This window comes from Panthera onca, chromosome D4 (assembly GCF_046562875.1).
Source record: "Panthera onca isolate mPanOnc1 chromosome D4, mPanOnc1 haplotype 2, whole genome shotgun sequence".
NCBI lineage: Eukaryota > Metazoa > Chordata > Mammalia > Carnivora > Felidae > Panthera > Panthera onca.
This window is the reverse complement of record NC_138351.1, coordinates 2,901,360-2,956,402: the sequence shown is the minus strand read 5'-3', so window position 1 is coordinate 2,956,402 and position 55,043 is coordinate 2,901,360. Positions and strand designations below refer to the sequence as shown.

The window sequence follows — 55,043 nt, the reverse complement described above, 5'->3', positions numbered from 1 at the left end:
GCTTTATTTGCTGTTCCTTTTCTAGCTCCTTTAGGTGTAAGGGCAGATTGTGTTTTTGAGAACTTTCTTGCTTCTTGAGATAGGCCTGTATTTCAATATACTTCCCTCCTAGGACTGTCTTTTCTGCCTCCCCAAAGTCTCAACTGTTGTGTTTTCATTTTCATTGGCTTCCATGTACTTTTTCTTAATTTCCTGGTTAACTGATTGGTTCTTTAGTAAGTTGTTTTTAACCTCCATGTATTTGTGATCTTTCCAAATTTTTTTCTTGTGGTTTACTTCAATTCTCATAGTGTTGTGATCCAAATATATGCATGCTATGATCTCAATCTTTTTGTAGATGTTGAGGCCTGATTTGTGACCCTGTATATAATTTATTCTGGAGATCATGTGCACTCAAAAAGAGTGTGTATTTTGCTGATTGAGGATGGAATGTTCTGAATATATCTGTTAAGTCCATCAGGTCCAGTGTCATTCAAAACCATTGTTTCCTTGTGGATTTTCTGCTTATTTAATTTGTAAGGGGGTGTTAAATTCCCCTCATATTATTATCAATGATTTTCTTTGTTAGTAATGATTTACATATTTGAGTGCTTTCATGTTGGGGGTATAAATATTTATAATTGGTAGATCTTGTTGATGGACAGAGCCCTTAAGTATGATATATAATGCCCTTCTTAATCTCTTGTTATAGCCTTTGTTTCTAAATTTTTTTTAACACTTATTCACTCTTGAGAGAGAGACACAAAGTGTGAGTGGGGAGGGGCAGAGAGAGAGGGAGACACAGAATCTGAAGCAGGCTCCTGGCCTTGAGCTGTCAGCACAGAGCCCGATGCAAAGCTCGAACCCATGAACAACGAGATCATGACCTGAGCCCAAATCGGATGCTTAACCAACTGAGACACCCAAGCACCCTTATAGTCTTTCTTTTAAAACCTAGTTTATCTAATATAATAAGTATAGCTACTCTTTCTTTGGCATCCATTAGCATGAAATCTGGTTCTGCATCCCCTCACTTTCAATCTGCTGATGTCTTTAGTTCTAAAATGAGTCTCCTGGGGGTGCCTGGGTGGCTCAGTCAGTTAAGCGTCTGACTGGCTCAGGTCATGATCTCACGGTCCGTGAGTTCGAGCCCCGTGTCGGGCTCTGTGCTGACAGCTCAGAGCCTGCAGTCTGCTTCCTATTCTGTGTCTCCCTCTCTCTCTGACCCTCCCCCGTTCCTGCTCTGTCTCTGTCTCAAAAATAAATAAACATTAAAAAAATTTTTTAAATGAGTCTCTTATATGCAGCATATAGATGGGTCTTGTGGGTTTTTTTAAATTTTTTTAAAAATTTACATCCAAATTAGCATATAGTGCAACAATGATTTCAGTAGATTCCTTAGTGCCCCTTACCCATTTACCCATCCCCCCTCCCACAACCCCTCCAGTAAACCCTGTTTGTTCTCCATATTAATGAGTCTCTTCTGTTTTGTCCCCCTCCCTGTTTTTATATTATTTTTGTTTTCCTTCCCCAACGTTCATGTTTTCCCTTACAGTCCTCATATGAGTGAAGTCATATGATATTTGTCTTTCTCTAATTTCACGTAGCATAATACCCTCCAGTCCCATCCATGTAGTTGCAAATGGCAAGATTTTATTCTTTTTGATTGCTGGGTAATACTTCATTGTGTGTGTGTGTGTGTGTATAGCACATCTTCTTTATCCATTCATCCATCAATGGACATTTGGGCTCCTTCCATACTTTGGCTATTGTTGACAGTGCTGCTATAAACATGGGGGTGCAGTGTCCCTTCGAAAAGCACACCTGTATCCCGTGGATAAATGCCTAGTAGTGCAATTGCTGGGTCATAGGGCAGTTCTACTTTTAGTTTTTTGAGGAAACTCCATACTGTTTTCCAGAGTGGCTGTACCAGCTTGCATTCCCAGGGTCTTGTGGTTTTTTTAATCTGATATCCTGTGTATTTTGGTTGGAACATTTAGTCCAGTTACATTCAGAGTGATTACTGAAAGATACGACTTTAGTGCCATTGTGTTATGTCTAAAGTTGGTATTTCTGGTGATGTTCTCTGTTCCCTTCTAGTTTTTGTTGCTTTTAGGGATTTTTTTTGTCCCACTCTAAGAGTCCCCCTTACTATTTCTTGAAGAGCTGGTTTAGTGCTCACTAAATTCTTTTAGTTTTTGTCAGAGAAACTCTTATCTCTCCTCTTAAGAATGACAGCCTTGCTGGATAAAGTATTCTGGCTGTGTATTTTTCCCATTTAGAATGTTGAATATATCCTGCCCCTCCCTTCAGGCATGCTAAGTTTCTGTGGACAGATCTGTGAATCTTCTCTTCCCTTTTAGATTAAGGACTTTTTTCCTTTGCTGCGTTTAGGGTTCTTTCCTTGTCTGTGTATTTTGTGAATTTGACTGATATGCCTTGGTGATGACCAGCTTTTCTTAAATTTAATGGGACATCTCTGTGCTTTTCGGATTTTGATGTCTATCTTTCCCCAGATTAGGGAAGTTTTTAGGTACGGTTTGTTCAAATAAACCTTCTGCCCCTGTTTCTCTCTCTTCATCCTCTGGGACTCTTATGATCAAATGTTATTCCACTTTAATAAGTTGCTGAGTTTCCTAAGTCTACCTTCATGATGCCTTTTGTTTCCTCCTTATTTTCAGTTTATTTTCCATAATTTTATCTTCCATATCACTAATTGTTCCTCTGCTTCATCCATCCTCACTGTTGTGGCACCCATTCAGGTTTGCAGCTCAGTTATACATTTATAATTTGTGCCTGACTAGACTTTGCTTTTATTTGTACAGGAAAGGATTCTCTAGGTTCTTCTATGCTTTTTTGAAGCCCACTAGAATCCTTGTAATTGTTTTAAATACTACTTCAGACACCTTACTTGTATCTGTAATGATTAAATCCCTGGCCATGATTCCTTCCTATTCTTTCTTCTGGGATGAATTCCTCTGTTTTGTCGTTTTGGAGACAAAAAAATAATAATAAAATTTTAAAAGCTAAAAACATAAATAAATAAAGGAAGCTAGATTCTAGGTTTTAGTCTGCTTGATAGAAAAAGGAAGAAAAAGATAAAGTAAAATTAAACAAAGAAAATAAAAATTCGCTCTTTCTGTATCCAGGAAAAAAAAAATCCAGAGACATAAAAACAAACCCAAAGGAAGCTAGATACTGTTTCCCCTAAAACTGATGCTTTGCAGCACTCTATGACTATAGACTTGGTAAAAAGTCAAATTTTAAGTGAAATGGTAAGGTTCTTGTCTTTCTCTGACTTAGTTCACTTAACACAATACTCTCTAGGTCCGTCCATATTGTCACAAATGGCAGAGTCTCATTCTTTATATAGCAATGTGTATATATACACCACATCTTTTTTATCCATTCATCTATTGATGTAGGTTGCTTAACATATCTTGGCTATTGTACATAACACTGCAGTTCTCCCATCACCATTTGCTAAAGAAACACTGTTACACGGAACCCACACTACTGGGAACACATAACCTTGGATTGGCCAAAGACGTTCAGATGTGAGCCAGATAGAGGCAGCCTCCATCATTGTGTCCTGTGTCCCTATGCATCTGCAAATCCTCGGCATCATCCAGCTAGCTTGCTTGCTTTTTTTTTTTTTGGCCAGCCTAATAGTGCAAAGCGATAGGTCATTATTGTTTTATTTTGTTGTGATTACTAATGATTTTGAGCACTTTATCCTGTACTTTAGGATTTGGTTTCTTCTGCAAATTGTTTCCTCTTTGCTCAATTTAGGGGTTGCTGTCAACAGCATGTCTTAATTTTGGTTATGGTGTCACTTGTACAAAAGATTTAAATCTTTATATAGACTATTTTGCTGTAAGTTTTGCTTTTGTATTATTTAATCCTGCTTTAAAAGCCTACTCTTTTCTAATTTTTTCCCTATAACTTAAAAAAAAGTTTAGATCCTTCACACATAAAAAACTTATTTTTGTGCACAGTATGAGGAAAGAATCTGCTTCATTCCATGTGGATAGCCGGTCCTTCCAAGATCACTTACTGAAGCATCATTTCTCCATTCTGATTTGAAATGTCACCTATTGTATACCAAATTTCAAAATATACATAGGTCTGTTTCTTGATCCTCTATTGTCTATTCATGCGCTGATGCTGCTGGTCTCAATGATAAAATTTAACTTTGTCTTCATAATTCACAGGGCAGGTCTACCCCTTCCTCTGCCTTTTTGTTTCTGCAAGATTGTCTTGACTACTCTTGTACTTGTACAGATGCATATAAGCCAGATAATCATCTTTTTACATTCTATTTTTTAAACGGTAGCAATTTTATCAGTATTGCTTTCAATATATGGCCTCTTAAAAGTAGTAATTCTTCTATCATGAACATGGGTTATCTCTCTATTCTTTATTCCTTTAGAAAAGCTGTGTTTTTTCTTCATAAAGTTTTTTCATTTTAGATTATTCCAAGGTATCATAGTTGCCAGTGTTGTGGCAAATGGGATAATTTTCCTATCATATTTTCTAATTATTATTACACTGATCTCAATGTTACACTGACTTCAAATATTATTTTCAAATCATGCTGATTTGCTAATTCTAATGCTTTTCTTAGGTTTCTAAGGGAGAAGGTACTGTTTGGAAATTACAACAAACATATCCATTTCTAATATTTTTAGAATTTTTAAAAAATTTTACAATTAATCAGCACCTCCAGGGCAATACTTTTTTTTTTTTTTTAATACAATTTATTGTCAAGTTACCTAACATATAGTGTATGCTCTCAGCTTCAGGAGTAGATTCCCATGATTCATTGTTTACATACAACAACCAGTGCCCATCTCAACAAGTGCCCTCCTCAATGTCCATCACCCATTTTCCCCTCTCCCTTGCCCCCCCCAATCAACCCTCAGTTTGTTCTCTGTATTTATTTTTTTATATATATATGAAATTTATTGTCAAGTTGGTTTCCATACAACACCCAGTGCTCATTCCAAAAGGTGCCCTCCTCAATACCCATCCCCCACCCTTCCCTCCCTCCCACCCCCCATCAACCCTCAGTTTGTTCTCAGTTTTTAACAGTCTCTTATGCTTTGGCTCTCTCCCACTCTAACCTTTTTTTTTTTTTTCCTTCCCCTCCCCCATGGGTTTCTGTTAAGTTTCTCAGGATCCACATAAGAGTGAAACCATATGGTATCTGTCTTTCTCTGTATGGTTATTTTACTTAGCATCACACTCTCCAGTTCCATCCACGTTGCTACAAAAGGCCATATTTCATTCTTTCTCATTGCCACGTAGTATTCCATTGTGTATATAAACCACAATTTCTTTATCCATTCATCAGTTGATGGACATTTAGGCTCTTTCCATAATTTGGCTATTGTTGAGAGTGCCGCTATAAACATTGGGGTACAAGTGCCCCTATGCATCAGTACTCCTGTATCCCTTGGGTAAATTCCTAGCAGTGCTATTGCTGGGTCATAGGGTAGGTCTATTTTTAATTTTCTGAGGAACCTCCACACTGCTTTCCAGAGAGGCTGCACCAATTTGCATTCCCACCAACAATGCAAGAGTGTTCCCATTTCTCCACATCCTCTCCAGCATCTATAGTCTCCTGATTTGTTCATTTTGGCCACTCTGACTGGCGTGAGGTGATATCTGAGTGTGGTCCCTGATAAGGAGCGACGTTGAACATCTCTTCATGTGCCTGTTGGCCATCCGGATGTCTTCTTTAGAGAAGTGTCTACTCATGTTTTCTGCCCATTTCTTCACTGGGTTATTTGTTTATCGGGTGTGGAGTTTGGTGAGCTCTTTATAGATTTTGGATACTAGCCCTTTGCCCAATATGTCATTTGCAAATATATTTTCCCATTCCGTTGGTTGCCTTTTAGTTTTGTTGGTTGTTTCCTTTGCTGTGCAGAAGCTTTTTATCTTCATAAGGTCTCAGTAATTCATTTTTGCTTTTAATTCCCTTGCCTTTGGGGATGTGTCGAGTAAGAGATTGCTACGGCTGAGGTCAGAGAGGTCTTTTCCTGCTTTCTCCTCTAGGGTTTTGATGGTTTCCTGTCTCACATTCAGGTCCTTTATCCATTTTGAGTTTATATTTGTGAATGGTGTGAGAAAGTGGTCTAGTTTCATTCTTCTGCATGTTGCTGTCCAGTTCTCCCAGCACCATTTGTTAAAGAGACTGTCTTTTTTCCATTGGATGTTCTTTCCTGCTTTGTCAAAGATGAGTTGGCCATACGTTTGTGGGTCTAGTTCTGGGGTTTCTATTCTATTCCATTGGTCTATGTGTCTGTTTTTATGCCAATACCATGCTGTCTTGATGATTACAGCTTTGTAGTAGAGGCTAAAGTCTGGGATTGTGATGCCTCCTGCTTTGGTCTTCTTCTTCAAAATTACTTTGGCTATTCGGGGCCTTTTGTGGTTCCATATGAATTTTAGGATTGCTTGTTCTAGTTTCGAGAAGAATGCTGGTGCAATTTTGATTGGGATTGCATTGAATGTGTAGATAGCTTTGGGTGTTCTCTGTATTTAAGAGTCTCCTATGGTTTACTTCCCTCTCTGTTTGAAACTATTTTCCCCTTTCCCTTCCCCCATGGTCTTCTGTTAAGTTTCTCAAATTCCATATATGAGTGAAAATATATGATATGTCTCTCTGACTGACTTATTTCACTTACCATAATACCCTCCAGTTCCATCCATGTTGTTGCTAATGGCAAGACTGCATTCTTTCTCATTGTCAAGTAGTATTCCGTTGTACATATAAATCACATCTTCTTAGCCATTCTTCAGTTGATGGACATTTGGGCTCTTTCCATACTTTGATTATTGTTGATAGTGCTGCTATAAACAATGGAGTACATGTGCCCCTATGAATCAGCACTACTGCATCCTTTGAATAAATTCCTAGTAGTGCTATTGCTGGGTCATAGGATAATTCTATTGTTAATTTTTGAAGAACCTCCATACTGTTTCCAGAGTGGCTGCACCAGTTTGCATTCCCACCAACAGTGCAAGAGGGTTCCCATTTCTCCACATCCTCGCATCTGTTCATTCCTGAGTTGTTAATTTTAGCCATTCTGACAGATATGAGGTGGTATCTCATGCTGGTTTTGATTTGTATTTCCCTGATGATGTGATGTTGAGCATCTTTTCGTGGCCATCTGGATGTCTTCTTTGGAAAAGTGTCTATTCATGTCTTCTGCCCATTTCTTCACTGCATTATTTGTTTTTCAGGTGTTGAATTTGGTAAGTTCTCTATAGATTTTGATGTCATTTGCAAGTATCTTTTCCCATTCTGTCAGTTGCCTTTTAGTTTTGTTGATTGTTTCCTTTGCTGTGCAGAAGGTTTTTGTCTTGATGATGTCCCAATAGTTCATTTTTGCTTTTAATTCCCTTGCCTTTGGAGATGTGTCAAGCAAGAAATTGCTGTAGCTGAGGTCAAAGAGGTTGTTTCCTGGGGTTTTGATGGCTTCCTGGCTCACATTTAGGTCTTTCATCCATTTTGAGTTTTTGTGTACGGTGTAAGAAAGTGGTCCAGTATCATTATTCTGTATGTTGCTATCCAGTTCTCCCAGCACCATTTGCTAAAGAGACTGTCTATTTTCCAATGGATACTCTTTCCTGCTTTGTGAAAGATTAGTTGGCCAGACATTTGTGGGTCCAATTCTTGGTTCTCTATTCTATTCCATTGGTCTATGTGTCTGTTTTTGTGCCAATATCATACTATCTTGATGATTACAGTTTGTAGTAGAGGCTAGTCTGGGATTGTGATGCCTCCCACTTTGGTTTTCTCTTTCAATATTACTCTGGCTATTTGGGGTCTTTTGTGTTTCCATACAAATTTTAAGATTGTTTGTTCTAGCTTTGAGAAGATAGCTGGTGCAATTGGCATTGCAGTGAATGTGTAGAGTGCTTTGGTTAGTATTGACATTTTAACAATATTTGTTCTTCCAATCCATGAGCATGGAATGTTTTTCCATTTCTTTGTGTCTTCTTCAATTTTCTCGCAAGTTTTCTATAGTTTTCAGCATACAGATCTTTTACATCTTTCGTTAGGTTTATTATTATTTGGCTGGTTAGGTTTGCTTTCTCTTTCTGTTGCTTCATTATGGGTGCATAGAAACACAACCGGTATCTGTACATTGATTTTGTATCCTAGGGTTTTGCTGAATTCATGGATCAGTTCTAGCAGCTTTTTGGTGGAGTCAGGTTTTCCATGTATTTTGTCATCTGCGAAAAGTTAAAGTTTGACTTCTTTGTCGATTTTGATACCTTTGATTTCATTTTGTTGTCTGAATTCTAATGCTAGGACTTCTAACACTATGTTAAACAACACTGGTGAGAGTGGACATGCCGGTCGTGTTCCTGATCTCAGGAGGAAAGCTCTTAGTTTTTCTCCATTGAGGAGATAATAGCTGTGGACTTTTCATATATGGCTTTTTTGATGTTAAGGTATGTTCTTTCTATACTGACTTTCTTCAGGGCTTTTATTAAGAAATGATGCTGTATTTTATCAAATGATTTTTCTGCATCTATTGACAGGTTCATATGTTTCTTATCCTTTCTTCTATTAACGTGATATATCACACTGATTGATTTGCAAATGTTGAGCCAGCTCTGCAGCCCAGGAATGAATCTCACTTGATCATGGTTAGTAATTCTTTTTATATGCTGTTGAATTCGATTTGCTAGTATGTCACTGGGAATTTTCACATCCATGTTCATCAGGGATATTGGCCTGCAATTCTCCTTTTTAGTGCTGTCTCTGTCTGGTTTGGGAATTAAAGTAACGCTGGCTTCATAGAATCCAGAAGCTTTCCTTCCATTTCTATTTTTTGGAACAGCTTGAAAAGGATAGGTATTAACTCTGCAGTAAATGTCTGGTAGAATTCCCCAGGGAAGCCATCTGGTCCTGGACTCTTATTTGTTGGGAGATTTTTGAGAACTGATTTAATTTCTTCACTGGCAATGGTCTGTTCAAATTTTCTATTTCTTCCCATTTGAGTTTTGGTAGTGTGTGAGTGTCTAGGAATTTTTCCATTTCTTCCAAGTTGTCCAGTTGGTTGGCATATAATTTTTCATAGTATTCTCTGACAATTGTTTGTATTTCTCATGGGTTCATTGTGATATGTCCAATTTTATTCATCATTTTATCTATTTGGTTCCTCTTTCTTTTTTTTTTTTTTTTTTGAGAAGTTTGGTTAGGGGGTCATCAATTTTATTTTTTTAAAAAACTGAGCTCTTGGTTTCATTGATGTGTTCTACTGGTTTTTTTAATTCTATATTCTTTATTTCTGCTCTAATCTTTATTATTTCTCTCCTTCTCTGTTCTGCTTCTTACACAGGTTAATGATTACTATCTGTTTTCTTCACATTCACGCAGTAAGATCTTGAGAGATCAATAAATATGGGGGTGAAACCCCTGTTTGGGGCTCTTATCTCCTCCCAGACATTAGCTTCTCTTGTATTCAATGCTGCATCCTCTGGGTCCTCTGGGACCTCTGCCTATGGGAGAGGCCATACAGCCTCTACAAAATGCCCTTCTAGCACGGGAACTGCTCCCCATGTGGCTTGTGGACCCCTCAGACCTCGCTGCCTGCTCCTGGAGGATTCATCCTTCCCACCAGAGCACCGCCAGGTATTGAGCTGCAGAATTTCTGACTCTGCCTTCCCCTGTTTATAGAGTCCTAATGGTATTGAAACCCTCTCCTATCTCCCTTTCTTGTTCACTTGTGGGTGTTTCCACTCTTTCTCTCCACCTACTTTCCCTGGGAATGCTTTTCCTGTACTCTACCCCTTTTCTCTGTCCTCTCTCTGCAAAAACACGTCCCTACCCTCTGTGGCTTCTTTCTCCTCCACTTCACCTCTGTTCCATGTACCTGTCAAGTTATGCAGATAATCCTCAGACCAATTTTATAGGTGTGCACAATGGTTTGGTGCTGACCTAGTTGTATTTCAGAGACAAGAGAGGCAGAGAACTTCCATGCTGTTCTGCCTTCCTAGCCTCCCAAGATTTTTGTTTCTTGAGGTAGGCCTGTATCACTCTAAACTTTCCTCTTATAACTACTTTTGCTATGTGCCAAAGATTTTGGACCATCATGTTTTGATTTTCAAGTGTTTCCATGTATATTGAAATTTGCTCTTTGATTTCTTCACTGACCCATTAGTTGTTTGGTAGCATGTTGTTTAGTCTCCATGTGTTTGTGTTTTTCCTATTTTTTTTTTCCTTATGATTGAATTGCAGTTTCATATCATTGTGGTCTGAAAAGATGCTTCCTGATACAATGCTAACCTTAAATTTGAGACTTGTTTTGAGGCTTAACATGATCTATCCTGGATAAGGTTTCATATGCACTTGCATGTATATTTTGTTTTGGGGGATGGAATGTGTATATGTATTATCTGTTAAGCCCCTCTGTTCTAATATGTAACTTGTGGCCACTGTTTCCTTATTTTCTGTCTGATCTATCCATTCGTGTTAAATTTTCCTACTATTATTTTACTGTCAATTTCTCTATGTCTGTTAGTATTTTATGTATTTAGATGCTCCTATTTTGGGTGGATAAGTATTTATAATTGTTGTATCATTTAGTTTGACCTCTATCATTACGTGGTTAATTCCCCTCTCTGTTTCTTGCTACCATCTTTGTTATAAAGTCTACCTTGTCTGATAAATAAGCATTGCTACCATGGGTTTTTCCCCCACTTCCATGGAATCTTTTTTCCATCCTTTTGCTTTCGGTATGTGTCTTTACGTCTGTAGTGACTCTCTTTTAGGTAGCATGTAGATGAGTCTTTTCTATCCATTTAGTCACTGTAAGTCTTTTTTTTTTTTTTAACGTTTATTTATTTTTGAGACAGAGAGAGGCAGAGCATGAACAGGGGAGGGTCAGAGAGAGGGAGACACAGAATCCGAAACAGGCTCCAGGCTCTGAGCTGTCAGCACAGAGCCCGACGCGGGGCTCGAACTCACGGACCGTGAGATCATGACCTGAGCTGAAGTCGGCCACTTAACCCACTGAGCCACCCAGGCGCCCCTAGTCACTTTAAGTCTTGATTGGAGCATGTGGCATGTAATCCATTTCCATTTAATTATTGATAGGTATGTACTTACTGCCATCGGAATTGTGTGTGTGTGTGTTGTAGTTCTCTGTTCCTTTCTTCTGCTTTCCTGCTTTTAGCATTATGCTTGGATTTGTCTTTATTGGGCATCTAGTATAGATTTAGATTTGTGGTTACCATGGGGTTCATATATATCCTATATGATTAGCAGTCTAGATTAAGTTGATGATCACTTAAGCTTAAATACATTTTAAAAGCACTGAAGTTTTACTCCCTGTTTTATGTGTATGTTTTATATCTTTTTAATGTATCCTTTGACTAGTTTTTGTAGATGTTAATTGATTTTACATTTTTACTACTTTTGTTTTAATCTCCATACCAGCTGTTATAATGTAAACCAATGATTTTTTGATTTTATGATTCTACTTCACATTTGGCAGAAAACAGCCTTAGACTGATGTTTTAGTCCACTTACAGTAATTGTAACTACTCACAACATAGGATTTCTGCCATATTTCTGTTTCCTCCATATTCTATTGCCTTTTTATCTATCTTTTAAGTATTTTGAAATACATATTTTAATTATCTCATGCTGTAGACTCTAAGTCTAAAGTTCTCTCTTGGCCAGCAAGAGAGCAGATGCAGGATTAAAAGCGAGAGACGGCTAATGTCTGGGAAAAGACAAGACCCCCAAGTAAGGGTCCTTACCCCATATTTATTAAAATCAGAAGGCTTACAAATGTGATGGGAGTGCACAAAGAGACAATGAATTGGTAAACATGAACTCATGGGCATGAGGGAAAGGGGGTTTTGAGGATATACGGTTGGGGTTTGGGTCAATATAAAACAATCCTGGCACCAGGCAGATGGTTGTTAACAGCAGACAGGAGGTGCTGTGTCTGTTTATCTTAGCCAGCCTAGGGGATAAGACAGAGCAAGTAACCTCAGGGTTAACAATGCACCTTTTCTTTTGCTAATCAGCTCTGCTCTGCAGTTTCATCTGCAGTGCAGTGGTCTACAGCCCTATTTACCTGTTTGCCTAATTTGGTCCGTCCTTCCTGTGAAAGCAGCTTTCTGCTATAGTACTAAATTGGGGGGCACTTTTGCCCTGAATACCTAAGCTTGCTTACCTCATATACCTTTGTATTGGGGGCCTTTGCGCCCCCTCCTCTATTCTGGGGGCAATCCTGTTTCCCAAGCGTGGATGTGAGCATCCTATGGCTTTGTAATTCTTTATGCCTTGTTAACCCATCAGTGCAGACTCAGGGAATTCCTAAGCTTATTCTCCACAGTGCCCCCTTTTTGTTTTTCTTGGTTCTTTTAGTTTTGTGTTTGAGGACCATCATGACAAGCTCCTGGTCCTTCTTTTGCTTTTGGATGGCTTGGAGGTTGATTCTGCAAAGACATAAAAAGAGACACGGTAAAAGCATTCCACTTTCCAGAGTTATCCAGAATTTGAGATGGGTGCTAGCTGTGAGAAAGGATTTACATTGTGCCACATTTCCCAGGAATCAGCCCATTTTTAAGCTGATCTTCTACATATTGTAGCTGTTGGCACAATGTCATATCTAAATTTTCTGTATTGTCAGAGAGTTAGGAAGAAAAGACACTGCGAAGGTGTGCCTGGACAGCATCCCAAGCCTAGGGGTGATTATAAGGAATGCCAGTCATGCAGATATGCTGGTAGTTAGGGTCACAGGGCAGTTTAGAGTGGAGGAACAAGCCTTCCTGTTGCTTTCCAATAAATTCCACTGCAGCCTCAAGAGCTTCGAGGCAGGCTGAAACATGTTTATCAATGGAAGTCTGGCTTATAAATTCTTTGGTAGTGTTGACCATATTTATTAAGGACATGGGCTGTCTGGATAGTATGATGCAGGCTGACTCCAGCTACAGTGGCAGAGGCGATAACACCTACTGCTGCTAGGATGCCCATGATCAGCAGGCCAGCAAATCTTTTTTGCCTTACAGCAGAATGCCAGTGTTAAACAGGCTTGGAAAGCGCACCTAACTCCTGATAGATGTATATAGGGTTCTAGAGCTATTAACAGGAACCCAGGCTGAGACATGCTAACTACTAAGAAGGAGGAGATATTTAATTGGGTGATGTTATCAGTACTTACGCAGGATATAAACCAACTCTGGGAGGTAGAGATATGATAATTACTTCCTAGTTGTTGGATCTGTAAAGTGGAGGTAGCAAAGAAAACATAGGGAGAAGGGACACAACTAGTGGTCCATGCAAATTGATTGTTGTACAGGGAGGCCCAAGTTAGGTTAGTATGCTGATTTACATAAATTTCACCGTGGCTAATGGTACGAATGAAGAAGGGAAGACCTAGCTTCCAAAGGTTAACAAGACAACGTCCTTTTAATTTCCCTTTATGTGCAGAAATTATAGGTCCAGACAAACCTCCATCTTTCCAAAAAATACTCTCCCTACTAAACTGGTCAAAGGATATGGTCTTTTTTGAATATTTTGTTTCAAGATGTCCTCTAGGACCCCTGTCAATAATAGTCCAATTACCCCAGTGAAGGTTATGCTCAGTCTCTCCATTACAGGTTGTCCAAGGAATATTATTCCAGGGGTTGTCTGAATATTTGAGACTAGAGCAAGCTATAACAGGAATGTGAGATATGCCTTTTTTTTTTTTTTTTTTTAAGTATATCGAAGCTTATGGCTGAGAAAAAAAGTAAAATTGGCCTTGTAGAGGGTTTGGGTTGTACATGCAAAAGCCAGTTGATTTTTAAGACAAGCAGATAAATTGCTGAACTTAGTAACACACATAGGAGGCGCTGAAGTAAGCCATCACTGCGGTCTTGGCATATAAAGCTAATGTTTTTGTTCTGTTTGGAAGGGTGGGTTAAGACTGGCTCCTTCCATGAACTCTGTCATTATTGCTAATAGGAATATCTCAGGCTAGGAGTGTTAAGGTATCAAATATAGATGGCTTAAGGAGATGAGCCCAATATGAATATTGACCTTGGCCTGGACAAATGAGGGCAAGGAGAAGAATCAGGGTTACACAAATCGAATTTTTGTTAACGACAGAAATCATGGCCATCAAATGTGAATCAGGGGTATATATATAATATCACTGTGTTATAAGAGGATGCCGGCCTGGTTAGACAGGCATTTAAGGCTTCCCCATGTTATATGAGGGGCAAAGACTTGCATTTGTGGATTGGCTTCAGGATGAGGAGTCCGTGAAGAGGCTTCCTCCATCTTGAAAAAGAGGGGCGGTGGCCGCTCACTCAGTCATTCTCCGGAAGTCTTGATTCATTGGAAGATATCCTACGGGTCTCCACCATGCCATGGTAAGGCTTCACCTTACCCGGAGAGGGGATCCACAGAGGTCCGGAATCTGAAAGAACACGAGTATATCCTCGACCCTAGGTGAGAAGTTTAGTGAGCCCAGTTCGTGTGGGCCCCTTTCAGGGGTTTTGCATAGCACCTTAGGGTGACAGGGTTTATATTATTTTGAAGAATGTCACTCAGCTACAGTTAGTCCTTGAGGATTAAGATTTAAAAAGCTAAGAGTAATCATAGTATGATTAAGAAGGAGCTGAGGTTGTAATGCAGACAACCAGGGGTATCTCCCCCTTTTTGTTTTTTTTTAACATGTTTTTGAGAGTGAATATATGCTTATTTTACAACTGTTTCACCTGTGGATTATAAGGAATGGGTAATTCCAACCAAGGCTTAAGTAAAACAACTTAAAAGGGTGTGTTGTCCTGTTGTTTTACCCTTTTTTGTTAAAATTATTTATTTACTTATTTATTACCATTAACAAAAATATATCTTTCTGTGGTTGTCGTAGGATGCACTAATTTTATTTTGGCTCAGCAGTAACTTATATATTGATCATCCATCGGCCATTGGGGGAGAGGGCTAAATGACCAAAGTCAGGGTCTATTCCCCTGCCTTTTTTAGCAATGCCCATATAAATATGTTTCAGCCATGTGGATACCCATTTGTGGCATACAATGGGCTATGTTTAGTAAAATGGCTTCCACGTATCTTAGTAAAAGCCCTTCATATATTATCCATTCTTCATACGGTAGAGGCATCCATTCCTCTGCTAAACAGGAACAACACAAATGTGGAGGATTTGGAGGCTGGCACCAAGAGTATTACCATCATTTTCCCAGACTTTGGATCAAAGGAGGGGGAATCTTAATCTTAACCCTGTGTGTTTTTAAAATGCATTTATTTTAACCTTAGTCTGTTCTGAGCACATGTAAAATTTCTTTTTAAAGATTTTTCTTCACAAAACTTCTACAACTTTTTTTGCATTTAGATTTTGTCCCAAGGCATTTCTTTTCAAATAACCAGTCTTATTTAGGACAAAATTACTTTCTTTTACCTTCAACAAAATTATATTTCCATTTCTTATGTCTTTTTTTCATATCTACTTTTCTACATACAGAGTTGCTTTTCTTATTTTTATCAGTTTTAACTACATTTAGTAGATAAATTTTAATTCTTAGAACCTTCAATCTCCAGTGAAAACTAAGTAGTAACCAACTGTGAATTGTCTGTTATATGAGAAAATTCTTTAGGTGGTAGACTTATGAATCCATTAAGCATAAAGCATGTTTTTTTAATGGATTTATTTATTTATTTATTTTTAGCATTTATTCATTTTTGAAAGGCAGAGAGAGAGGGAGACACAGAATCTGAAGCAGGCTCCAGGCTCTGAGCTGTCAGCACAGAGTCCAACATGGGACTCGAACTCACGAACTCTGAGATCATGACCTGTGAGATCATGACCTGAGCCGAAGTTGGCCGCCCAACCGACTGAGCCACCCAGGCACCCCTTTAATGGATTTAAATATTCTTATTTTTTTTTTTTTTTGACTTAAGTCAGAAACATAAACCTATGTTAAGTACAAAATGCTTCAACATTCCATTTGATTTAGAAGAGGCCTAAATGTCTGAAGAACTTAGTTTATCATTTAAGCAAAACGTTCAAGTCTTAGGTTACCAAAGACCCTGAAAGCTATCTTAACAATTACCCATGAAAACAGCAAAAAGGCAAAAAAAGTTAACCATTAAGTCATCCTTTATGTTAACAAATTGGAACAGAGATAACATGAGCTTATTTGACCTTTAATAGACCTTAATAGAATAAGGATCTATAATTTAAAAGATATGCCTATCTTAACATTTCATCTGTGTCCCCTTAAAAGTTTACCATTGTTAATTTTTTTCCTGTGGAACCAGTGAGGAAATCTGAAGTTTAAGGGGGTGTTTTTTCCTTTTTGACAGTGTGGGGAGGAGGAGCTGATGCTACATGAGACACTGAAGAGCCAGATTTGAAGGCTGCACCCAAGGTAATGCAGAAACAGGAGGAATGGGAAGGGAAGGCAGAAAAAGTGAGGTGCCTCCAAGAGGCCTGAAGGCAGACAAAGGCACAGAGGGCAGAGAAAAGAGTTCACGTGGTCCTAAAGCCTGTCAGCTCAGATAGGTGAGCAGATACCAATTTTTGTTTTGTTTTGTATTATTTGTTTTGTTTTCCACTAGTGGAATTAGGCAGTCTATGTCAGGCCAGAAAAGACAGGGAAGTTCCCCGAAACAAAAGGAGTTTCGGCAGCTGCTTGGGAATATTCCTTAAAATCTCTATCCAGAGATAGACTAGCCAGAGACAATTAGCTCTAGTCATCATACTCATTAATCCAGGAAATGAATGAGGGAGAAGCCCTCACATGTAGTTAAAAGTAACTAGCATGTATAGGGAGAAACAGTAAGAGAGTTAGAGTCTCCTATATTGGGGATAACCTGTGTAAAATACACTGCACTATTTTAGTGGACTGTTTTACTGACAATGATAGGAAGCTGGGCTTGCTGCCTTGGATGGGAATATTGCCCTGTGCCAGACAGTTGTTAAAAAGACCCCAGAACAACAGCAGCAAAGTTCTGCATAGCACGAGTCATGCAAGCACATGAAACTCTGGGGCACAGATAGCATACCGGGCTAGGGTCAGAATGATGTCCATAGGAGAGCCCCAGTCCCAGACACACATGGAATAAGCACCACAAATATTTTCTAAAATGCCAATTGTAAAAGGGCTGTGATGGTCATACAGCTGAACTGATTTTTGCAATTCTTTTACTATTGGAAAGAGCAGGCCTTCATGGATGTAGTGCCCATTTTTCCTGATAATGGGAAACAGCTGGAATTTACTGGCCTCATGGGCTTTTTAAATGTACTTTTTCATTGGGCTAAGGACTTTATCAGAGCCGGCTGGTGAGGTTTTTAGAGGCTCAATATCGCCCCACCCTTTTGGGGGAGGAGGTGTATCTTTTGGCTGTACAGGCACCAGAGGCACAGCCTGATTATAGGGGGACGGAGGTTTTTCCTCCCTTTTAGATAACTTCATATACATTGTCCAAGCTCAAGGGGAGAAAAGCAGTGTGGATGATGGACCAGGTGAGGATTACCTCAGGGGGGACATTAGCCTTTTCAGAATGCCAGGCCTTCAGTGTTTTCTTTATTTGTTCCCATACTTCAAGATCTTAAGTTCCTTGTTCTGGGGACCAAGGGCAATTTTGTTGGACAGTCAGCAATAATCTAAGGAGAGCCTTATAATTTAGAGTAGTCCATGCTGTGTCTCCTAGGGACTGATGAATTCGAATATAGCACTTTTGTTTAGGGGCTAGGGAGCCTCCCATGGTAGAGCTCTCAAAACATCCTGTGGCAGCAAATCCTAATATAGTTCCACTTTATCCCTTACCTCGTCAGATAGAGACTGTATCCGGTGCGATTGTTTTCTTGGAGCCCCTTAATTGTCTGCAGCATCATGCAGTCCTCATGTCGCACCACCTCTTGGCCATGTTGGCTCCTTGCCCACGTTGGTCCATAGTACCCCTTTCCTTCTTTCACCTCAGGGTCACCATCTGTTGTAGACTCTAAAGTCTAAAGTTCTCTCTTGGCCAGCAAGACAGCAGATGCAGGATTAAAAGTGAGAGATGGCTAATGTCTGGGAAAAGACAAGAGCCCCAAATAAGGGTCCTTACCCCGTATTTATTAAGATCAGAAGGCTTACAAACGTGATAGGAGTGCACAAAGAGACAATGAATCGGTGAACATGAACTCATGGGCATGAGGGAAAGGGGGTTTTGAAGATATACGGTGCTTGGGGTTTGGGTCAATATGAAACATGGGGCGCCTGGGTGGCTCAGTCGGTTAAGTGTCCAGCTTCAGCTCAGGTCATGATCTCACGGTCCGTGAGTTCAAGCCCCGCGTCAGGCTCTGTGCTGACAGCTCAGAGCCTGGAGCCTGTTTCAGATTCTGTGTCTCCCTCTCTCTCTGCCCCTCCCCTGTTCATGCTCTCTGTTAAAAATACAATAAAAAATAAAAATAAAATAAATAAACGTTAAAAAAAATATGAAACAAAATCCTGGCTCTGGGCAGATGGTTGTTAACAGCAGACAGGAGGTGCCCTATCTGTTTATCTTAGCCAGACTAGGGGATAAGACAGAGCAAGTAACCTCAGGGTTAACAATGCACCTTTTCTTTTGCTAATCAGCTCTGCTCTGGACAGTTTCATCTACAGTGCAGTGGTCTATAGCCCTATTTACTTGTTTGCCTAATTTGGTCCTTCCTTCCTGTGAAAGTAGCTTTCTACTACAGTACTAAATTGAGGGGGGCACTTTTGTCCTGAATACCTAATCTTGTTTACCTCATATACCTTTGTATTGGGGGCCTTTGCCCCCCCCCCCCCCACCATTCTGGGGGCACTCTTGTTTCCCAAGCGTGGATGTGAGCATCCTATGGCTTTGTAATTCTTTATACCTTGTTAACCCATCAGTGCAGGCTCAGGGAATTCCTAAGCTTATTCCCCACAATCTTGTCATTTATTTCACTCTACATCTCTTAGTTGTTTTCTTTTTGGTTTCCCAGGGAATTACTAATAATATAACAACCTAGCTTGCATTAACACCAAATTCTTTTAATAGTATCCAAAATACTTGTTCATATACAGTTTTTGTTGTTGTGCCTTCCTTTGTGCTGTTACGTCACACAAAATCTCTTGTATATTTTGTGCCAACAACACAGATTGGTGCTTTATTCAGTTCTTTTAAATCAAGTAGGTTAAAAACAACAAATACATTTGTAGTGTCTTTTATATTTACCTCTCTGTAGTTAATACTTGCTGATGCTCTTTATTTCATCATGTGAGTCAAGTTTTCTCCATGTTTTTTCATTTAGTATTAATGACCTATATTTTTTTTTAATTTGAATTTTTTTAAATTCTGTATTAAAAAATTTTTTTTGATGTTTATTTTTAGAGAGAAAGAAGAAAGAGAGAAGTGAGAAAGAGAGAAAGAAGAGAGAGAAGTGAGTGGAGGAGGGGCAGAGAGAGAGGGAGACACAGAATCTGAAGCAGGCTCCAGGCTCTGAGCTGTCAGCACAGAGCCCGACGTGGGGCTCAAACCCAAGAACTGTGAGATCACGACCTGAGCTGAAGTTGGACGCCCAACCGACTGCGCCACCCAGGCGCCCCTTAAATTCTGTATTTTTGAGAGAGAACACATGCAAGCAGGGGAGGGGCACAGAGAGAGGGACATGAAGTGGGCTCTGCACAGACAGCAGCTTCAGTTCAGCGAGCCTGATGTGGGGTCTGAACTCATGAACCGTGAGATGATGACCAGAGACAAAGTCAGATGCTCAACCAACTGAGCCACTCAGGCACCCCAAGCATCCGACTCTTGATTTTGGCTCAGATCATGATCCCAGGTTTGTGGGATCAAGCCCCATGTCGGGCTCCGCACTGAGTGTGAAACCTGCTTAATATTCTCTCTCCCTCTGCCTCTCTCCTCTGCTTGTGTGAACTCTCAAAAAATAAAAGATTTAAAATATTTTTATTCAAGGGTACCTGGGTGGCTCAGTCAGTAGAGCATCCAACATTGGCTCAGGTTATGATCTCAGGTTTGTGAGTTTTTGTTTTTAATTATTTTTAATTTGCATCCAAGTTAGCATACAGTGCAACAATTATTTCAGGAGTGTATTCCTTAACTCCCCTTACCCATTTAGCCCCCCCCTCCCACAACTCCTCCAGCAACCCTCTGTTTTTTCTGTATATTTAAGAGTCTCTTATGTTTTGTCCCCTCCATGTTTTTATATTATTTTTGCTTCCCTTCCCTTATAGTCATCTATTTTGTATCTTAAATTCCTCATGAGTGAATTCATGTGGTATTTGTCTTTCTCTAATTTTGCTTAGCATAATACCCTCTAGTTTCATCCACGTAGTTGCAAATGGCAAGATTTCATTCTTTTTGATTACCGAGTAATACTCCATTGTGTATATGTACCACATCTTCTTTATCCATTCATCCGTTGATGGAAGTTTGGGCTCTTTCCATACTTTGGCTATTGTCAATAGCACTGCTATAAACATTGGGGTGCATGTGCCCCTTCAAAACAGCACACCTATATCCACTGGATAAATACCTAGTAGTGCAATTGCTGGGTAGTAGGGCAGTTCTATTTTTAAACTTTGAGGAACCACCATACTATTTTCCAGAGTGGCTGCACCAGTTTGCATTCCCATCAGCAGTGCAAAAGAGATCCTCTTTCTCTGCATGATTGCCAACATCTGTTGTTGCCTGAGTTGTTAATGTTAGCCATTCTTACAGATGTGAGGTGGTATCTCATTGTGGTTTTGATTTGTATTTCACTGATGATGAGTGATGTTGAGCATTTTTTCATGTATCAGTTGGCCATCTGGATGTCTTCTTTGGAGAAGTATCCACTCATGTATTTTCCCCATTTCTTCATTGGATTATTTGTTTTTTGGGTGTTTGAGTTTGATAAATTCTTTATAGATTTTGGATACTAACCCATTTGCAAATATCTTCTTCCATTCCATCAGTTGCCTTTTAGTTTTACTGATTGTTTCTTTCACTGTGCAGAAGCTTTTTATTTTGATGAGGTCCCAATAGTTCATTTTTGCTTTTAATTCCCTTGCCTCTGGAGACATGTTGAGTAAGAAGTTGCTGCGGCCAAGGTCAAAAAGGTTTTTGCCTGCTTTCTCCTCTAGGATTTTGATGGCTTCCTGTCTTACATTGAGGTCTTTCATCCATTTTGAGTTTATTGTCTTTGATGTAAGAATGTGGTGGAGGTTCATTTTGCTGCATGTCGCTGTCCCGTTTCCCCAGCACCATTTGCTGAAGATACTGTCTTTATTCCATTGGATATTCTTTCCTGCTTTGTCAAAGATTAGTTGGCCATACGTTTGTGAGTCTATTTCTGGGTTCTCTATTCTGTTCCATTGATCTGAGTGTCTGTTTTTGTGCTAGTACCATACTGTCTTGATGACTACAGCTTTGTAATACATCTTGAAGTATGGGATTGTGATGCCTCCAGCTTTGGTTTTCTTCTTCAAGATTGCTTTGGCTACTCAAGGTCTTTTCTGATTCCATACAAATTTTAGGATTGTTTATTCTAGCTCTGTGAAGAATGCTGGTGTTATTTTGGTAGGGATTGCATTGAATATGTAGATTGGTTTTGGTAGTATCGACATTTAACAATATTTGCTCTTCCAATCCAGGAGCATCAAATAGTTTTCTTTTCTGTTTATCTTCAATTTATTTCATAAGTTTTCTATACTTTTCAGTATATAGGTTTTTCACCTCTTTAGTTAGATTTATTCCTAGATATTTTATGGGTTTTGGTTCAATTGTAAATGGGGTCAATTCCTCGATTTCTTTTTCTGTTGCTTCATCATTGGTGTATAGGAATGCAACAATTTTCTGTGCATTGATTTTATATCCTGCAACTTTGCTGAATTCATGGATCAGTTCCTGCAGTTTTTTGGTGGAATCATTTGGGTTTTCCATATAGAGTATCAGGTCGTCTGCAGAGAGTGAAAGTTTGACTTCCTCCTGGCCTATTTGTATGCCTTTTTTCCTTAGTGCTTCCTGACTGCTGAGGCTAAAACTTCCAATACTATGATGAATAACAGTGGTGAGAGTGGACATCCCTGTCGTGTTCCTGACCTCAGGGGGAAAGCTCTCAGTTTTTCCCCATTGAGGATATTAGTGGTGGGTCTTTCATACATAGCTTTTATGATCTCGAAGTATGATCCTTCTATCCCTACTTTCTAAAGCGTTTTTACCAAGAAAGGATGCTGTATCTGTCAAATGTTTTCTCTGAATCTATTGAGAGGATAATGTAGTTCTTGTCCTTTCTTTTACTGATATGATGTATCACATTGATTATTTTGCAGATATTGAACCAGCCCTGCATCTCAGGTGTAAGTCCCACTTGGTCATGGTGAAGAATTCTTTTAATGTATGGTTGGATCCAGCAGGCTAGTGTCTTGTTGAGGATTCTTGCATCCATGTTCATCAGGGTAATTGGTCTGTAGTTCTCCTTTTTGGTGGGGTCTTTGGTTTTGGAATCAAGGTAATGCTGGCTTCATACAATGAGTTTGGAAGTTTTCTTTCCATTTCTGTTTTTTGGAACAGCTTCAAAAGAACAGCTGTTAACTTCTCTTTAAATGTTTGGTAGAATTCCCCTGGAAATCCATCCAGCCCTGGACTCTTGTTTTGGGGGAGATTTTTTATTACTAATTTCTTTACTGGTTATGGGCCTGTTCAAATTTTCTATTTCTTCCTGTTTCAGTTTCAGTAGTTTATATGTTTCTAGGAATTTCCCATTTCTTCCAGATTGCCCATTTTATTGGTGTACAGTTGCTCATAATATTCTATTATTGTATTTCTGCTGTGTGGTTGTGATCTCTCCTCCTTCATTCTTGATTTTATTTATTTTGGTTCTTTCCTTTTTCTTTTTGATCAAACGGTCTAGGGGGTTTATCAGTTTTGTTAATTCTTTCAAAGAACCAGCTCCTGGTTTCATTCATCTGGTCTACTGTTCTTTTGTTGTTGCTGTTTGTGGTTTTGCTTTTTGTTTCCAGAACACTGATTTCTGCTCTAATATTTATTATTTCCTGTCTTCTGCTGATTTGGGTTTTATTTACTGTTCTTTTTCCAGCTCTTTAAGGTGTAAGGTTAGATTGTATATCTGAGATCTTTCTTCCTTCTTTAGGAAGGCCTGGATTGCTATTTACTTCCCTCTTATGACCACCTTTGCTGTTTCCCAGAGGTTTTGGGTTGTGGTATTATCATTTTCATTGGCTTCTATGTACTTTTTAATTTCCTCTTTAACTTCTTGGTTAGCCCATTCATTCTTTAGCAGGATGCTCTTTAATCTCCAAGTATTTATCTTTCCAAAGTTTTTCTTGTGGTTTATTTTGAGTTTGATAGCATTGTGGTCTGAAAATATGTGGTATGATCATGATCTTTTATGTACCTGTTGAGGGATGATTTGTGTTCCAGTATGTGATCTATTCTGGAGAATGTTCCATGTGCACTGGAGAAGAACGTGTACTCCGCTGCTTTAGAATGAAATGTTCTGCATATATGTTAAGTCCATACGGTCCAGTGTGTCATTCAAAGCCATTGTTTCCTTGATGATTTTCTGTTTAGATGATCTGTCCATTGCTGTAAGTGGGGTGTTGAAGTCCCCTACTATCATGGTATTATTATCAATGAGTTTATGTTTGTGATTGATTTATATATTTGAATGCTTCCACATTTGGAGCATAAATGTTTACAACTGTTAAAACTTCTTGGTGGATAGACCCCCTTAATTATGATATAATGCCCTTCTTCATCTCTGGTTACAGTCTGTATTTTAAAATCTAGACTGTCTGATATAAATATGGCTACTCTGGCTTTCTTTTGGCAACCATTAGCATGATAGATGGTTCCCCATCCCTTTACTTTCCATCTAAAGGTGTCTTCAGGTCTAAAATGGGTTTCTTATAAACAGCATATAGATGAATGTTGTTTTCTTATCCATTCTGTTACCATATATCTTTTGATTGGTACATTTACTCCATTCACATTTAGAGTGAGTACTGGAAGATACGAATTTAGTGCCATTATGTTTCTTGTAGAGTTGGAGTTTCTGGTGGTCTCTGGTCCTTGCTATTCTTTGTTCCTTTTTGTCTTTTTAGTGTTTTGTTTGTTTTCGACTTTTCTCCCCTCAGTACACCTTAAAATTTCCTTCAGGGCTGGTTTAGTGGTCACAAACTCGTTTAATTTTTGTTTGGGAGACTTTTAATCTCTCCTTCTATTTTGAATGACAGCCTTGCTGTATAAAGAATTCTTGGCTGCATATTTTTCCAATTCACCACATTGAATGTACCCTGCTACTCCTTTCTGGTCTGCCAAGTTTCTGTGGATAGTTCTGCTGCAAACCTGATCTGTCTTCTCTTGTAGGTTAAGGACTTTTTTTCCCCTGCTGCTTTCATGACTCTTTCCTTGCCTGAGTATTTTGTGAATTTGACTATGATATGCCTTGTTGATGGTCAGCTTTTGTTGAATCTAATGGGAGTTCTCTGTGTTTCTTGGATTTTGATATCTGTGTCATTCCCCAGGTTAGGAAAGTTTTCCAGTATGATTTGTTCACATAAACCTTCTACTCCTTTCTCTCTCTCTCCATCTTCTGGGACCCCTATGATTCTGATGTTATTCCTTTTTAATGAGTCACTGAGTTCTCTAATTCTTACACCATACTCTTTTGCCTTTTTTTTCTGCTTCATTATTCTCTGTAAGTTTGTCCTCTATATCGCTGATTCACTGCTCTTGCTTCATCCATCCTTGCTGCCGTGGCATCCTTCAAGATTGCAGCTCAGTTGTAGCATTTTTTATTTCATCCTGACTAGCTTTTACTTATCTCTGCAGAAAGGGATTCTAATCTTTTTTCAACTCCAGATAGTATTATTATCTTGACTCTAAATTCTGGTTCAGACCTCTTGCCTGTATGTGTGTTGATTCTTACTCTTGTTCCATTCTGGTGATCATTACATGCAGTCAGTTTCAAAACTCTTATTGCACTTCTCATTTTGGCCTGATTTTTAGGTCTTTTCTCTCTCTGGTAAGGGTCTCTCTGATGTGTTCTATGGTTTCTCAAGTGTAAGGGTCTCTCTGCTGTGTTCTATGGTTTCTCAAGCCCAGCTAGTATCCTTATGATTGTTGCCTTAAATTCTGGATCAGCCATATTACTTTTATTTGTTTTTATTAGATGCCTGGCTGTGACCTTTTGTTGTTTTTTCTTTTGGGATGAATTCCCCCATCTTGGCATTTTGTCTAGGTCTGTCTTCTTCTGTGTTAAGAAAGCCTGTTAATTTCCAGCTTCTGAGAGTAATGGCTTTACAAAGAAGAGGTCATAAAATGTCCAGAGCCTCGTGCTCCAGGAAGTGTCCTGCATACACTCTGCTGCTGTATTTTGGTGCTGTATCCCTCAGGTAAGTTGCCCACAGAGTTTCTTCTTACCTGAAGTGGGCAGTATTTGGACCTTGGCCAGAGTGTGGCAAGTTTTAACTAGGTGTGCTCTGCTCTGCTCGTTAAGAGAGACCTGATGCTACTTACACTAGAATTGAAGCTTTGAAGAACTATGGTCTGTAAACATGTACAGGGGTGTGTGCTGGTATTCTGGGGGAGGGGTCTGCTACACTGTTCTTTAGGCACACTTGCCTGAGAAAGTACCAGAAGAGTGCAGGGGGGGTGGGACTTGGTGTAAGCAGGTCAGGCAGCCAGTATTGGTGCTGTGCTCTTTGCTGAAGTTGGTTTATGCTTAGGGATGTGGGAGGGAAATGGCACCAGCCAGCTTCTCTCTGGAGAGAGGAGTACATGCTGGCTGCTCTCAGGGAGGCAGTTTCAGAGGAATTAATAAATTCCCCTTGTACATTTTTCAGATCCCTAATTTCAGTCTCTGGGCTGCTTGCCTTCCTGGAGCAGCTCAGTGCACCGTGGGCTCTATCCCAGCCAGGCCAGCTGACTTTTAAAATTCCAGATTTCCAGGACCTAGTATGGTGGGTATCTATACTGATCCTCTGGTAAAGGGTCTCACCATGCTGGGACTGATGCAGGTTTGACCCAGAAGGGCAACTGTGCCAGAGCACAGTGGCATGCAATATGGAGCAGAGCAAGTGTCTGGGTTGGCTGCCCTCAGCAGGTGTCTGTGCACCTATGCTGAGGGCCAGGGTAGGGAAATGGCACCCACCAGTTCTTTTGTCCCCAGAGAGGTAATGCTACCTCTCATAGCTGTGCTCTAAAGAGAATGAACAGGCTCTCCCTCTGCCACTTAGGTGTTCCTTAGATTGCACAGTGTGCCCTGGAGGTGTTTACCTGCCTCTGTCTCTTGAGTAAGGCAATGTCCTCAGGGTTCTATCCCAGCCAAGCTAGGGAAACTCTGATACTCTAATCTTTGAGCCCTGCTGCTTGCAAAAACTCATGAAAATCAGCCCTTGTCATTTTCCCAGCCAATGGCTTTAGGGGAAGTGCTCTCCTTGTGCTTATCCTTGTGCTCTCTACTCTCTCTCGCCTTTCTCTGTGACCAGAGCTCCCTCCTCTCTGCAGCACCATGATCCATTTCTTCCCCAAACCATGTCTCTGCATTTCCTGTCTTCCTCAAAGCGGCCTCTTCTCTCCCTTTAGTTGTGAAGTTTGTTCTATCCAACTCAGGTTGATTTGTTGAGTAGTCAAAATGATTTGATAGTTATCTAGCTGTGTTTGAGGGATGAGGCAAGCCTAGGGTCCTCCTGTTATGCTGCCATCTTAGCTTCCTTCTGATTATAGTGATTTTTTATTTATCTGTGTAGTTATCTTTATCAGTGTTATTTCTTCATATGGCTTTGAGTTACTGTCTAGTGTCCTTTCATGTAAACCTGAAGGACACCCTTAAGAATTTATTTTGAGGGAGAGAGGGTTTGAGTGGAAGAGGGGCACAGTGGGAGAGAGAATCCTAAGAAGGCTCTGCTCAGTGCTACCCCAGCTGATGCAGGGCTCAATTCCATGAACTTTGAGATCATGACCTGAGCCAAAATCAAGAGTCAGATACTTAACCAATGGAGCCACACAGGTGCCCCTAAACATTTCTTACAGGGCATATCCAACAGCCACACTCTCCCTTAGTTTTTGTTTATCTTGTGATGCCTTAATTTTTCCTTTACTTTTGAGACAGTTTCACCAGATACAAAATTATTTGTTGACAGGTTTTTTTTTCTTTCAGCAATTATTAAATATATTATCATCCTACCTCTTGCTAAAGCAATCTTCTGAGAAAATGGCTTAATTTTATTGAAGATCCCTTTTATATGATGTTACTCTGACTGCTTTCAATATTCTTTTTGTTTTTAGCTTTTGATGCTTTATGTTTTGGTGCAGGACCCTGAGGTTTACACACTTGGGAGTTAACTGAGCTTTTTAGATTTAAAGATGCATGATTTTTTTTTTTTTATCACTTTGGGGAAGTTTTGGCCATGATTTATTCATAGATTCTTCCTGCCCCTTTCTTGCTCTTATTTCTGGGAGTCCTATGATGCATATGTTTGTATTCCTTTTTTTAAAGTTTATTTTATATTTTATTTTAAACTTTATTTGAGAGGGGGAGAGAGAAAATCCCAAGTAGGCTCCATGCTGTTGGCGTGGAGCCCAAACTAGGGCTTGATCCCATGAACCACGAGGTCATGAACTGGGCCAAAATCAAGAATCGGCCACTTAACTGGCCACCAAGGCACCCCCATATGTTTGTATTCTTGATGGTATTCTACAGGTCTCTTCTCTGTTCACTTTTCTTTTTTCTTTCTGCTCCTCAGACTTGATCATTTCAGTTGTCTTACCAAGTTTATTGACTCTTCTGTTCAAATCATCTTTAAAAACTCTAGCGAATTTTTCATTTGTTATTGTATTTTTCAGTTCTAGAATGTTATAATTTCTTTATATAATCCTTTATGTTGAGAAACTTTTTCCTGGTTTTGTTTAGCTCTTTTGAGCATATTAAAGATAGCTGATTTAAAGTTTTTGTATAGCAAGCTCAATTTCTGTGCTTCTGGAGCTCAGTTTCTCTTAATTTTTCCTCTTTGTGAGCTATATTTTCTTGTTCCTTTGCATGCTTTGTCATTTTTCTTGTTGAGAACTGTATGTTTTAAATACTATAATTTGGTAACTCTGGACCCCAGATTCTTCCCCCTCTTTAAAGTTTGCTTTTGTTACTTAGTGTTGGTTGTAGTAGTTTGTTTAGTGACTTGAGTAAAGTTTCCATTTGTGGGATAGTCTCTAAAGTCTCTGTTTCTTTAATGTATGGTCAGTTGAATTCCTAAGGAAGGAAGCAAAGGAAAGGAGGAACGAAGGAAGGAGGGGCAAATACAAAAGGAAAGGAGGAGGGAAAGGAAATGAAGGAAGGAAACAAAGAGGAAAGGAAGGAATAAAAGAGGAAAAAAATACTTCTTCAGTCTTTTACAGATTGGCTCTGTGTTGGAGCACTCACTCATCGTTTATTAGGCTTTTATAACACAGCACATGGAACAAGAATTTAAGGAAACCAGGAGAATAGTGTCCTAACAAATATACAGTATCAATAAAGAGAAATTATGAAAAAGAATGTAAATTCTAGATTTTAAAAATATAACTGAAGTGAAAAATTCTATGCAGAAGTTCAATAATAAGCTTAAGCTGGCAGAAGAATGAATCAAAAAATTTGAAGATATGTCAACTGAGATTATTCAGTTTGAGAAACTGATTGAAAAAAAAAACTAACAAGAACATAGCCTGAGCTACCTGTGGAATGCCATCAAGCATGCCAAAATGTACATAAATAGATGTACAGAAGGACAGGACAGATATAAAGAGGCAGAAACAGCATTTGAAGAAATAGTGATTGCAAACTTCTCAGATTTGATTAAAAACATTAAAAAGTGGGGGAGAAAGGGAAATGGCAGAGTAGTAAGGTCCTGAGCTTACTTCATCCCACGGACACACCGAGGGAACAACAAAGATGTATTGTATTTCACTCTGAAAATGACCTGAAAACTGACAGATCTTCCACAGCGACTCACAGAGGGAAGGCGACATCAGAAATGGCAGGAGGGGCAGAGAAGTGGTTGGGAACCAGGTCCCCAGGGTGAATGACTGCAACAAAAGGGACATCACAAGCTTGGAGTGAGGGAATCAGATCCCACAATGGGCACCACTACCCTTAGGACATGAACTGGGAAGATGAGTCCTCATATGTCTAGTTTTGAAAATCAGTCTGGCTTAACTCTAAAAGTGTCTGAAAACTACAGGAAATCTAGCTTCCACCATGTTTAGCCAGCATGCTAAACAACTATGCCAAGACAACCACAGAAGCAGCAGTTTCAAAAGTGCCTCAAGTACATGGGGTAGAAGGGAAGGGATCTCCAGACTTCTCCAGGAACAAAAGTATTGGCAGGTACCATTTTTCTTACCCTTCCCCAGCCTAGATAACTGGACCTTGTAGGAGATAGTTCTAACATTCTCCATCTACATTGCTAGCACCACATGCCCTGCCCATGTGTTCCTCTGATGACCAACCCCACCCAACTCATCCCAGCACATGCCCCTCCAAAGCAGTTACTATCCTGCCACATCCAGCAGGCAACCCCACTGGTACCAACACCCCTGCAAAACAACTCTTGCCCTGAGTATGTAGGTAGCTAACCCCATACACTAACATGGCTGTAGCTCCTGCAGGTAGGGCTCTTACCTGGGTGTGCAGTGAGCCAGCCCTGCCTTTTGTTGCCCCTGGTGTCATAGCAGGTAACTGCAGACAACCAGACTAAGCGCTGGTCATGCCCAAGAGCAAGCTTATGGTGGATGCAGCCAGTCCTCTCAGAAGCACAGGGAGAAACTCTTCCCACCAGTGAGCCTGCAGCAGCTGCACTGGACCTCTCAGCCACTAGTGTATGGAGTAAAACCTGTCCACAATGCACCTTCAGCATCCAGAGGAGATCATTACAGCCAGTTCTTCCCACCAGTATGCCCACAGCAATTAACAATTAAGGCTCAATGTCAGCAAAATATTAGCAACCCAAATTCAACACTACAGAAAAGGATCATTCACCATAATCAAGTGGAATGTATTCCAGGAATGCAAAGATAGTTCAATATTCACAAATCAATCCGTGCAATACATCACATTAACAAGAGGAAGGATAAAAACCGTACAGTCATCTCAATAGATGGGAGAAAGAGCATTTGACAAAATACAACACTGGTTCATGCTAATAACTCTCAACAAAGTGCATTCAGAGGGAGCATATCACAACATAATAAAGCCCATATACAAAAATCCCACAGCTAACATCAGACTCAATAGTGAAAAACTGAAAGCTTTTTCTCTAAGATCAGGAATAAGATAAAGTGTCTACTTACCACTTTTACTCAATACATTACTAGAAGTTCTAGCTATAGCAATCAGACAAGAAAAAGAAGGAAATGGCATCTGAATTGGTAAAGAAGAAGTTAAATTGTCAGTATTTGCATATGACATGATACTACAACTTGAAAGGCTCCACAAACATTATTAGCACTAACAAACTCATTAATGTTGCAGGATACATAGTTAATATACAGAAATTTTGTGTTCCTATATGCTATGAATAGTGTAGGAGAAAGAAATTAAAACTGCCATTTGTAAATGCACCAAGAAGAATAAAATTCCCTAGAATAAATTTAACCAAGGAGGTGAAAGACCTACACTCTACAGGACACTGATGAAAGAAACTGAATATAAACAAATGGAAAGATATACCACGCTCAAGGACTGGGAAAATTAATATTGTTAAAATGTGCATACTACCCAAAGCAATCTTCAGATTGAATGCACTTCCTATCAAAATACAAATGGTGTTTTTTTAGAACTAGAAAATAAGCCTAAAATTTATACAGAGACACAAAAGACCCCAAACAGCCAAAGCGATCTTGAGAAAGAACAAAGAAGGTATCACAATACCAGATTTCAAGAGATACTACAAATCTGTAGTAATCAAAAACAGTGTGGTACTGGCACACAAAGAGACATATACTTCAGTAAAATATACAGAACAGAAATAACAAGTTTATATGGTCAATTAATCTCCAACAAAGGAGGCAAAAACACACAACGGTTAACAGGCACTCTCCTCAGTACATGGTGCTGAGAAAATCAGCTGATGCAGAAGAGTAAAATTGGATCACTTTCTTACACTATACACAAAAATAAATTAAAAATGGCTGACTTCTGGGGAAAATGGTAGAGTAGGAGGATACTAGGATCACCTTATCCCATGGATACACCTAGAGAACACCTGGCAGACTGGCAGAACAGACTCCCTAAAGCTAAATGTAGAGAAGAAGCCACATCAAAGAGGGTTGGAAGGGTAGAAACAGAGTCCAGAGTTAAATAGACCCATGGGACTATCCCTAGTAGGGAGGAACACCTTATACATGAAGAGGGAAGAGAAACAGACTCTCACACCAAGCACCCCAGGCATGGGGGGACCTGCATAAGACGAGTCTGTGTAATATTTGGCTGTGAAAACCAGAGGAGCCTAATATTTTGAGTTTGTATAATTTGTGGGGCTTAACACTGGAAGTTTAAAAATCAGTGGGCTCCACTCTGGAAGAGTGGCTATCTGATGGGCAATAGGAAAATGAGTCCCTGCCCTTAAAGAGACAGAAAAAATGGCACCATGGTGATACAGCATAGAAGCAGCAATTTGAAAACCATTAGGGGTGTACAGGAGGGACATTTGTTTACTAATCTCATGTGTGTGCTGGAGGGGCAGGGATCTCTGGGGGGCTTCTCCAGGAACAAAGAAGCTGCCAGATGCCATTTCCCTCCCCTGCCCCCCCCAAGCCTTGACACACGGACACCCTCTGGGAACCAGTGCAGTGCAAACACTTTTGGCCTAGCGTGTTAACAGCACCCACACCCTGTGTTCTCTTGTGGACCCAGCCCTCCAATATACCCTAGGCCCAAGCCCATGCAAAGTGGTGCCACAAACCTGACAGCGTGCAAGCAGCCTTGAAAGGAGGCAGCACCACTCCAAAGTGACTCCTGTCCAGGGTAGAGGGGGAAGATGACCACACACAACAGTCCAAATGTGAACCCAGCTGTGCACTAGGGTCAGACATCTGTGGAAATGGCCAGGCCCACCAACAAAAGCTTCTCAGGGGACAACACAGAGAAATCACCCTGCAGTTTGGTGCTACTGTATCTCTGGCAAATACCTGGTCTGACTCAACTCAAGCTCACAGTGGCCCAACACTGGCCCACTAACAACAACAGGGACCAAACCCTGCCCGTGACAAAGAAAGCCACTGCAGATGACTGAAGACAAAAGTGGCTCAGCCATAACAAGAGGGCTCACACAACACATATAGACACCCCTGAAGCACCAGTCTCTGGTGAGTGGGAGACTTTGCACAGGAAGATCCAACAGAGCCTATTCTTCATAAGGCCACAACTTTCAAGAGTGGGAGATATAGCTGACCTTTCTAATACATAGAAACAGACACAGAGAAGTAAACAAAATGAGGATACAGAGGAATATGTCCCAAAGAAAGAACAAGACAAAATCACAGCAAGAGAGCTAAACAAAATGGTCATAAGTAATATGCCCGCTAGAGAATTTAAAGTAATGATCATAAAGGTATTCACTGGATTTGAAAAAAAGAGTACAGGACCTCAGTGAGACTCTTAATAGACTGAAAACATAAAGAACCTATCAGAGATGAAAAACTGAAATTTAAAATACAGTAAAGAAAATAAATAGACCAAAGGAAGCAGAAGAATTGGTTGAGTGATCTGGAGGAGACAGGAATGAAAGCAAGCTGAACAGAAGAGTGAAAAATAATAACAAATGAGAGTTAGGGAACTCAGAAATACTATAAAGAGTAATAACAGCATTATAGGGATCCCAGAACAAGAAAAGAGAGGAAGGAGGCAGAAAATGCACTTGAAGAAATAATAGCTGAAAACTTCCAGAATTTGGGGAAGGAAACCAATCAGGATCCAGGAGACACTGAAAGCCTCCAACAAAAATCAACCCAAGGAGGTCTACACCAAGACACCTGGTAATTAAAATAGCAAAAAATACTGATAGACACAGAAATGTAAAGGTTGCAAGAGACAAAGATTACATACAAAGGAAACCCCAAAAGGCTATCAGGTGATTTTTCAACAGAAACTCTGTAAGGCAGAAGGGAGTGGCACGATGTATTTATTCCAAGTGCTGAAAGGGAAAAATCTCCAGCCAAGAATATTATATCTAGCAAGGCTATATCATTCAGAATAGGAGAGATCCAAAGTTTCCAAGACAAAAGTTAAAAGAATTTGTGACCACCAAACTAGCCCTACAAGAAATTTTAAGGGGGACTCTGAGTGTAAAACAAAAACCATGAGTAAGAAAAGTAGGAAGCACAAAAGCAAAATAAATAAATTATATCTGTAAAAATCAGTCAAGAAAAGCACAAAATAAAGACATAAAATATGATACTGAATATCTGAATAGTGGTGGGGAATAAAGAATGAGTTCAAAATTAAGCAACCATCAGTTTAATATAAACTGCTACATGCAGATGTTATATATACATCTAATGGTAGTCATAAATAAAAAGATACGCAAAATATAAGAGTAAGAAATCCTTCACTAAAGAAAACCTGCAAACCATGAAAGATTGAAAGTATCAGAGAAAAATTACAAAACCCACAGGGCCAGTAACAAAATAGTAGTAAGTGCATAATTATCAATAACTACTTTGAATGTAAATAAAGTTCCAGGTTTTTTTTTTTTCACAGACTGAAAAAAAAATACATAGATTGACAGAATGGATTAAAAAAAAATAAAAACCAAGATCCATCTATATGCTGCCTACAAGAAAATCATATCAGACCTAAAGACACATGCAGGTTGAGAGTGAGAGGATGGAAATGGGGAGCCAAGGAGGCTCAGTCAGTTAAGCATCTGACTTTGGCTCAAACCATGATCTCATGATTTGTGAGTTCAAGTCCTGCATCAGGCTCTGTTCTGACAGCTCAGAGCCTGGAGCCTGCTTCAGATTCTGTGTCTCCTCCTCTCTCTGCTCCTCATCCACCCCCCCTCAAAAATAAACAAATATTTAAAAAAATTAGAAAGTAAAGTAAGGGGATGGAGAAACATTTACCACAGAAATGGATGTCAAAAGAAAGCAAGGGCGGCAAAACTGATATCAAAATAGATTTTAAAATAATGACTGTAAAAAGAAACACACTATACAAAAATAAAGGGGACAAACAATGAGATACAGCAAGTATAAAAATACATGTACCCAACATGGAAGCACCCAAATAAAAGCAGCTAATAATAAATATAAAGGAAGTATCTGACAATAATACAATAATAATAGAGAACATTAATGTCCCACTTACATCAATGGACAGGTTATCTAAACAGAAAATAAATAAGGAAACGGTGGCTTTGAATGACACACTGGAGCAGATGGATGTAACAGATATATTCAGAACATTCCATTCTAAAACAGAATATGCATTGTTTTCAAGTGCACATGGAACTTTCTCCAGAATAAATCACTTGTTAGGTCACAAAACAAGTCTCAACAAATTAAAAAAGATCGAAGTCATACCATGTATCTTTTCTGACTACAACACTATGAAATTAGAAATCAACCACAAGGAAAAATCTGGGAAGAATGCAAATCATGGAGGTTAAATAACATGCTACTAAACAATAAGTGGGTCAACCAAGAAATCAAAGAAATAAAAAAGTACATGGAAACAAATGAAAATGAAAACCTACCTACCTCAAGAAGAAAAATCTCAAAAAAACCTAACTTTACACCTAAAGGAGCTAGAAAAAAGAGCAACAAGCAAAACCCAAAACCAACATAAGGAAGGAAATAATAAAGATTCAAGCATATATATATGTATGCATATATATAGAAACAAAATGCATGTATATGTATATATGCATAATATAGAAACAAAAATAAACATCAATAGATCAAGAAAACCAGTTGATTCTTTGAAAAGATCAACAAAGTTGATAACCTCTATCCAGACTCATCAAGAAGGAAGGAAGGAAGGAAGGAAGGAAGAAAAAGGACCCAAACCAAATCACCAGTAAAAGAGGAGAAATAACAAACACCACCACAGAAATACAAACTATAAGAAAATATGAAAAACTATATGCCAACAAATTTGACAACCTGGAAAAAAATGCATAAATCTCTGGAAACATATATATTAACCAAAATTTAAACATGACAAAATAGAAAACTTGAACAGACCAATAAGCAGCTCAGAAATTTAATCAGTAATCAACAAGTAATCAACTCCCAACAAACAAAAGTCCAAGATCAGATGGCTTCAACAGGCAAATTCTACCAAACATTTAAAGAGTTAATACCTATTCTTCTCAAACTATTCCAAAAAATAAAAAAGGAAGGAAGACTTTCAAATTAATTTTCTGAGGCCAGCATTACCCTGTGATACCAAAACCAGATAAAGACTCCACTAAAAAAGAAAACTGAGTCAACATCCCTGATGAACATGGATGCAAAAATTCTCAATAAAATATTGGGAAATCTAATTCAATACATTTAAAAAATCATCACCACTATCAAATGGGATTTATTCCTCCTAGGCTGTGGGGGTGGTTCAATATTCACAAATCAAGTGATACACATTAAAATAGAACCATATGATCGTTTCAATAGACACAGAAAAAGCATTTGAAAAGTACACCATCCATTCATGATAGAATCCTCAACAAAGTAGGGAGAGAGGGAACATACCTTGACCTAATAAAGGCCATATATGAAGACCCTACAACAAACATTATATTCATTTGGGGAAAACTGAAAGCTTTCCTCCTAAGGTCAGGAACAAGACAACATGTCCACTCTATTATTCAACATAGTACTGGAAGTCCTAGCTACTGCAATCATATAAGAAAAAAAAGGTATCCAAACTGGTAAAGAAGTAAATCTTTTAACTATTTGCAGATGATATAATACTACATAGATAAAACCCTAAAAACTCCACCAAAAAAAAAAAACTACTAAAAGTGATAAACTCCAGAATGTCACAGGATATAAATTCAATGTACAGAAGTCTGTTGCATTTCTATACATGAAAAATGAACTAGAAGAAAGAGAGATTAAGAAAATTCCATCTACAACTGCTCAGAAAATAATAAAATTAGGAATAAAATTAACCAAGGAGGTGAAAAATCTGTACTCTGAACACTGTCAAAAACTGATGAACAAACTGAAAATGACACAAAGAAATGGAAAGACATTCCATGCTCACGGATTAGAAAAACAAATACTGTTAGTATATCTATACTACTCAAATCCATCTACAGATTTAATGCAATGCCTATCAAAATACCAATAGCATTTTTCACAGAGCTAGAACAAACAATCCTAAAATTTGTATGGAACCACAAAAGATCCTGAATAGCCAAAGCAACTTTGAAAAAGAAAAGAAAAGCTGGAGGCATCACAATTCCAGACTTCAAATTATATTATAAAACTGTAGTAATCAAAACAGTATGGTACTGGCACAGAAAGAGACACATAGATCAATGGAATAGAATAGAGAACCCAGAAATGGACCTACAAATATATGGCCAAAGCAGGAAAGAATATCTAACAAATGGTGTTGGGAAAACTGGACAGCAACATGCAAAATGAAACTGGACCACTTTCTTACACCATACACAAAAATAAATTCAAAATTCATGAAAGATCTAAATGCAAGACAGGAAACCATCAAAGTCATAGAGGAGAACACAGGCAGGAACTTCCTTGACATCAGTCATAACAATTTCTTTCTAGATATTTCTCCTGAAGCAAGGGAAACAAAAGCAAAAATAAACTACTATGGCTACATCAAAATAAAAAGCTTCTTTCTGTCACAGTGAAAGAAATAATCAACAAGACTGAAAAGGCAACCTACTGAATAGGAGAAGACATTTGCAAATAACATATCTGATAAAGGGTTAGTATCCAAAATATATAAAGAACCAATATAACTCTACATTCAAAAAATAAATAACCCAATTTAAAAAATGGGCAGAAGACATGAACAGACATTTCCCCAGAGGACATCCATATGGCCAAAAGACACATAAAACGATGCTCAACATCACTCATTACCAGAAAAATGCATATAAAAACTACAATAAGATATCATCTCACACTTTCCAGAATGGCTAAAATCAACAACATAAGAAGGGATCAAGTGTTGGCAAGGATGTAGAAAAAAAGGAACCTTTTGGATTGTGGGTGGGAATGCAAACTGGTACAGCCACTGTGGAAAACAGTAGGGAGGTTCCTCAAAAACATAAAAATAGCACTACTCTACAATTCAATAATTGCACTACTGGGTATTTACCAAAACACACACACACACACACACACACACACCCCAATTCAAAGGGATACATGCACCCCTATGTTTATAGCAGCATTATTTACAATATCCAAAGTATGGAAGCACCCCTACCATCCATCAATAGATAAATGGATAAAGAAGATGTGGTACACACACACACACACACACACACACACACACACACACACACACACACTGGGTTATTATTCATCTATAAAAAAGAACAAAATTTTGCCATTTACAACATGAATGGAGCTAGAGAGCATAATCCTAAGTGAAATAAGAGAAAGAGAAACACCATATGATTTAAGAAACAAACAAACAAAAATGAACAGAAAAACCAAGAAAGAGACTCTTAACTATAGATAACAAGCTGATGGTTACCAGAGGGGAGGTGGGTGAGGGTATGGGAGAAAGAGGTGATGGGGATTAAGGAATGCACTTGTCTGATAAGCACAGGGTGATATATGGAACACCTGAAGCTAACATAACACTGTATGTTAACTATATTGGAATTTAAAATTAAATTAGGGGCACCTGGGTGGCTCAGCTGGCTAAGCACTGACTTCAGCTCAGGTCATGATCTCACAATTCATGAGTTCAAGCCCCACATCGGGCTCTGTGCTGATGGCTCAGAGCCTGGAGCCTGCTTTGGATTCTGTCTTCCTCTCTCTCTGACCCTCCCCCACTAATGTTCTCTCTCCCTCAAAAATAAATATAATAAAAATGTTTAAGGGGCACCCAGGTGGCTCAGTTGGTTGAGTGTCTGACTTCAGCTCAGGTCATGATCTCATGGTTCATGAGTTCAAGCTCCACGTCAGGCTCTGTGCTGACAGCTCAGAGCCTGGAGCCTGCTTTGGATTCTGTCTCCCTCTCTCTCTGACCCTCCCCCACTAATGTTCTCTCTACCTATCAAAAATAAACATAATAAAAATTTTTAAGGGGCACCCGGGTGGCTCAGTTGGTTCAGGTCATGATCTCATGGTTTGTGAGTTTGAGCCTGGCATTGGGCTTTGTGCTGACAGCTCAGAGCCTGGAGCCTGCTTCGGATTCTGTGTCTCCCTCTCTCTCTGCCCCTACCCCCTTCGTTTGTTCTCTCTCTCTCTCTCTCTCTCTCTCTCAAAAATAAACATTAAAAACAATTTAAAAAAAATTTTTAAAGAAACTAAAGACACAAATAAATTGAAAGAAATTCCATGCTCCTAGCTAAGAATTACTATGTTTAAATATTCACACTACAAGCAATCTACAGATTAAGTGCCACCTATATCAAAATTCCAATGGCCTTTTCACAGAAATAGAACAAACAATCCTAAAATTTATATGGAACCACAAAATACCCCAAATAACCAAAGCACTTTTGAGAAAGAACAACAAATGATTTCAAATGATCTTACAAAGCTGTAGTAATTAAAACAGTATGGTATTGGTATAAAAACAGACACATAGATCAATGGAGCAGAACAAAGGGCCCAGAAATAAACTCATGCACATATTGTCAATTAATTTATGACAAGAGAACCAAGAATATTCAACAGGGAAAGGACACTCTCTTCAATAAATGGTTTTGGGAAAACCGGATAACTATTCCATACACAAAAATTAACTTAAAATGGATTAAAGATATGAATATAAGACCTGAAATCCTAAAAAGTCCTACAAGAAAACATAGGGTGTAAGCTCCCTGACATCAATCTTTGTGATGCTTTTTTGGATTTGAACCAAAAACAAAGACAACAAAAGCAAAAATAACCAAATGGAACTGCATAAAACTAAAAAGCTTATGAACAGTAAAGGAAATCATCAAGAAGATGAAAAGGCAACTACAGAATGAGAGAAGATATTTGCAAATCATATATCTGATGAGGGGCTAACATCCAAAGTTTATAAAAACTCATATAACTCAATAGCAAAACCAAACAATCCAATGGAAAAATGGGCAGAGGATCTGAATAGACATGTTTCCAAAGAAGACATACAGATGGCCAACAGATACATGAAAAGAAGCTCAACATTATTAATCAGCAGGAATTGTAGATCAAAACTATAATGAGACATCACCTCACAGCAGTTAGAATGGCTATTACCAGGAAGACTAAGTAAGTGGTGGCAAAGGGTATGCTTGCATCCTCTTGATAGGAATGTACATTGGTGCAGTCACTATGGAAAACAGTATGGAGATTGCTCAAAAAATTAGAAATATAACTACCATATAATTCAGCAATCCCATTTCTTGTTATTTATCTGAAGGAAATGAACTCACTATCTCAAATAGATATAAGCACTACCACGTTCATTACAGCACTATTTACAACAGTCAAGATATGGAAACAACCTAAGGATGCATTGTTATATAAATGGATAACTATGTTGTCAGATATATATAGATACATGCATACATATACACATAATGGAATATTATGCACCCATAAAAAGAAGAAAGTTCAGGTATTTGTGACAACATGGAACAGACTCTTAACTATAGAGAACAGATAGTTACTATAGGGGAGGTGGGTGGAGGGATGGGTGAGTTAGGTGAAGGGGGATTAAGAGTACACATATCTTGGGGCGCCTGGGTGGCTCAGTCGGTTAAGCGTCCGACTTCGGCTCAGGTCATGATCTCGCGGTCCGTGAGTTCGAGCCCCGCGTCGGGCTCTGTGCTGACAGCTCAGAGCCTGGAGCCTGTTTCAGATTCTGTGTCTCCCTCTCTCTCTGACCCTCCCCCGTTCATGCTCTGTCTCTCTCTGTCTCAAAAATAAATAAACGTTAAAAAAAAAAATTAAAAAAAAAGAGTACACATATCTTAATGAGCACTGAGTAACACATGGAATTGTTGAACCACTGTATTGTACACCTGAAACTAATATAACACTGTATGTTAACTATGTTAGAATTATTTTTTTAAGGCACAAACTTCCAGTTATAAGATAAATAAGTTCTGGGAACGTAACGTGTGGCATGGTGACTACAGGTAACAATAGTGTACATTTGAAAGTTACTAAGAAAGTAGATCTTAAAAATTCTCATCTCAAGAAAAAAGAATAAAATCGTACCTGTGAGATGATGGATGTTAACTAAACTTATTTTGGTAATCATTTTACAATATATACATATATTAAATCATTATGCTGTTTACCTAAAGCTAATATTACATGTCAATTATATCTCAATTATAAAAACCGTACATATCCCACCTTACAGAAGATAGAAACAATAATGAAAAAACAGCAAGGAAGATAAGCTGGGAGGAAATTTCTTGGTGTGATCACACCACCACTTCCCAAGGTACCACCCCTGAAGCTACAAAAGCTGTACAAACATCTGCCCTAGATAGAGACAAGTGGAGCATGTGGTCCTACAGTGAAACACAGCAACATTCTCATAAATGGGCAAAAATGGGATGAATGTGTATACAACTGATGTCTATTTTTGAAATAACTTGGCCCACCTGTGAGGATCCCATGTGTGAGTACCCCATGATGAGGCTCTAATTTGGTACACAGCTAAAGTAACCTTTTTTAAAACCACCAAGAGCACCTGTGAAACTCATTCCACACTCATGGAAGCACACTGATGCTCCTTACTACTGACAATCAGGGGGAAGCTCAATCCCTAAGGCATAATAATCTGAGCGAAAAGGAATATACAACCGCTCACCAAACCAAACCTGTGTACAGCCTTAGCCACAGCAATATATACCTAAACAGACCTACTCGCATGCTGGACTTCATTCTGACAACTTGATTTTGGTGCACATAAGAATAATAGCTCTCCCATTGCCAAAGTCTCCTTTAAACTTCACTCATCAACGTGAACCTACTCCCCTCAACGAGAGCATTGAAATCCAATGAATCTGCGTGAGGCTAGCCACAGAAATGTGTGGGCAATGGTGGGCTAAGCACAAAACCCATTTAGTTGACCCGGGTGCTGAGTGTGAAGTTAACATCCATGACCATTAGACCATAATTATATGCTCCTATTCACACCACTTGGAATCTCACTGAGCCACACAAACTCACCCCTCTCAGGAACATATAGCATACAGGGAGCAGAGGGAGTCTGGTGGACCTAAAAGAGTCAAACAGCCTCCCCATCATAAGCTTTCCCCCATCCAACACTGCAAAGTACTTTCTGTACTTGGATATGGCTTAAAATCCCATTAGATTTTTACTCAGCAAGGGAACCCCAAGTACTTGTGTTTACAAACCATGCCAGCCAAAATTCTCCAATGCCACAAATGAGTTCTCCCACCAGTCCCCTGGTGCTAACCACTCTAGAATCACCAATTCTGGGCACCAATTCTGAGGACACCAGGCGTGCAGGGTACCTCACAACAGGTAAAAGAAACAAACAGCTGTGTCCAAGGAATTATCCACAGAAACTAAATGGCCCAGGGACAGGAACTCTTGGCTGAATGTCCATGTACTTTAGGACCATAGTGTTACACAACTGCAAAGACTTAGATTTCTTACAAGCTATTAAAGAGGGGTGGGATCGTGCACTTGCTCACACATCTTGCTGTATGTGGGTTGGTAATATTCATCAAGCTTTACAGATAGCCAGGGACATGTATCAATGGGACCAGAATGTCACTCTACTGACTAAACAGATCAAACAAGTCAAACTCTTCATTTCTGATCTATTCTCTGGGCTTTCCCTGCAGCTGGCTGTAAATGGGCTTTGAAATCTTGCTTTTGTAGGATAGGGGGTCCTTAGAATGCTTTGTCACTGGCTCCAAACTTGGGCATTATAAAATAACACACAATTTCAATTGTAAAACGAACACGGAGCCAACAGATGGAGTGTTAAGTGAACCAAAGACGCCCCATATATTGGCTCCTATGCTGTTTATTTCTTCACAGCAGGCTGAGACCTCCAGTTCATAACATACTATTATCAAACTCAAATTTTTACATTTATGCTTTAAATATAGTCCAAATAAGCCCATTTAGAGCCCACCTGCTTTGCATACCTTGTGAAACCGCACCTAACATCTGCTAGCTACAGATAAAGCAAACCTTGGGGCCATGAAAGACCCTACTATGCGGCTGCTCTTCAGAACATACGAATGTACCCAAATTCATATGCTGTCATCTTAACCCCCAGTACCACAGAATGGGATTTTATTAGCAGATAGGATCCTTAAGAACTAATTAAAGTAAAATAAAGTCATCAGGGTGGGCCCTAATCCGACCTGTGTCCTTATAAGAAGAGGAGATCAGGACACAGACACACACGTGGACGACCCTGTGAGGACTCCCTAGAAGATAGTCACCTGCAAGCCAAGGAGAGACCTCCAGAAAAACTTTCACTGCCGATACCTTGACCCCAGATCTCCAGCCTCCAGAAATGAGAATAAATTTGTGTGTAAGCCATTTAATTTGTGGCACCTTGCTACAGCAGCCCAAGCAAACCAATGCACTTCCCATCCTGTTGCTGAAGAACACTGCCTAGACACCTAAGCCTCCGTCCAATACCCCTCTTTCCCAGGAGTTCCTTTGCCTTGTTCCCCCTTCTGGGCGGTAGTCCTGAGCCACGGCCTCTGGAAGGTTTTCTGTGAGGGACTCTGCCCCTCATGTAACCTATGAAAGCACCACCCTAATAAAGCTTACTGTGTGCTACTGCTGTCTGTGGTCATGTCTTTTCCTTGATCAGCCTTGGAATCCTCAAACTCACTACATTCTACCTTTAGATCTTTCTCATCTTTTTTGAATACACATATACACATTTCTGTTGCGTGTGCCTGTGATCTAGCTAAGCAGGTCATCTTATCTGAGCTTCAAGAGTAATGATACAGTCCATAATGCCATTTCTTAGCTCAGAAGCTCCAGTTGTTGCCTATTCCTAGAAATTCCATGTACTGAAAGCCTACGATGCGTTAGACGTTGTGCTAACATCTATCTATATATACAGTATCACAGGAAGACATCACAACTATCTTCCAACTGAAGTATGGTTATTCCCATTGTACAGCTGAAAACCGAGACAACTTAAGGTACACAGAGGGTATTCAAGTGTTAGCTAATTTACCTAGTATCAAATAGCAATATCTGGCAGAATCCATGTCTGTTTGACTGCAGAGGCTAAACAGATAATAAAGACATGCAACTCAATCCCAAAGGCTTTCAAGAAGTAGGTTGCATTTGCTCTGCAGTCACCCAGAAAATACATCACAAGAGGCTGCTAAGAATATACATACTTGAATAACATTTACCTTTAAACGTGTGAGGGGCACCTGGGTGGCTCAGTTGGTTAAGAGTCCAACTTCAGCTCAGGTCATGATCTACAGTTCATGAGTTCGAGCCCTGCATCAGGCTCTGTGCTGACAGCTTGGCGCCTGGAGCCTGCTTTGGATTCTGTGTCTCCGTCTCTCTCTGTCCCTCCTCTGCTCATGCTCTGTCTCTGTCTCTGTCTCTCTAAAAAAAAAAAAAAGATAAACATTGAAAAAAAATTTAAAACATGTGATTGGTAAGTCATGGATGAACAGAAAATGTATCCAAGCCTCTAAAGTCACCTAGGTATGCATTCTGATTGCTGGATCCTTTCTCTGTGCTGTAGACACCTTCTGAAGTAGTGCTGTGTTAAGTAGCTGACAGGTGGAAGAGGCTTTGGAGATGGTCCAGTCCAGTTCTCACATTACAACCTTGCAAAACCTAAGGCCTGAGGATGGAAACAGACTTGCCTAGAAACCTAGGATGTTAGTAAAAGAACTAGGAATAAAACCAGAGCTCTATTACACAAGAATAATTAAAACAGAATCAATTACAATACTAGCTATTACTATGTTGAGGGTGTCTGCAATATGCCCTGTATATACAGTATCTTATTTAACCCTTAAAGCAATCTTTTAATGGAGGTGTTATTTCCATCTTGAATGAGAGAAAGGAGTTTCTAAGTCCAGAATCACACAATACATGGCAAAGAAATTTGAATCAAGTTCTTTTATAGATTCAAGATTTTATGCTTTTCCTAATTTTTGCCTCAACTTTTATTCATGCTATTAAACTACAGGAAAATAATTAACAGTTGTATCAATGAGAAAAGAACAAAAGGCAAATATATGATGCATTCCACGATCAATATAAGAAAGATCTCTACAATAGCTAAGCTTTATTCTTGTCTCAAGGGAAGTTTGAATGGAAATAGCATATGCACTGCATGTTACCACTTCCAGTTGTAAAGTTATGGGAATTGTAGGATCATCTAGAAACAAGAAGACCTTATTCTCATTTTTGTAGGTGATATCTGTTGACTCCCTTATAGACATTCCACTTGGATCTTCCACTGTATAGTCTTTTTTCTCCACCTTGTCTCAGTGGTTCCTTGTACTGCTTTCTTGGGTCACACAGAGATAACATGGGACACAGATGTGTTTTGTATTGAGCTTTTCCATAAGCTCTTCACCTATAGTGGCACTGGTCACCAGAAGGGCAGTCAAGGAAAATAGCCAGTTGTCTTGTGAAGCTTTCCCAAAAACTTCCTTAGGGCTGCTTTTTCTTTATCAATCTCCCTGAACCGGATATTTAAAGCCTTTTGGAGTTTCTGAATGTGGAGTCTAGTCCTCTTCTCCTCTCCAAGGTTGTTCACAAGGGCCTTCCTCAGGTACATGGGATCTCCTATTTTCAAGGTGCTCTTCTTTACTGGGTAGCCCATTCCACCCATTGTGAAACTTTGGCAGAGGAAGGTCAAGACAGGAGAGTGAGGCTTCCTGTAAATGTCTCAGTAAAATGAGTCTCCTACAGTTTGGAATATTAGAACCATGACACCATGGGAACAAGAGTCACAGAATCTTGGGGATGAGTGGCATCAGAGATCCATCTGCTTAACCTGAACTTTTGTGTCTCCCTATCAGAGGAAGTTTCTAAGTTTACATACACTCTTAGTTTAGAAACAGAGATGAGTGTTTCAACACACCAGAGTGGCATCAGGATGGCTACTGCTGTTTTGTGGTTACACGTAGGTTGAATGGTAAGTGCCTTTGGGCACCCATATGCAGGACAAGAATGTTTACAGATAGAGAAAAATAGAAAGTAGAGTCCATAATTCAGATTAGTTTTAGAAGCTTCATTCCTTATGTGTTCCCCCGAAGGTGCTAAATGTTTAGATTCTCTCATTTGTCTAGGTATTGGATTAGACTTAAAAGGCAAAAACTTCCTCATGAAGTATCTACTTTTCATACAAGAAGGAACAGGAAACAAGAAAATATACATGTTATCTATCACATGTGCAAAAAAAAAACCCTAAAGAAAATACAAACTAAAAACGAATGAGATGATAGAGCTGGGAAGGGACAAGGGGTTAAGACGAGGAAATGGAAACAGGGTTGAAGGAACAGAGAGAGGAGCACTTGGGTATATCTTTTGTCAGTTAAGTGTCTGACTCTCCATTTCAGCTCAGGTCATGATCTCGCTGTTCATGAGATCGAACCCTGCGTTGGGCTCTGTGCTAACAGTGCAGAGCCTGCTTGGGATTCTCTCTCTCTCTCTCTCTCTCTCTCTCTCTCTCTCTCTCTCCTGCTCTCTCTCTCTGCCTCTCCCCACACATGTGCTTGCACTGTCAAAATAAACAAACAAACAAACAAACATTAAAAAAAGAAACTACAAACAAAGCAAAGGAGGAAGGCTATAACGTACTCTGCTGCTGGAATGGAATTGAAGATATCAGTAGGACATGGTTCTAGGAGTCCATGTGGATTCATGGTTCTATGAATCAGTACAAATTCATAGTTCTATGAATCAGATTAATCTACAGTTCTATAAATCAGTATGAATTCTTGTGAAGAGTGGACCATTAGAAACTCTGGTCTTCAAAGATGACTTAAAGACTTTGTAACTCTCCCCAACATGGTTTGGGCTCCATTTATTCCTGAACTCAAAATTCCTTCTGGAAAGGACAGATAACAGGTTTTATGGCTCTGTTTTTAGATTTTAGCTAGGACTTTATTAATTTATTTTAAAGTTAGCTAACATACAGCATACCTGGCATCAGGAGTAGAACCCAGGATTTATCTCTCACATATGACACCCAATGCTCAACCCGAAAAGTGCCCTCCTTAATGCCATTGTCCATTTAACCCACCCTCCCTTTAAGTTTCTTAGATTCCACATGAGTGAAGTCATATGGTATCTGTATTTCTCTGACTTATTTCACTTAGCATAATATCCTCCAGTTCCATCCACGTTGTTGCAAATTATAAGATTTCATTCTTTTTTCAGCGCCAAGTAGTATTCCATTGTATATATAAACCACATCTTCTTTATCCATTCATCAGTTGATGGACATTTGGGCTATTTCCATAATTTGGCTATTGTTGATAGAGCTGCTATAAACAAAATCTTTGATGATATTACTTTATTCCTTTTAGCCTCATTAAGAGCAGATACATGTATATTTGTTCTAGTCCTCTTTAATAATGGGCAGGAAAACTGAGCAATGTGGAATGCTTCTAATTAACAGGAAAGCATGTTTTTATTCTAACAAGAGAACTTTACTAATTTTCAACTTTCAACTGTAGCCTTTGGAAATCATCAAAAGGTTTAGCAAAACTTGTTTGTATTATCAACTAACTACTAATGAGTACAAATACTGATAGCCCAATCAGACCACACTTTAAGGGAGTCAGATGGGCCCACACTTTTGGAAGCAAGGAGCAAAGGGATCTTTACAAACATGACATACCACAAGAGATTATCAGATTGGCAAGAAGCGTAGAAGTGATCTTTTGGTGGAGAAGATTTGGACAAGACACTGCTTTCCAATAACTCAAGGAGTATCATAAAAACTGCATGTATGCTGACAGGAAAACTAGTGTTAGCTGGTAGAGATGGACGATTACAGCTCAGGATAATGAGCAACTCTCCCAGCATCTGGAGGTGACCATTAATAACATATTTGCCACTAGAGATGTTCAGGAAAAATCACTATAAGGGTGTCATACACAGCAATCACTCACATTGTATTTTGGAATATATCTCTAAGATGTCTTCTCTATCTGAAATAAGGATGATAATGATCAGCACAGCATCATTTACAACAACCCAGCATCAGGAAAGGATTACTGTTGCTATTTTACATATGAGGAAACTGAAGCTCAGAGAGTTGAACTCTGTCCAAAATGGACCTCTAACCCTACGTGACTCCCTGCAGCCATTATCCCATCTGCAGAGCCAGCAGCATACACAGAGATGTGAACTCAAGAAGGCACTTCTGGGTACACAGATGCAAGCAGCACATGAACCAATGCATACATTCATGAACTAGGACACGTAAAAACACATGGGTGCACAAACACACAGTCTAGGGCAGGGCTGTCCTGTAGAAGTTTCTGTAATAATGAAAATGTTCTATATCTGTGCTGTCCAATACAGCAGCCACTACCATATATGGATTGAACACTTTGAAATGTGGCTGGTGTGACCGAGGAACTAAATTTTAAATTTTAATTTTAATTAAACTTAAATTCAAATAGCCCCATGTGACTTGTGGTTATCGTACTGGACAACACAGGTCCAGACTTACAGGTGATGAAACGTGCATGTCCTTAGGTCTGTGACATGCTGGAGACAAGCATTTATACAGAGTCCCTTGTGCCTTCATGCAGTCACAACCAAACAGACATACTGCACTCTTCCACCCCTCAATCCCTCAGGTGTGCATGCACAGAAACACGCGTGCACCCATGTAACACATGGGCAGACAGCAGCATCATTCCTTCACTGGAAGCCACCCCCTCCACTCCACTGAGGGTGGAGGATGCAGGCCATCCTAGGACATGCATTCCTGCAGGACTGTCTTGGACTAGAAGAGAGGCGTGAAAGTGCTTACAGAGCGAACGTGTGCTTTAGAAGCTGTTCCGTGCAAGTTAAAGGGAGAGGATGGCTAATGCTTTAACAACTGTGTGCTGTCACTTGTGTCGAGCTGGCATTTTCTGTAGTCCTCACAGGCTCCTCAAACCCAGTAATATCTCCCTTGTAATGTGTGTTCATTAAGCAGGACCTAAACTATACAGGTTTTACTACCGCCAACAGTGAATGGGTACTGTATCCCCAGCATGTCCCAGTGCCTCTCTGGCCTGTGCATGGTCCTGCATCTCTTCTGACCACTAAACCCTTCTGTGTCTGCTTGTGCTCACCCTACCCCTACTCATCCCACATTCCACAGTCCCTGCAGCCTGACCACCAAGCCCTCTGTCAGTCAAAGCTGCTATGATAGAGGTCAAAGTCCAGCTTTTGGAGAATGGGGGGAGTTCATACAAAGTTTCAGAAGTCGCCATAAGGTCTGGTAAGAAGGAACATCAGAAGTGTGTGTATGATCCCAGCCTGTCCTTGACCAGGGCTAAACAGACCTCACACGATTCTTGCTGGAGGCAGGCCAGGGTGATCAGACACCACCTGGGGGATGGTGGAGGATGAGGAATCTAACCAGATACCAAGGGTGGGGACTCCAGCTGAACTGACTTAGCAGGACTCTTGCTAAAACTGAACAGTGCAGAGAACTCAGAAGAAGCTGGTTGGAAAAGTTCATAAAAGCCTGAGTAGAATCTTCCCAGGACAGAATCTCTGTCAAGGGGAAGGAGCACTTCATTCTCATCCCCTCAAGATACCTGAGGACGTTTCTCAGCTGACTTAAGATCACAAATCTCCTGGTCAATGTGTCTGGGCACTCCTAAATGCCAGAGCCCATTAGCATACTATGAGTCTGCTCAAAAGCCCCTCAAAAGCACTGTTGCAAAATCAGGATGCTGCCATCACTGTTCTCCTGGATGCTGACCCCAGCCCACCTGATGCTGACTGCAATGCCTGAGAAAGGGTGGTTAGCACTCAGAGCAGGGGCCACTCAGGAGCTAATAGGTGAACACCCAAAGAAAGAAAAAGCGGGGGTGGGGGGGACAATTGGGGACAGACAGGTAAAAATGAAAGAAAAACAAAAGAAAAATCCTACACACCTAAAGTTATAAGTCATTCTAAAAGATTTTGTTTATAAAAATAAAAATGAATGTTGGAAAAACCTACCACATGCCTATGCTCAGCTGGGTCACTCTGGGGTTTGGACTTGAATACATGAATGATACGGCAGGGCATCACTGCACTGTCAGTCTCAGGAGTGACTGAGATAATTAAGGCACCCAAGGCATAGCTCTGCCAGAAGTCCTAAGACCTCTTGGATCTGAAAGGCTCTCTGGTCCATCAGTTATGAGAGAGGATTTTTACATTAAAATGGCATTCTGTTTATGCTGAGGCTATTCATACAATGTTACAATTCTCTATTCTCTAAAACTACTCAATTGGCAGATAAGAGGAAAAACCAAAACTGATTATTTTCTTTGTCCAAAATTGTCTTCAAGTTTTAAATCTGTATAATTTTCAGAACACTTATAATTATTCTACAGAACATGAAACAAGAAAACTAATTTTTTTATTGCCTTGATATTTGTATTATCAGGTATCTAAGACCCAAACAAAAATGTAGGCCAGATATACAAATCTGTGAAATTTTAAGTGATATTTAGGGGGCTGCAGTTAGAAATGCACATTCCACTTCATAAAGTCTAGCTGATCTAATGAACCTTGCTTGGGTCTCATGGATGTACAGGCCTATATTTTTATGATAGTTAGGCCTGCTGTATTATTTTATAAGATTTCTCTCTTGCCACTTTTAAATGTTTACAAAGTATGATCACGTTTCCCAGGTGGGATCCTTGCAACTTTCCTGTAGGTGAGTTACAAGACATGTTCACATTATCCCCATGCCAACTGCCAGCAGCTGAGTGGTGGTGAGAGTGGGAGTGTGCCACCTCCGTACTGCTTTCCACAGTGGCTTCACCAATTTACAATCCTACTAACAGTGCATAAGGGTTCTCTCTTCTCCGCATCCTTACCAGCACTTGTTATTTCTCAGACAAAATAGAGTTTAAATACACAGTTACAAGAGATAGTGAAGAACATAATACATTAATAAACAGTTCAACACAGCAAAATAAAACAATTGTAAACATCTATGCACCTAATAAGAGACCATCAGAGTATATGAAGCAAAAACTGACAGAACTGAAGGGAGAAATAGTCCTACAATAATAGTTGGAGACATCAACATCCCTCTGACAATAATGCATGAAACCACCAGATGGAACATAAGGAATCAGAAGACTTAAACAACATAATAAACCAACTGAATCTAACATATACAGAACACTCTACCCAACAACAAATGCATACACATTTTTCCTCAAGTGTTCACGGGGCATATTCTAGGATAGGCCCTATGTTAGGAACAAAACTAAGTCTTGAGATTTAAAGAAATAGACATCATACAATGTATCTACTCTAACCACAGTGGGAAGAAGACAGAAATCAGTAACATAAAAAATGAAAACTTCACAAAATTGTGTAAATTAAACAGTTTTCAACAACCAGTGGATAAAGAAGAAATCACAAGAGAAATTAGATAATACTTAGCTGTGAATGAAAATGAAGATACAACACACCAAAACTTACGGCATACAATGAAAACAGTGCTTAAGGGGTAAATCTCTAACTATGAACACATTAAAAAACAAAAGAGATCTCAAACCAACAACCTAAATTTACAACTTAAGGAACTAGAAAAAGAAAAGAGGGGTGCCAAGATGGCTCAGTCGATTAAGCATCTGACTCTTGGTTTTGGCTAAAGTCATGATCTCACGGTTCATGAATTCAAGCCCCACGTTGGACTCTGTGCTCACAGAGCACAGCCTGCTTGGGATTCTCTCTCTCCCTCACTCTCTACCCTCCTAAGTACATAAACAAACATCAAAAAAAAAGAACAAACTAAACCCAAGCTATCAGAAGGAAGGAAATGATAAAGAAAAGAGATAAATGAAATAGAGAATAAAAAAATAATGAAACTGAAAACTAGTTCTTTGAAAAAATCAACAAAATTGACAAACATTTAGCTAGGTGGACTAAGAAAAAAAGAGAACACTCAAATAATCAGAAATAATATTCAGAAATGAAAGTGGGGACAATAATACCGACCTTACAGAAATAAAAAGGATTGTAAGAGAATAAAAGGAACAATTGTACACAAAAAATTTGGATAAGTCATGTGAAATGCACAAATTCTTAGAAACACAAGACATATCAAAACAAAATCATGAAGAAACAATCTGAATAGATCTATAACTAGTAAGGATATTTAATTACTAATAAAAAAAATACCCAATAAAGGAAACCCTGGACCTGATGGCTTCAATTGTGAATTTCACTAGACATTTAAAGAATAATCAATCCTTCTCAAACTTTTCCAAATAATTGAAGAGGAGGGAATACTTCCTAACTCATTCTGTGAGGTCAACATAACCCTGATACCAAAGCCAGAAAAGCCACCAGAAGAAAATTGAGACTAATATCTTTCATAAACACTTAATAATCTCAACATAATAGCAAACAGAATTCAACAGGGTATTGAAAGGATTATACAGCATGACTAAGTGGGATTTATTCCTGTAATGCAAGGATGGTTCAACATAGAAAATTCAATCAACACACCACATTAACAAAATGAAGAAACCAACATGATCATCTGAATTGATGCAGGAAACACATTTTACCAAATTCAACACTTTTTCATGATATAAACACTTAACAAGATAGGAATAGAAGGAAATTATCTCTACATAATAAAAGCCATAAAGGAAAAACCCAAAGCAAACATAATCCTCAAATGTGAGAGACTGAAAACTTTTAAGATAGGAAACAACGCAAAGATGCTTTTCACAACTTCTATTCAACATGGCACTGGAAGTCCTTGCCAGAGAAATCAGGCAATAAAAAGAAATAAAATTATCTCTGTTTGCAGAGAACATATTATATGTAGAAAACCTTAAAGAAAGATACCACAAAAATCGTTAGAATAAATGAATTCAGCAATGTATCAGGATATAGAGTCAACACACAAAAACCAGTTGCATTTCTACATGCAAAAATGAACAATCTGAAAAGGAAATTACAAAAACAAGTGCATTTACAATAGCACTAGAAAAGAATACTTAGGGATTGACTTAATCAAGGAGACAATGAAAGCTAATGAAAATTCCAAGATGTTGCTGAAAGAAATTAAGAAGATATAAATAGAAACACATCCCATGCTCATGGATTAGAAGATTAAGTGTTGTTAAAATGTCAGTATTACCCAAAGTAATCTACAGATTCAATGCAATACCTACCAAAGTATCAATGATATCTTTTCTGAAATAGGAAAACCTATCCTAAAATTCATATGGAATCTCAAGAGACCCTGAATAGCCAAAACAATCTCAAGAACAAAACTCACACTTCCTGATTTCAAAATCTACTACAAAGCTACAGGAGTCAAAACAGTGTGGTATTGGCATAAAGAAACCACAATATGGACCAATGGAATCAAATATAGAGCCCAGAAGTAAACCCTTGCATATGAAGTCAAATGATTTTTGACAAGAGTGCCCAGACTATTCAATGGAGAAAGGACAGCCTTTTCAACAAAACTGGATATTCACATGCAAAATAATGAAGCTGGACTCTTACCTAACACAATATACTAAAATTAACTCAAAATGGATAAAGAGCTCAAATGTAAGACCTAAAATAATAAAGCTCTTAGAAGAAAACATATGACTAAAGCTTCATGACACTGGCTTTGGCAGTGATTTTTTGGATAGGATAACCAAAGGCATAGGGAACAACAAAAAATAGACGAACTTGGGGCACTAAGAAAATTTAAACATTTTGACATCAAGAGGCACTATCCACAAAATAAAAACACAACATATAGAATGGGAGAAAACATGTAAATCATGCATCTGATAAGGTATCACTATCCAGAATATGTAGAAATTTCCTAAAACTTGATAGAAAACAAAACTGATTCAACAATGGGCAAACAACTTGAATAGAATTTCTCTAAAAAAGATAAACAAATGACCAATAAGCATGTGAAAAGATGCTCAACATCACTTATCATTAGGGAAATGCTAATCAAAACTCCAATGAGATACTACCTTACACCTATCAGGATGGCTACTGGAAAAAAACGAGAGGATTTGGCAAGGATTTGGAGAAATTGGAACTCTTTTGCACTATTGGGAATATAAAATGATATGGTCACTGTGGAAAACAGTAAGAAGGTTCCTCAATAAATTAAAAATAAAAGTATGATAGGACCCAGCAACTGCATTTCTGGGAATACACCCAAAAGAAACGAAAGCAAGGTTTTCAAGAGATATTTATACATTCATGTTCAGAGCAGAATTAGTCACATTATGTGGGATGTAACCCAATTGTCCAACCAATAAACACATAGGCAAATGTGCTATATACATAAAACAAAATGTTATTTAGCATTTAAAAGCAATGAAATTCTCTAATGTATTACAACATGGATAAAACTTGAGGACCTTAGGCTAAATTCAATAAGCCACTCACAAAAATACAGACAAATACTTTAAGATTCCATTTATATGATGTATATAGAGTAGTCAAATTCACAAAGAGAAAAAATAATGGTTGCCAGGTGTGGGGTAGAGAGGAGAATGGAAAGTTAATAGGTATAGATTTTCAGATTTAAACTGTGAAAAGATCTTCAATAAATGGTGTTTGGAAAATTGGACAGCTACATGTAAAAGAATGAAACCAGACCATTTTCTTATAGCATGCACAGAATAAACTCAAAATGGACTAAAAACCTAAATGTGAGACCTGAAACCATAAAAATCCTAGAGAAGATCATAGGTAGTAATGTCTCTGATATTGGCTATAACAACTTCTTTCTAGATATATCTCCTGAGGCAAAGGAAACAAAAGAAAATTAACTATTAGGAGTATATCAAAATAAAAATCTTCAACATAGCAAAGGAAACAAAAATAAAAGACAATCTACAAATGGCATCTCTGATAACATACAAACCCAACACCAAAAATACAAATAATCCAATTTAAAAATGGGCAAAAGACATGAACAGACATTTCTCCAAAGTCATACAGATGGCTGACACATGAAAATGTGCTCAACATCACTCATTATCAAATACAAATCAAAACCACAATGAATTATCAACTCAAACCTGTCAGAATGGCTAAAATCAAAAACACAAGTGTTGGTAAGGTTGTGGAGATAAAGGAACCTTCATGCACTGTTGGAGGGAAAGCAAACTGATGTAGCCACTGTGGAAGACAGTAGGGAGGTTCCTTAAACAATTAAAAATAGAACTACCCTAGATTTCTACTGTGTCTATTCTCACTCCAGCAGAAGTCTGGGATTTTATTCTCTGGAGAGGTTTCTGTACTGCATGCACATACCCTAATCCTAAACCCAACCCTAACCATCTGGAGAGGTCTGAGCGGCAAAATACAAGACATATACCCTAACCCTAACCCTAATCCCTAAAAGCTAACTCTAACCATAACCGACTCTGATTTCAGCTCAAGTCATGATGCCAGGCATGGAGCCTGCTTGGGATTCTCTCTCTCTCTCTCTCTCTCTCTCCCTCTCCCTCTCCCTCTCTCCCTCCCTTTGCCCCTCTCCCCCATGCTCTCTCTCTCTCTCTTGCTCTTGCTTCACACTCATGCTCTCTAAAGCGTTAATCTGTGGCATTTAACAATTTGCCTGGTGTTCATATTCTCAGCATGACTAATTCCACCTGATGTCACAGAACTGGGAAGAGATATGCACCATTAACTATTCCAAGCTAGTACAAGCCAGTTCCAGCGCACCCTA

The 55,043-nt window shown here is 39.0% G+C and overlaps 1 long non-coding RNA gene across 1 annotated transcript; it reads right to left on the bottom strand.

The window, feature by feature from the left end:
- Positions 1-10,846: 10,846 nt before the first annotated feature.
- LOC132663738 (uncharacterized) lies at positions 10,847-44,200 on the bottom strand. Its single transcript, XR_009603255.3, has 3 exons — positions 43,528-44,200; positions 17,794-18,039; positions 10,847-14,420 (listed from the first exon to the last, which is right to left on the bottom strand). It is a non-coding gene; the product is annotated as an uncharacterized LOC132663738 (long non-coding RNA).
- Between the last annotated feature and the right edge of the window lie 10,843 nt (positions 44,201-55,043).